This window comes from Eulemur rufifrons, chromosome 14 (assembly GCF_041146395.1).
Source record: "Eulemur rufifrons isolate Redbay chromosome 14, OSU_ERuf_1, whole genome shotgun sequence".
Taxonomy (NCBI): Eukaryota; Metazoa; Chordata; class Mammalia; order Primates; family Lemuridae; genus Eulemur; species Eulemur rufifrons.
The window spans coordinates 8,299,125-8,370,264 of record NC_090996.1 but is presented as its reverse complement, the minus strand read 5'-3'; the positions used below and the strand labels follow the sequence as shown (position 1 = coordinate 8,370,264).

General features: G+C 45.9%; 3 protein-coding genes across 5 annotated transcripts in view; 2 read left to right on the top strand and 1 right to left on the bottom strand.

Annotated features, from left to right (window-relative positions):
• Nucleotides 1-6,578, bottom strand: part of RHBDD2 (rhomboid domain containing 2) — a 10,992-nt gene extending 4,414 nt beyond the window's left edge. For 2 of the 3 annotated variants that reach the window (XM_069485836.1, XM_069485837.1), the window contains exon 1: nucleotides 6,337-6,578. In XM_069485836.1, the coding sequence (XP_069341937.1) occupies nucleotides 6,337-6,523 (187 nt within the window). In that variant the 5' untranslated portion in view covers nucleotides 6,524-6,578. Of the gene's footprint in view, nucleotides 1-3,754; nucleotides 4,163-6,336 lie in introns of all 3 variants that reach the window. The other variant, XM_069485835.1, reaches the window with a different exon arrangement.
• Nucleotides 6,579-48,912: 42,334 nt separating this feature from the next.
• CCL24 (C-C motif chemokine ligand 24) lies at nucleotides 48,913-50,820 on the top strand. The gene is made up of 3 exons (XM_069486738.1): nucleotides 48,913-48,985; nucleotides 49,181-49,298; nucleotides 50,551-50,820. Exons 1-3 carry the CDS (start codon nucleotides 48,913-48,915, stop codon nucleotides 50,717-50,719), a joined length of 360 nt encoding a protein of 119 aa, XP_069342839.1. The 3' UTR covers nucleotides 50,720-50,820.
• A 14,238-nt stretch (nucleotides 50,821-65,058) lies between these two features.
• Nucleotides 65,059-68,669, top strand: CCL26 (C-C motif chemokine ligand 26). The gene is made up of 3 exons (XM_069486688.1): nucleotides 65,059-65,128; nucleotides 65,218-65,332; nucleotides 68,576-68,669. The coding sequence occupies exons 1-3, from the start codon at nucleotides 65,059-65,061 to the stop codon at nucleotides 68,667-68,669; spliced, it is 279 nt and encodes a 92-aa protein (XP_069342789.1).
• The last annotated feature ends 2,471 nt before the right edge of the window (nucleotides 68,670-71,140 follow it).

Here is a 71,140-nt window from a genome sequence, read left to right as displayed (position 1 = left end):
GGAGTTCGAGACCACCCTGAGCAAGACAGAGACCCCAGGTCTACTAAAAATAGAAAGAAATTATATGGACAGCTAAAAATAAATACAGAAAAATTAGCCGGGCATGGTGGCACATGCCTGTAGTCCCAGCTATTCGGGAAGCCGAGGCAGGAGGATCACTTGAGCCCAGGAGTTTGAGGTTGCTGGGAGCTAGGCTGACACCATGACACTCTAGCCTGGGCAAGAGAGTGAGACTCTGTCTCAAAAAATAAATAAATAAATACATAAATATTTAAAAATATAAGTATTTAAAGAAAAACATAAACATAATAAAAGAATCTGTATAGAAGTGAAAACTATAAAAAAGAACCAAATGGAAACTATTGAGCTGAAATACAAACATGTGAAATGTAAACACACAACATGTGAAATGACGTTTAACAGCAGATCAGATACTCAGAAGAAAAGATCATTGAACTTGAAGGGCAATGGAAACTGTTTGGACTGAAGCATAGAGGGGGGAAAAAAGGCTGGGAAAAAAGAAATGAACAGAACCTCAGTTACCCAGTGAACAATATCAAGTAGTCTAAACAAGTGTAACTGGAGTCCCAGAAAAAGAAAACAGGATAGAAAAAAATATTAAGAAATAATGATCATAAGTTTTCTCAGATTTGATGAAAATTCTACTCACATATCCAAGATCAATGAACTCCAAGCAGAATAAACACAAAGAAAGCCACCTCAAGGTGTATAACAATTAAAAAGCTGAAAACCAATGATAAAGAAAAAGCCATGAAAGAAGCCAGAAAAAATCAACACGTTACATAAACAGGAACAATAAAAATGATTACTAACTTCTCATCAGAGACAATATAAGCCAGATGATAATGCAATGACATCTTTAAAAGGGGAGTCCAGGGAAATCAGAGAAGGCTAGAATTCTATATTTAGTGAAATAAAAGCATTTTCTGACAATTGAAAGCCAAGAGAATTTGTCACCAGTAGACTTGCTACACAAGAAATGTTAAAGGATGTTCTTCAGGCTAAAGGAAAATGATACCACATGGAAACTTGGATCTACATAAATGTGAACTAGAAATCTGCACAAACTGTCCATGGTAGATATGTGGGTAAATGTCTGCTTGTATTTTAATTTTAAAAAATATAATTGTTTAAAACAAAAGTAATAGCAATGTATCGTGAAGTTTTATAACATAGGTTGAAGCAAAACATGACAAGAATGCAAAAGATGAAAAGAAGGAAAATAAAAATACAATGCTGTAATATTCTTACATTATATATAAAGTGGCATATTATTTGAAAGTAGTTTGTGATAAACTAAAAATGCATAAATGTAAGCTCTAAAGCAACCACTAAAAAAATATAACAATGGGTTATAGCTAGTAAGCAACTGAAGAAGATTAAATACTAAAAAAATATGCAACTGAAGGCAGGAAAAGAGGGGGAAAAAAAGAACAAACAACACTTGGAACAAATAGTAAGCTAGCAGACTTAAACCCAACCACATCAATAATTACACCAAATGTAAATGGGCTCAGCATACCATTTAAAAGGCAGAGATTCTCAGATTGGAGGACCAGCTATATGCTATCCACAAGAAACATGTTTTAAATATGATAACACAAATATGTTAAAAATACAGGGATGGGCTGGGCGCGGTGGCTCACGCCTGTAATCCTAGCACTCTGGGAGGCCGAGGCGGGTAGATTGTTTGAGCTCAGGAGTTCGAGACCAGCCTGATCAAGAGTGAGACCCCGTCTCTACTAAAAATAGAAAGAAATCATCTGGCCAACTAAAAAATATATATAGAAAAAATTAGCCAGGCATGGTGGTGCATGCCTGTAGTCCTAGCTACTCGGGAGGCTGAGGCAGTAGGATCGTTTAAGCCCAGGAGTTTGAGGTTGCTGTGAGCTAGGCTGATGCCACGGCACTCACTCTAGCCCGGGCAACAAAGCGAGACTCTGTCTCAAAAAAAAAAAAAAAAATACAGGGATGAAAAAATATAGACCATGTAAACCCTAATTTTAAAAAAGCTGGAATAATTATATTAATTTCAAGCAATACAGACTTTAGGGTAAAGAATATTATCAGAGATTAAAGGGATCAATTTCATGATGATAAGGGGTCAATTAAGACAACATATAATCCTAATTGTGTATATATCCAATAACAGAGCTTCAAACTACATGAAGCAGAAACTAACAGAAATGAAAGGCAAAAATAGACAAATCCACAACTGTATTTGGAAATTTTGACAGCTCTCTCCCAATAAGTGATAGAACAAGGGTAAGGATATAGAAGACTTAAACATCAATCAACACCTTGACCTGAGATATACAAAACACTGTACTCACCAATTGTGGAATGCACTTTCTTTTCAAGCACACATAGAAAGAGCATTCACCAAGATATAGCACATGCTATGCCAGAAGCTATTTAAAAGAACGGCAATTGCACAAAGAATGTTCTCCTACCACATGAAATTAAAGTAGAAATCAATAGCAAAAAGAAATCTAGGCCGGGCACGGTGGCTCACACCTGTAATCCTAGCACTCTGGGAGGCCGAGGCGGGTGGATCGCTCGAGGTCAGGAGTTCGAGACCAGCCTGAGCAAGAGCAAGACCCTGTCTCTACTAAAAATAGAAAGAAATTATCTGGCCAACTAAAATATATATAAAGAAAAAATTAGCTGGGCATGGTGGCTCATGCCTGTAGTCCCAGCTACTTGGGAGGCTGAGGCAGTAGGATCGCTTAAGCCCAGGAGTTTGAGGTTGCTGTGAGCTAGGCTGATGCCACAGCACTCACTCTAGCCCGGGCAACACAGTGAGACTCTGCCTCAAAAAAAAAAAAATAAATAAATAAATAAAAAATAAAAAAAATAAAAGGAATCTAGACAATCTCTAAATATTTAGAAATTAAGCATCTCACTTATAAATAATCCTTGGATCAAAGAAGAAATCCCAAGAAAAATTAGGAAATATTTTTATCTGAGTGATAATGAAAACACAACATATCAAACATTGTAGGATACAGATAAAGTATTTGCAGGGGAGTTTATACTTTTAAATTTTTATATTAGAAGATAAAGGTTTAAAATCAACAAAGTTAAATTAAAATTTAAAAATAAGAGCTATGTTATCAATCACCTGTATTTATGACTACCTATTCTAATAGCTTATAGAATCTTAAATTGGAAGAGATTTCAGGAGTGTACCTTGTCTAACCCTCAACACTATCAATTTTGGTGTTGAAAAAAATAACCCTACCTTACATTTAAATTTTTCTTTTCTAATTACCAGAATATTTATACAAAGGCTATAAGGCTTAAGTTTTTAACCACCCATATGGTAAAAGCCCATCTTTCTTTCATTTTTCTTTTCTGAGAAAAACCAAACAAATCTGTTTCCCATTCCTTTCGTGGAACATCTCCAACTTCTGGGTACCTCAGATTAGTCCAATGAAAACTCTTAGCATGATTAGTAAAATGTAGGTTTACACCTCAGTTTATAAAAACAAAAATCCAATCAATATATCCCATTAACTGGCAGTACTGTCCTGGTATTTTCCAGACGAGAAAATTCTGGTCCAGAGAGGGAGGTGAACTGCCCAAGGCTACACGGTTTTCACAGCTGAAGCTGGACCCTGGGTTGCCTATAGCTGAACCCAAGCCTCCCTCTACCTGACACCCCAGACCCTCCAACCCAGTTCATCCTTTGGCATGGCATGATTCTACAATTCTCTTTCAGAAAGGATACATGCTAGCCCAATCGAAAGTCCACAGACGTTACTGAGGAAAGAGGTCTGGGGAATGAGCCAAGAGGCGCCCAGCAGGAGCCATGGCACCAGGACTGAGGGCACAACCACACCAAACACCAGGGCCCGCCTCATCCGGGAGCGGACAGTCGTGACTCCCAGCATGGCAAAAGCCACCGGGGTGAAACCTCTGGCATCCTCCACCTCTCCCAGCTTTGACAGTGATGACACAGCCTCAAACGACAGGAAGATGATAGCAGAGCAGACGGCGAAGATCAAGGTGAAGAAGCAGTGGCGGACGGTGCCCACAGTTCTCTCAAAATTACCAGCGAAGCGCCAGATGATGATGGCACCGCAGAGCAGGGAGATCGGATTCTCATAGACAAAGATGTAGGTCACCAGCCTGTAAACTGAAGAGGGAGCTTGGTTAGAGGCCTGATCCTGGGTTGCTCCAAGGAGGGAAAGCCAGGTTATAAGCCACCTAGGAAAGGGAGAGCAGCCCCCATGTTAGAGAACCGAGAGCCAGTGAAAATCAACAGAAGCCAATATAAGCAGTGGGGGCCAACAACAAAGGACCCAAAGAGTCAAAGTAGAGGCATGAATGTCTAATCCCTGCTCTTTCCCAGACCTGGAGCAAGTCTCGTAAGTATCTGACTTCCATGTGGGAAAAATATAATACTTTTTGGCATGGGGTGGTCTCTGAATTTGTAAAGTGCTTTATAATCCTTTTTAGGTTTTAATACTGACCTACCTCACTGGGCAGTCTGAGTGTTAATTAATTGTAACAGCTTCAGGGTGGATTGAGTGGGTGTCACTTAACACTCTGTGTGCCAGTCTCCTCAGCTGTAATCCTGACCCCTCCTTCCATAGTGGCTGTTCAGAGGAAGAAAAAAGGGACCATGAATTATTTTGCAGCTATAAGGATTATAAAACTATCATTAATAATATAGTTATAGCAAGCAGAAGTCTTCCTTAAAAGGACTTATCCAATCTTACAGTTAGAGTGATGCTTTATATGCGATAAGACAGGAAAGAATCCTACTTTTATTTTCCCAAAAGCAGTTGGTTATCTTTAATGTAAGTCTATGTCCCTGCAGGCCAAAACACTAAACTGAAGGAGGCAGACCAGTGAATTGACAGTAAGAGTAATATTGGACCTGGGAGTCTAAGACTTGGAGTGGAACCTTGGCTCTACCTCGTAAAGGCTGGTTGAGCTTAGTCAAGTCACAGGCCCACTCTGTTTTAGTTTTCTTCATTATAAGGTAACAGGGTGGGGCTTGAGGCCTTCAAAGGTTCCTGATATATCTAATGACCACATGTCCATGAAACCCACACCCAGGGAAGCTGTGAACCAAAGGAAAAAAAGGAGATTCAGGGTAGGCTGGCATTTTGCTTCTGTCTGTGAGGATGTGTATCTAGGGTGGGGAGGAACAATTTTGGATTTGAGCAGGAAAGCAGGCTATGGAACCATATACCTCAGTCAGGCTGTCTCTGGAAGGTTTCATTATCTGAAGAGTACTTCATTATTTGTTGGGTACTTCCGAAACTGAAATTCCAAATATAAATGTGAACATTCCAGAAGCAACTCTATATGATTTGGAGATTATATACTCCAAGGCTCTGATTTCAAAATATCACATAATAAAAAGAAAAATCTGTCTCTGATGGTCAGGAAGAAAAATATAATGAAATAAAAATAAATAAAAGGGGGGTGGGGGAAGAAAAATCTGTTTGAGATAGTTCCTGTCTCAATTGTATGACTTAATAGCTATGTAATTCTCTGCATTAAGCCTCACTCTCACATGGGCACCAATAAAGCCTACATCATGGGATTGTTGTGAGGGTTAAATGAACATTAACGTATGTGTGTGTGCTTCACGAAACAGCAAGAGCTATAATCAATTTCCTATATTCCTCTCCAGAAAATGAGGAAAAAATGGAGACTACGAACGTCTTTTAAGAGTGGATGTTGATACTTAACAGGTCTGCAAAATTTCTCTCCCCCAGAGAAAACAAACACCTCATCAAAGGCAGAAGACGCCCCCCTCCGCCTATGAGCTGGAAATGGGAGTCAGGATTCTGATACAAACGAAGAAGCAGAAAAGATTCCAAATTTCGAGAGGACAGGACGTTTACATGGATTATAGGGAATCATGGATAAAGCTCAATTATTATGATGAAGACGGGAGAAAAATGTTTTCCAGTGGGGCATAGGCCTAAAGCATACGTAGGTGGGTATAAGAAATGGGGGGGGGGGGGGGAAGAAAAATCCTTATCCCTGGAGAGCGAGCCTAGGTTTGCTAGCGAATGGATTTGGGACCTTGACCAGTCTGGTGGCGACAGGGAAGGGAACAAATTCGGGTAGGGAAGAGAATACAGTGATGACGACGATGGGGGGCTCTGCAAAGACAAAGACGCGGGATATTGGGGAGCCATAGACGGTGCTGGAGGCTGGTCCTCCGGGTGGGGCGAATAGTGTTGCCGACGGAGACAGCGGCAGACTGGCGGTGAGGCTGACGCCGAGGCACCCGCGAGGTCCGAGGAAAGAGGCTCGCCCCGCGATCCCGGCCCCGCCCCTGCTCACCTTGCCAGTTGCGCAGGGCCTCCGACTTCAGCGAGAGGCCCGAGGGCGCCAGGGGCGGTTGCAGCAGGAACAGGCGGGGCCCGGACACCAGCAGCGAGAGCAGCGCAGTGAAGAACGTGGCGGATGGCACCTCGGGACACAAGCACCAGCTACGACACCCGGGCCCCGAAGCCTCCAGGACCGCCATCGTTCCCGCGCCCCCGCCTCGGCAACAGTTGCTGGTCCTCAACTCCTTCCGCAGCTCTGCGGCTGTTTCCCCTGGCAACAGCGTAGGAGCCGGCCGGAAGGCCCGCCTCCTTTGGGCCCCGCCCCACGCCGAGCTGCCCAATCAGATCGCGCGGGCCGGCCCTCCCCTGCGCGCGCGGGAAGCCGGGAGGCGTGCTCATCGCCCTGTAGCTGGAGCATTCTTAGCGCCGCCTGAGTGCCACCTGGGTTGCCTCAGCGACTTGGGTATTCCCCGCTCTAGTTAGCTAATGATTATTGTGCCTTAAGGTTCACAGAGCCCTTTCACACCACACCCCCATCTGTGTTCATCCCCTTTGCACCAAGAGGAAACTGAGGGAATAGTCTGATGCGTGTCCTAGATGGTTTCATTGGTCCGTAGGGTTGGAAGATGCCTTCCCTACTACTCAAAGACAAGCCTAAAGTGGTGGGCCCAGGAAAAAGGCCCTTGCAATAATCCAGGCAAAGCTGCTGAGGGCTGGAACTGGAGCAGTGGTAACAGAATAGAGAGGGGTTGGATTAAAAAAAATATTTGGAAAGTAAATTGGTAGGACTTGGTAATTGGACGTATTGCAGAAAGAGAATGAGTCATGAATGATGTCCAGGATTCTGGCGTGGGTGCCTGAGTTGATAAAGGCAGCCTGGTTCTGTATTAACTGTGTCTTTTATTTTCTGTATTCTGACATTTTGACATCTGGGGACTGCTCCTCCCAGGGCTAGTGTTCCTAGGCTTAGCGAACAACTCACCCTTAAACCCACTTTTCAAATGCAAGTCACTGATCCAGAGCCTACACCCCAACCACCTCTTTGGTGGCTCCCCATGTTGGATAATGTCCAGATTCCTTGAATGTCCTATTCCATGATCCGGCCCCTCCCCCATTGCCTTTCTCTCCACTTTGCCCCTTTCCACTCGCTCCTTTCACTTTTCATTCCAGCAACACTAGATGTCGATTCTTGATTGCTTGGTTTTCACTCCTGTTGTCACTTCTGCCTGGAATTCCATCCGCCTCCCCCATGACTGGCTAAGTGAATCATGGTAACAGTGACAGCTAATACTCAACATATACCACACTGTGTACCAGGCACTGTACTGTTGTGTGCTTTTTCCATACAGTTACTCGTTTAATCCTCACAACCCTGTGAAGTTCGTTCTGTTATTATCCCCATTTTACAGATGAAGCAATGGAAACACAGAGAAGTTAAAAAAAATTAGGCAACAACTCTTCCAGGAATCTCTTCTGACTACCTCCCACCCTCAACCTTCCCTGAATTAGGTGCCCTGTCTCTGGGTTCCCTTCATGCTGCCTGTGACAAGCTGTCATAGCACTTCCCACAGTATAGTGTAATTGTTTATTTGTGCCACTGTATTATGAGTTTCTCGAGGGCAGAAGCCATGTCTGACTTGTCCCTGTGTTTATATCCCCAGCCCTAGGACAGGGCCTAGCCCACAGTGGGCCACAGAAAATGGTCTGTGCAAAGTTCTGAACCCTGATGCCTCTGGGATCTGACCTTTTACTTCCCTTCCTTGTCTCTTCTCCCTAAACCTGGGGGGGTCTTGTGTAATCAGGACCCCGGCGGCTGCTGTAACACCAGCCACCATCACAGATCCACTTAACACTGGGTTTCTGCTGAGAATTTTAAGATGCCTCCTGAAGAGGAGACGTGGGGTTGGCCAGTCAAGGTTGGCAAGGCCAGGCAGGCCAGGCCACCTTCTCTACCCGGGAGGTAGTTTCTGCATTTGCTGCAGAGAGGTTTTAGGCTCTTAGGACAGATGCAGAAAACATTAGTGTTCCCTTTGAGATCTTTGGGAAGCAGCCAGTGTGGAGCTGGTGGAGCTCAGGCTGGAAGTCAGAAATCAGAAGGATCTTGTCCTGGATCTGTCACTCACCGGCTGAGTGATCTTGGGTAAGGAAGCCTCAGTTTCCTAATCTGTAAAATGGTTACTAAGACATAACTTGCAGGGTTGTGATGAGGGAAACAGATGAGGAGACTGAGGCTCGGAGGGGCTAAGGGGATGTGAGGAGATCACACTGCAAGTAGTGGAAGAGCCAGGATTTGAACCTGCGTCTCTAGGCCTCTAACATGGTTCCATTTCTGTCACTACACACATCTCCATCACAGCAGGTACAACATGGTATTTAAGTCCCATTTACATATCTGTCTCCCTTCCCACACTGTGATCTTTGTGAGGGTCAGGGTCATGTAGGATCCTGCACATAGTAGGCCCTCAGGAAATGTCTGGAATGGATCAAGGAATGAGCATTCTTTGAATCCTTTGGCTTCAGGTAGAAATTCTTAATCTTTGTGATCATGTCTAGTGAAACCTAGGGACCCTGCTTGAGAACAATGCTTTTTAAATGTATAAAATAAAATACCTTGAATTACCAAGGGAGCCTATAGTCTTCAAAATATTAATAAAAACCAAGTTGTGATGTAGTACCATATGTGCTTCTTGATCGATGCGTTGATTAGCAAGATCTAACAGCAGTTCTGGTGGCCACCATAATTTTGAAGTGGGGATGTGCAAAAATGATGTTTTGAGTTTTCTGCAGCTGGAATGCAATATGAACGTTCTGTGATGTCTACTGGGGACAAAATTACCGATTATGCTAATAGGGCTGTGTTGGTTACCTATATCCATAACAGATGGGAATGCTAAAGTTCAGTTACTGGTTACATTAATGCTGCCGATGACACAGCAGTGAGTATGAAAAACAAGTAAGGTTTTACTCAACAGGAAGCAAAATAGGGATCAGGACTATGGTGGAGCAGCTGGAGAAAGCAAATGGGAACTTGAGCTGCTCTCACCAAAACCTGGGGCTTGGAAAGACGAAAGAGGTGGCGGTTCCATCTTCTCTGTGCCAGCCAGGCCAGGCTACCTCAGGAGTTCTGGGTCTATTTCTAGACACATACTCTAAAAAAGGAGGTAGGCAAACCGGGAGCTTGTACAGCAAAAAGTGACCGGGACTGGGGACCTTCAAATGATGTCAGATGAGGAACAGTTGCAGAGACCAGGGAGGCTTCACTGGAGAAGCTTCAGGGGTCCTGGCTGCAACTTTAGGGCTGTGCAGGAGGGGAGTGCATTGACTCTGTGCTACTCCAGAAGGGAGAACTGAAGCAGAAAGGTAGCAACGACAGGGAGACACGCTTGACTTTTTTTTTTTTTTTTTGAGACAGAGTCTCACTTTGTTGCCCAGGCTAGAGTGAGTGCCGTGGCGTCAGCCTAGCTCACAGCAACCTCAAACTCCTGGGCTCAAGCGATCCTCCTGCCTCAGCCTCCCGAGTAGCTGGGACTACAGGCATGCGCCACTATGCCCGGCTAATTTTTTCTATATATATATTTTTAGTTGTCCATATAATTTCTTTCTATTTTTAGTAGAGACGGGGGTCTCACTCTTGCTCAGGCTGGTCTCGAACTCCTGACCTTGAGCGATCCACCCGCCTCGGCCTCCCAGAGTGCTAGGATTACAGGCGTGAGCCACCGCGCCCGGCCACGCTTGACTTAAGAAAGAACTTTCTGACCATTTGGGTTGCCCACCCATGGAGTGAGCTGCCTGTTATTAAAGGTGTGCAAGCAGAGGCTGTCTGGGGGCTCAATGAGAAGGCTGAAGAGATGTCCAAGCATCAGGTTGGAGGCTGAACTAGATACCTTTTTAAATCTTTTTGGATTCTCCTTTCTAAGACTCCAAAAACAAACACAAATGCATAAGAAGGACTGATACATTTACCACTCACCAGGGCTTTGGGGATCATTGCATTTGGTTTCTTGGCCGAATGAGAGTTGGGGCGACGGTGCCTATCCTACAGCCAAGGGCTGTGCATTCTAATGGAGGAGCACCTTGCAAGAGCTGGGAGCTATCGATTCATTCATTTGATAAATGTTTCCGTAGTGCCTCCTGTGTGCCAGGCATTGTACTGAGTGCTTTGGGTTTATAAAAGGAAGACCAGGCCTAGCCTTGTAGAGCCTTGTCTAGTTTACAAAGCACTTTCACAAAGCACCACTTATCACATTTAATTCTTACAACAAATCTGGAAACTTCACATCATCAGCTCCATTTTTAAGAGAAACTCAAGAGAGGTAAAGTGACCTGGCAAGGTCACACAGGTCACACCGCCATAGAGCAGGAAACCAGAACCCACACTAGCTCACCTGACAGTGGGTTCATGGTTCTTCCCGCTGCACCAGGGACTTGTAAACACTGGCTGTGGATCCACAGGGCCCCACGACCCACCTACACTATGTGGTTCCACTTCCCAACTTGGGGAGGGAGAGGGGGAACATGGCATTTCCAACTGAGTCATTGTATAAAGGAAAAAAGGGGGGTGGGAGGGTGAGGTTATGACACATCTGCTTGAGTAATCGGAGAATGGACAATTTATATATGAATTGTGACATGTTTTCAACTTCCTGTCCTGGAAAGTTATAGACCAAAACCTCTTTTTTTTTTTTTTTTTTTTTTTTTGAGACAGAGTCTCACTCTGTTGCCCAGGCTAGAGTGAGTGCCGTGGCGTCAGTCTAGCTCACAGCAACCTCAAACTCCTAAGCTCAAGGGATCCTCCTGTCTCAGCCTCCCGAGTAGCTGGGACTACAGGCATGCACCACCATGCCCGGCTAATTTTTTCTATATATATTTTTAGCTGTCCATATAATTTCTTTCTATTTTTAGTAGAGATGGGGTCTCGCTCTTGCTCAGGCTGGTCTTGAACTCCTGAGCTCAAACGATCCGCCCACCTCGGCCTCCCAGAGTGCTAGGATTACAGGCGTGAGCCACCGCGCCCGGCCCCAAAACCTCTTTTGAAGCAAATAGGCCTACACTCTGTAGAGTGGGTCAAGCAACTGACCACAAACCGAACCAATCATGATGGAGCTAAATGGATGGCAGTTTCTGGTATGAACACACGGGCAGCGTAATTGAAGAGCAGAACCCAGGCAGCGAAGGCACCGGTTCCGTGTTTGTGAGCATGTGCATTAGAACTCTCGCCAGGTAGACGGCTCTCTTTGAAAGTATTCCCAGTGCTAGAAATGTGCTGCTTTCAATTTATGAGTCTAAACCTGTACAACCCTTTATAATCCAGAAGGTTCTAAATAGGCAATCCTGGCTAGGCACAGTGGTTCATGCCTGTAATCCCGGCACTTTGGGAGGCCAAGGTGGAAAAATCACTTGAGGACAGGAGGTGGAAACTCCTGGCAACATGGCAAGACCCCATCTCTACAAAAAACAGAAAAATTAGCTGGGCGTGGTGGCATGTGCCTGTAGTCCCAGCTACTCAGGAGGCTGAGGCAGGAGAATCACTTGAGCCCAGGAGGTCAAGGTTGCAGTGAGCTCTGGTGACACCACCGTACTCTAGCCCAGGCAACAGAGTGAGACCCTTCTCAAAAATAAATAAATAGATAGATAGATAACCCTTATAAAAACAAAAGTACTTGTATATGGAATTGGTAGTAATTCATCCATAAAGACTGAAGTTCTCTGTCTTCCAAGGAAGGAGGCAACCGCTGGAAGCCAGAAAAGGAAGGAAACGGATTCTTTCCTAGAGCCTCCGGAAGGAATGCAGCTCTGTGGACACCTCTGCAATTTTAGCCCGGTGAGACTTTGGACCTCCAGAACTGTAAGATAATAAATTTACGTTGTTTCAAGCCACTGGGTTCGTGGTAATTTGTTCCAGCAGCAACAGCAAACTAACACACTTCCTCACTACACTGGTCCCCAAGGTCCCCCAGCTCAGGTGCTGCCTCCTCGGGAGGAACTTCCCAGGTCACCCTCCCAGAGACTCCTTATCCCCACACTCTCCTGGTTCCTTCTTCTTTCGAGGCTCTTACCCCTGGTTTTGAATCATCTCGCCTATTCGTGTCTTTCCTTGTCTGATTTTCTGTCACTCCTACTAGACTATAAACGCCCGGAGGGCAGAGACCTGCTATGTCCCCCAGCACCTAGAATAGAGCCTGGCGCATAGTAGGTGTTTAGGCATATGTTAGTCGCTCCTCTTCAGAGCTGCTGTTTCTGGTGTGGGGGAAAAGGCAGTGGTGCCTCGGAGGGTGCGGTGTATGGACAAGCAGCAGGTGTCTCACCCTGCACAGCTGAGACAGCTCTGGGACCCGTGCCAGCCACCCCACTCGGCCAGGCCGGGAGTGCTTGCTGGGATGATCCCCCACCCTCGCTGGAGTCGTCTGCAGACCCTGGGGAAGGCACTGAACGGCCTGCAGGGCTTGGAAGGTTGGGGGTAGGGTGGGACCTGGACCTCGCCCACCCCCATGGGCGTCCCAGGGGCACAGGACATCAGGTCCAGGTGATCCCAGCCCTCAGGCCTGATCCCCACGGAGCAGCGCGGCTCCTTATCGGGCTGCTGAAGACTAATTTCTTAGAACACTGGTGGTCCCCAGCCCATAGAGGACAGCTCGGTTTGGCTCCCTCTGCTCTGATGGGGACATGGCCCCTTCCCCAAGCAGAACACTGCCCCCTGCTGGCTGGCCCGTGACGCGGCTCACCTCTAGGCTGATGGCTTTTTAAATTGGGACCCCTCCCGGAACACCCTCTTCCCGCGGGTCCAGCATCCTGGATGGCAACCCCTCGAAGTCGTGAGGCTGCAGCCTTCCGTGGCTTGCTCTCTCTTCCCACACTCCAGATCAGTTAGCCCAGTGCACACGTCCCCCGGGGGAAGAAAGGCCAGCTCCACTCACCCCTTCTGGCCGGCTTCCTGGTTTCTGTAATGGTCCTCCGGGGTGTCCCCACCATTCGGCTTCCGTGGAGCATGAGAGGTGAGGCAGGCAGGAGCGAAATAGTGCAGGAGAGTCCTTGCAGGCCATGGCAAGCAGTGTGGATGTTATTTCAAGAACAGTGGGAAGCTGAGAGAGGTTAACTTGGGAGGAGAGTCATGACCCAGTTACGTTTGATAAGGTGTGAGAAACAAGAGCTCTCCAACATTGCTGATGGGATTAAAAAGAGGTACAATTTCTATAGAGGGAAATTGGGCAATATCTATCAAAATGACAAATGCAGTTGTCTTTGATCCAGTAATTCCACTTCTAGGTTTCTAACTTACAGATAACCTTGCTTGAGTGCAAAGTGTTCTGTGTAACGTCATTCATTGCAGCACTGATTGCCATAATAAATGATGGGGCAATGTGGGAATGATTAATAAATTATAGTTACTCCCTTTGAAAGAATCCTCTGCAGTCATAAAAACAAAACGAAACAAACCCAAACTAAGGAAGCTATGTATTCATATGGAATAATACCTAAACTATTTTGCTAAGTGAGAGAAGAGAGTTTCCTAACAGTGGGTATAGTAATGCTACACAAATAATAAAAATATTTTAAAAGTCAGAGAGATAAAACTGCCTTACTGTGCATAGAATAATTCTAAATTTTCCAGAGGACCAATCCTGAGAGAGTATACCCTTTTGTAAATTCTCTTGTACATTTTGAATTTTGAAACTTGTGAAAATAAATACTACTCAAAAAAGTAAACACATACTGCTTCTCTGAGATATTAAAGATAAAAAAAGTAAACACGGGCCGGCATGGTGGCTCACGCCTGTAATCCTAACACTCTGGGAGGTCGAGGTGGGAGGATGGCTCGAGGTCAGGAGTTCGAGACCAGCCTCAGCAAGAGCGAGACTCCGTCTCTACTAAAAATAGAAAGAAATGATCTGGCCAACTAAAATATATATAGAAAAAATTAGCCGGGCATGGTGGCGCATGCCTGTAGTCCCAGCTACTTGGGAGGCTGAGGGAGTAGGCTCGCTTAAGCCCAGGAGTTTGAGGTTGCTGTGAGCTAGGCTGATGCCAGGGCACTCACTCTAGCCAGGGCAACAAAGCAACACTCTGTCTCTCTCACACACACACACAAAAGTAAACACAATTAATAAAATGTTTTTACTCTATATTTTATGCAGACATACCAGACTTAGAGTAAAGTGCATTAACCTTAAGTACAATTGAAAAGTAGACACATAGACCACTAGAACAGACTACGGAACCCAGAAATAAAGCCGAATACCTACAATCAACTGATCTTCCACAAAACAAACAAAAAGCATACACTGGGGAAATGACACCCTATTCAATAAATGGTGCTGGGAAAATTGTGTCATCTACAATTTCTTGCATCTCTGTGTTGTAGCTCTCCTTGTAGAGGTCTTTCACCTCCTTGATTAAGTATATTCTCAGATATTTTTCTGTAAATGGCATTGAGCTCTTGATTTGATTCTTAGCTTGGCTGTTATTAGTGTATAGAAATGCTACTGCTTTGTGTATGTTGATTTTGTAACCTGAGACTTTACTGATTTCGTTTATCAATTCTAGAAGTCTTTTGGAGGAGTCTTTAGGATTTTCTAGGTACAAAATCATATAGTTGGCAAAAAGGGATAGTTTGACTTCCTCTTTTCCAATTTGGATGCCCTTTATTTCTTGCTGTTGCCTGATTGCTCTGACTAGGACTTCAACTACTATGTTGAATACAAGTGGAGAAAGTGGGCATCCTTATCTTGTTCCAGTTCTTAGGGGGAATGCTTTCAACTTTACTCCATTCAGTATGATGTTGGCTGTGGGTTTGTCATATATAGATTTTATTATTTTGAGGGATGTTCCTTCTGTGCCTAGTTTGTTAAGACTTTTTAACAGGAAAGGGTGCTGGATTTTATTGAATGCTTTTTCTGTATTAAGATGATCATACGGTTTCTGTTTTTCATTCTGTTTATGTGGTGAATCACATTTATTGATTTGCATATGTTGAACCATCCTTGCAACCCTGGGATGAAACCCACTTGATCATGGTGAATTATTTTTTTGATGTGCTGTTGGATTCTGTTTGCTAGTATTTTGTTGAGGATGTTTCCTTTTTTGTTGTGTCCTTTCCTGGCTTTGATATCCAGGTGATAATGGCTTTGTAGAATGAATTAGGGAGGATTCTCTCCTTCTTAATGTTGTGAAACAGTTTCAGCAAGCATAGGGACCAGTTCTTTGTAGGTCTGGTAGAATTTGGCTGTGAATCCATCTGGTCCTGGGCTTTTTTGTTGTTGTTTTGGGGAGATTTTTTTTTTTTTTAATTACTGATTCAATCTCATACACAAACTAGAAAATCTAGAAGAAATGGACACATTTTTGGAAATATACCACCTCCCAAGCCTGAATCAGGAAGAAGTAGAAACAGATCAATAATGAATAGCAAAATTGATGGTAATACAAAAATTTGCTGAGACTTGTTTTGTGTCCTAACATATGGTCTATCTTGGAAAATATTCCATGTGCTGATGAGACAAATGTATATTCTGCACTTTTTGGATAGAATGTTCTATAAATGTTTGATAGGACCATTTGTTCTAGCGTCTTGCTTAAGTCTGGTATTTCTTTGTTGATTTTCTGCCTCAATGATCTGTCTTGTTCTGTCAGTGAAGTGTTGAAGTCTCCCACTATTATGTTGCTGTTTATTTAATTTCTTAGGTCTAATAGTACTTGTTTATGAATCTAGGAGTTCCAGTGTTAGGTGAATCTACATATTTAGGATTGCTATATCTTCTTGTTGAATCGATCCCTTTATCATTATGTAATGACCATCTTTGTCTTTTTTTTTACTGTTGTTGATTTAAAGCCTGTTTTATCTGATATGAAAATAGCTACTCCTGCTTGCCTTTGGTTTCCATTTGCATAGAATATTTTTTCTACCCCTTTATTTTGAGTCTATGTGACTCTATATGAGTTAAATGAATTTCTTGGAGATGGCAGATATTTGGGTTGTGTTTTTTAAAAATCCATTCTGTCAATCTATATCTTTTAATTTGGGCTTTTAGACCATTTACATTCAATGTTAATTTTGATAAGTGAGATATTGTTTCAGTCATCATGTTGAATGTTACCTAGTTGCTTTGTATTCTCCCTGTGTTTTTGTTTTATTAGCAGTGTGAATTTTTACTTTTGAGTGTTTTTACACTGGTGAGTATTAGCCGTTCTTTTTGGTGCTTAGAGCACTATTGAATTTTTTTTTTTAGCTATTATAAAACTTCTGTGAACATTCTCATACATCGTGTGTGTGTGTGTGTGTGTGTGTGTGTGTACTGGTTTTTCTTAGGCATACACCTAGGAGTTAAGGATAGGTGTATGTGGTGGGTACCGTGATGTACTGTTTAGAAATAAAGGACTTATTTTCCCAGGTGCTGAGCATGCTACCAGCAGAAAGTCCTCACCTATCAGCACTCTATGGAGATAGCCTCAGCTAAAGAGAGCTGCCTTCCCTCAGGTGACAGCCCCTTCCTGGGTGACCCACATTCAATGACTGATATACTTGACCGTAGCCGAAAGGATGGGAAGTGATTCAGTGACTGATAAACCTGGGGGCATAAAGGCCCATTCCTCACCTCAACTTGTGACAACTCTGAAGAGTCATTGAGGATTCAAACTCCCTGGGGCTGGCTGAGCCTCCAGTTTCTCTCTTGAATCCTGCCTCCTTCCCTTCCTTCCTTTCTCCCCTAGTTTTAGTAGAAGCTGCTGAACAGTTTTCCATAGTGTTGTACTATTTTATACTCACACCAGCAATAAATAGAGTTTCAGTTGCTCTACATCTTTGTCAATATGGGTGTGTAGTGGTAGATTTGTTTTGGTTTTAATTTTCATTTCCATGATGTCCAAAGATGGTGAGCACATTTACATGTACTTATTGGCTATTTTGCAAAATGCTTGGCTACAAATAAAATATTAAAAAAAGGAAACAAAAAAGATCACTCTGGCTGCTGTGAGGAGGGAGGCAGGAGTGAAACCAGGTAGTCTCATAAGTAGGTGCTACAGGACTCACAAAGAGAGATGAAGATGGCTGGATGAGGGCCATGGACATGGAGAGAAGTAGGTGGGTTTGGAATATAGTGTGGAGGTGGAGCCCATGAATGGCTGATGGAGTGAACATGAGGGTAAGAGAAAGAGAGAAATCAAGGGGAACTCCTACATGAATGATGGTGCCCTTGTGTCTGGGGAAAACTAGGAGAGGGAAAAAGATTGGGGTAAGGGTAGAAATCAGATGATCATGAGGAAGAAGTACAATTCATTGGAAGGAGAGGAAGAATTCAGAGGGCCTGGAATGACAGAGAAGGCATGGGGGCAGGGGAACAAGATAATAAAAAATAAGTCTGTTCAAAGGGATGGTAATGAAAACATTGCGGAACTGCTATAAGGACAGAAATGTGAACCAATGGAATAGAATAGAGAGCCCAGAAATAAATTCTCACATATATTGTGAATTGACTTTTGATGAGGGTGCCAGACCATTCAATGGGGAAGGGACAATCTTTCCAACTAGTAGTGTTAGAAAAACTGAATACCCACATGCAAAAAAATTAAATTTGACTGTTACCTTACACCATATACAGAAATTAATTCAAAATGGATCAAAGATCTAAATATAAGAGGTAAAATTTATAAGACTCTTAGAAGAAAACACACCGGATTTGGCAATGTTTTCTTGAGTGTGACACCAAAAGCACAGGCAACAAAACAAAAAAACAGATAAATTGAACTTTATCAAAATTTAAAACTTTAGTGCATCAAAAGACACTATCAAGAGAGTGAAAACAACTCACAGAATGGGAGAAAATATTTGCAAATCATATATCTGATAAGGGATTAATATCCAGAGTATATAAAGAACTCCTACAACTCAACAACAAAACCCCACCAAACAACCCAATTTAAAAATGGAAAAAGAACTTTAATGGACATTTCTCCAAAGAAAATAGACAAGTGGCAATAAGCACATGAAAAGATGCTCAACATCACTAGTCATAGGGAAATAAAAATCAAAACCATGAGATACCACTTCACACCTATAAGGATGGCTACAATTAATATTTAAAAAATAAAAATAAAACAGAATATAACAAGTGTTGGCAAGGATGTAGAAAAATTGGAACCCATATGACCCAGAAATTCCACTCCTATATATATTTCCACTTTTAATAATGGATAGAACAACTAGAGAGAAGATCAGTGAGGAAATGGGAGACTTGAACAACACTATTAACCAACTAAACCTGATAGACATGTATAGAACACTCAACCCAACAAGAGCAGAAAACACATTCGTCTCAAGTGTACGTGGAACATTCTTTAGGATAAATAGGACACATGTTAGGCCATAAAACAAATCTTGGTAAATGTAAAAAGATTGAAATGATACAAAATCATTTCACAGTGAAATGAAACTAGAATTCAATAACAGAAGAAAATACGAGAAATTCAAAAATATGTGGAAATGAAACAACATTACTTCTCAATATCCAATGGGTCAAAGAAGAAATCACAAGGGAAATTAGAAAATAATTCCAGGTGCTTGAAAATAAAAACATTACATAACAAAACTGATGAAATGCATTAAAGGCAGTGCTCAGAGGAAAATGTGTATTTGTTAAGTCCTATGTTAAAAAAAAGATACTTAGATCAATAATCTAAACTTCCACCTTAAGAAACTAGAGCAAACTGAACCCAAAGCAAGTATAAGGAAAAACATTATAAACATTAGAGAGCAAATAAATGAAACAGAGAACAGAAAATCAATAGGCAAGATAAGCAAACCCCAAATTGGTCATATTGGTTTCCTAGGGCTGCGGTAACGAATGATTGCTAACTAGGCAGCTTAAAATAACAGAAATTTATTTTCTCACAGTTCTAGAGACTAGAAGTCTGAAATCAGCCAAGTTGGTTCCTTCTGGAGGTTCTGAAGGAGAATCTGTTCCATGCCTTCTTCTAGCTTCTCGTGGTTGCCAGCAATCCTTGGTGTTCCTTGGCTAGTAGACACATCGCTCCATTCTGTGCTTCCATCTTCCCATAGTACTCTCCACTGTGTGTCTGGATCCAAATTTCTTTATTCTTACGAGGACATCAGTCATTGGATCAGGGCCCACTCCACTCCACTATGACCTCATCTTAACTTGACTTAACTACACACTTGCATAGACCCCTGTTTCCAGATAAAATCACGTTTGCACATTCTGGGGGCTAGAACAACATATTTTTTGGGGAACAACAATTCAACCCATAACATTGGTTCTTTGAAAAGGTAAACATAATTGACAAACCTTTAGACAAAAAAAAAAAAAAAAAAAAAAGAGAGAGAGAGAGAAAAGATTCAAATCACCAAACTTACCCAAATAAAATTTACTGTATGGGGAACCCTATGAACAATTGTATGACAACAAATCATATAACCTAGATGAAACAGACAAATTCCTAAAGAGGTAGAAACTCCCAAAACTGACTCAGAAGGAAATAGAAATTTGAATAGACACACAACAAGCAGAGTTATCAACAAAGAAGTGGCCTAGACCAGATTGACAACAGTGCCAAGATCATTGTATGGTAAAAGAACAGTCTTTTCAACAGATGGTGCTGGGACGCCTGCATATCCACATGTAATGGAATCAAGCTGGACCCTGCCTCATATCAGATGCAAAATTAATTCTAAATGGATGAAAGACCTAAATGTAAGTGGTGAAACAATAAGTTCTTAGAAGAAAATGTAGGTGTAAACCTTTTGGTTTACAGGTGTAGTCCTTTGATTAGGCAGTGGTTTCTTTTTCAACTAAAAAATATAGACAAGTTAGACTTCATGAAAATTTAGGACTTTTGTGTGTCAAAGGACACTAGCAAGAAAATGAAAAGACAACCCACAGATGTGAGGAATGTTTGTAAATCATCTCTCTGATAAGGGTCTAATATCCAGAATACATAAAGAACTCTTACAGCTCAACAATAACAAGACAATCCAATTTAAAACTTAGGCAAAGGATTTGAATGGACATTTCTCCAAATACGATATACAAATGGCCAAAAAGCACATGAAATGGATGTTCAACATTATTTATCACTTGGGAAATGCAAATCATGACCGTCACGAAATACCTCTTCACACTTACTAGGATGGCTATAACCAAAAAATGGAAAACAATAAATGCTATTGAGGCTGTGGAGATTATGGAACCCTCATAAATTGCTGGTGATAATGGTGAAGCCACTATGAAAAACGGTGCTAGTTCTTCAAAAAGGTATACAAAGAATTATCATATACCCAAGAGAACTAAAAAACAGGTGTTGAAGCAAAATCTTGTACAGAAATGTTCATAGCAGCTTTATTCATAATAACCAAAAAGTGCAAACAACTCAAACGTCCATCAACTGATGTCAATAGACAAAATGTGGTATATCTGTACAATGAAATATTATTCCCCATAGAAAGGAATGAAATACTGAAACATGATACAACATAGATGAATCTTGAAAACGTTATGCTAAGTGGAGGAAGCAAGTCAGAAAGGAACACATATTATATGATTCCATTTATATGAAATGTCCAGAGTAGGCAAACCCATAGAGACCAAAAGGAAATTAGTGGTTGCCGAGAGGTGGGGAGAAAGGAGAATGGGGAGTTGATGCTAACAGGTATGGTGTTTCTTTTTGGGGTAATAAAAATGTTCTAGCATTAGTGGTGATGGTTTCATAACTCTTTGAATATACTAAAAACTGCTAAACTATACACTTGACGAAGTGAATTTTATAGTAGGTGAATTATATCTTGGTAAAAAAATGCAAAGAATTACAAATAAGAAAATTTAAAAACTGATAAAATTGTATAAGAAGGAATTTTACTGTATGTAAATTTAAAAATAAATTTTAAATATGAAGATATTTCAAGTTGTTTTAAGGGTAGACTCTAAGTCTGAATCATCTTTGTGCCTCCCAGAGAGCCTAGTACATTGCCTTATGCTTTTAGTAGTTGCTTAATAAAGAACATAGTAAGTAAGTGGAAATTATTCTCATAGCCCAGGGGAATAGGAAGAGGTTTCTATTTCTCAGCAATTTTGACAACTATTTGATTACAGTGAGAACACAGTGACCTATATATATATAGAGAGTCATTTTCTGAAGTGTTGCCAGCTGCCAACCTAGGTCAACGTACCCTGTGTCTTCCAGAGAAACTTCACTCTGACTAGACAATCTTCCACCCACAACTTCATGTGACCCAACTTCCTCTGTCTCTTCCTGGAGCTTCCACGCATGTGCACATATATAAACATACACAGACCTACTGTGGGTTGTGACGTGAGCAAGGAATAATCTTTCGCTGGCTCAAGCCACTGAGATTTGGGGGTTCCTCCTTCTTGTCAAGACCCTAGAGCAAACAAATGATGCGCACCCTCAAAATGGGACCCTTCGGGGGCACTTAATAAAGGGAGTATTTATAAAGATGTGGATGAAGTAGGGGCTGTGCAGGTCCCCAGGGCTGGGAATGGCTGAGAGTCATTACATCTCCCAGGCCTGAAGGAGCGAGGGGAGGACGTGGTTACTGGGACGAGAACAGCCGCATCTGCAGAGGCACAAGCCAGCTGTCTGGGGACTCCCACTGAAACCCGACCTGAAGCCAGAGGACCAGGGGGCCTCGCGACATGGTGTGAAAAGGTCAGCCCACTCCACAGAGAAGGATGGACAGGATGGAGGGTAGAAAGTATTCTGCCTGCCCTGTTATAGTGGCCCTTGCCACTTACCCTAAACTGCCCAGCTAAGGGTCAAACCTCTTTCACAAGGGTTTGTTTAGTCCCTGGAGTTTGTGATGGGGAGTGGGATGCAGGTGCATCAGCGTTTGGATCAGACTAACTGGATTTAAGGGGCTGATAAGATCTACTTTCCAAATCTGAGATGAGGAACAAACAAGTTAATATTTGTACAAGTGTTTTATAAAATGCTATACAAAAATAATTTGTCAAATTCCTCCCCACCCCTGTCAGTGCCTCCCCGGGGTCACCGGCCAACTCAAACTCTACATTTCCAGGACTTACATCTGCCCCACCCAAATTCCCACTGCGACGTCCTCACTTTGGCCTTTGGCATGGTCAGTGGTTTCCCAAGTGACCTCTCCTATCTCTGGTTCCTTCCTGGGAAGTGTCGGGTTTGGCAATCTCATCCTGGGTTCTCAGTTCTTGGTGTGCTCTTGGCCAAAGAATGACCAGACACACCAAAGCAAGGCAAGCACGAGGTGAAATGTATTGCGGGGGAGCAAGATAGGATTATAGAGCAAGAGCAAGATACAGGTTTACAGAGCAAGATGCACGCGCCACAGATGACGACCGGACCCCTTCTAATTCTCAAGAGGTCAATGGTAAAAATGGCAAAGCATTTGTGTGAGAGAAGCGCTTATTCATTCTCAGCCCTATGGTAATGACCAAATCAAGGGTGAAGATGTTGCAGTCTGTTAAACCTCTGAATCCACGAATATGGTTCCAAGTAAATCCTTTCACTTGGTCAAAATGGCTGAGGATAGTGAGACCAAGATAGCAGCTCTCTTAGGAAGACTGGAAATTTCAAGAAACTAGCAATGATGTCTAGAGAGGCATGCCTTAGAAAATGCTAGTAGCACTCAGAGCTGGCCAGACCACATATTTGTGAAGCCAACTAAAGTTTTGAGAAAGTTGTATCTCCACAAAAGCCATTCATCTGAACTGAGAGAAGCGGTGACAGTTTCAATACTTGAAATGACATGACTCTTGGACCTCCCAGCAGTCCACAGGCAGGAAGCAAGATGAGAACACCATTGTCCAGCACTTCCTTCAGATATGGCCACTGAGTTTAATGAGGCTACCAAAGGGTGAACCTGAGAGCCACAGGGAACAGTGGAATGTGGAGCCACTTCCAGGGACAGACCCAAGATCTGGTCAAGGAATTTACCCCAATCCCAGGTAGGGAGCTTTTTTTTTATACCTTTCAGAACCTCTAAAGATCACTTGCTGCTTCCTTCCTTCCATCCTTTCCCTATCTGAGTGGCAGCGTCTACTAGGGCTTACCTTAGCTGTTACACCATTGTCTGTTGGTGAATATTGGGGAGAAGGGCAGATTACTTATGTAAAGTAAAATAAAATCTTGTGGCCGGTTAGCTCAGTTGGTTAGAGCGTGGTGCTAATAAAGTAAAATCTTGAAGGTGGGGGCGGGGGGAGAAGGGAAAAAATAAAAAAATAAAAAAATAAAATAAAATCTTGAGACCCCCCAGCCAACTGAATAGACCCCCTCTTGGCCAAGGGGACCCCAGACATACCCTGTTTGTAGTTTCTGGCCATGAAAAGGGAAGTCAGACATGGCTCAGCATGCCCCCCTCCCTCCTTGGAGCTATCCTTTGTAACTCAGTAATAGGGCTAAGGCTATGCAAGACAAAGCTTGAACCGCACCTTCAGGTCCTCAATTTATTTAACTGATCACTTTAGTCTATGTATGGTGACTTGTCTCAGATTAACAGACGTCCTAATCTTAAAACATTCCAGGACTTTAGACAAAACTCCATTTCTTTAGCCAATTACAAATCAAAGAATCTTTAAACCCACCTATAACCTATAATGCCCTGCTTTGGGATATCCTGCCTTTTCAGGCCAAACCAACGTACACCTTCCATGTATTGATTTATGACTTTATGTGTAATTCCTGAAATGCATAAAACCAAACTGTTAACCCAACCACCGGGAGGCCACTTGCTCAAGGCTTCTTGGGTGTGGCTTTCTGGGCCATGATCACACATATTCGGCTCAGAATAAACCTCTTTAAATTATTTTACAGAGTTTGGGTTCTTGCCTGTTTGGCTCATTGGTCGGTGGTGTAGGGGAGCCTTGGCTGATGTGAAACAGAGACTGTCGCGAGACCCTAGACTTTGATCCTGCTGCAGTGACTGCAGGGGATTCAGGTGTTTTCCTTGTGGAGGGGGGTGACTATTTTAGTGTGAAGGAATGGAAGCAAGAGATTCACCAAGAGGGTGGACTGTGGTCGATTATATTGTTGCTCCTAGTATTTGCTTCCCTTCCCTATGGGAGCTTATCAGCCCCGCCCCTTGCCATATTGTCATGGTGCCCTTTCATGTGGGAAACTCATATGAAGAAATTTTAAGTCCTTTGTAAATAGATCCTAACTCTGAATCATCTTTGTATTTTCCAAAGAGCCTGGGACATTGCCTATGCTTAGTAGTCACTTAATAAAATAAATGATAATCAAATTAAAAATCATCTTCGTTGGACGAACATCAGTAGTTTTAAGGCAAATATTCTTCCATTCCATGGGCCAGTGCTGACAAGAGGTTGCTATTTCTCAGAGACTGATGAGCCTTCAATCACAGTGAACACACACTGACTTGGAGAGTCACAATCTGAGATGTTGCCAACTGCCAACCATGGGCAATATATCTTCTGCTTTACAGAGAAATAAACACTCAGCCTGATCATTCTCCAACCACAACTTCTTCTACACATTTTTATGCAACTTCCTCTGCCTTTTTCCATTTGCAGCTGAATTTCCACACACACACGCGCACACACACACACACACACCCCCCTACCTCAATCCCTTGACAGTTCCCCAGACCAAAAAGTTCCCTTCTTGCTGGCTAAATCTCACCCCTACTGACAACCCAACTTTAGAGTTATCGCTTTCTTGCTGAAGAGTTGAAAATTCCTTTGCACAGATAGAACCTATCTTTATTTCATAAGAAGTCCAAGAGTCAGAGAGTTTGAGTCAAAAGCAGAAGTACTAAGATATGCAAAGGCTGCCCTCCACAAGAAGGGGCTGGAAGAAAACATCCAAGCCCAACACAGTTGGCCAACAGTGGACAAAGTCTGTTCTTTGGAACCATATGAAATCATAGTTGACCCGTGAACAACGTGGGTTTGAACTGCACAGGGCCACCTATACACAGATCTTTTTCAAAAAATATATTGGAAATTTTTTTGGAGATTTGTAACAAATTGAAAAAATTCACAAATGTGCTTCATAGCCTAGAAATATTGAAAAAATTAAGAAAAAGGTATGCCATGAATGCATAAAAAATGTGTAAATACTAGTCTGTGTGCTAATCGACTGTTTACATTAAAGGCTTTGGATCAACAGTAGGCTATCAGCAGTTAAGTTTTGGGGGAGTCAAAAGTTATAGGTGTATTCTCTATTGCATTGGGGGTCAGTTCCCCTAACCTCTGTGTTGTTCAAGGGTCAACTGTAGTCTCTTGTCTTTCATATCTTGGCCATTTAGGTATGCACGATGGCAGTCATGACCTCCTGTCTCCTCTTCTTCAGGTTAAATGTTTTTCATATATCAGAGAGAGAGAAAGAGAGAATGAGAGAGAGAGACAGAGAAAAAGAGAGGTGTTTCATAAAATGTAAAGTGCCATATAAACATAAATTATTACATTGCATGGATTCAAAATCCAATCTTTATCCTGGTCAGTCTTCTCTGAACACAATTCACTTCGTTAATAGCTTTCACAAGAAAATAACCCAAAACAGTAGCAAGGCTTCACATGCAAAATCATTCCTCACAGCATTACTTGTAATGGAAAAAGAATCCACAAATTATCTCTCATGGTAGGAAAATAGTTGTGTGTTTATGGTCCACTATGACATAGCCACACACAGTATTATGTGCCATTAAATTTTTTTTTTTTTTTTTTTTTTTTGAGACAGGGTCTTACTCTCTCGCCTGGGCTAGAGTGCCGTGGCGTCAGCCTAGCTCACAGCAACCTCAAACTCCTGGGCTCAAGTGATCCTCCTGCCTCAGCCTCCCAAGTTGCTGGGACTAGGGGCATGTGCCACCACACACTAATTTTTCTATTTTTTTGTAGAGACAGGGTTTTGCTCTTGCTCAGGCTGGTCTCAAACTCCTGGCCTCAATTGATCCTCCCATCTTGGCCTCCCAAAGTGCTGGGATTACAGGCATGAGCCACCTTGCCAGTCCTCCATTTAAAATTGTATTTGCCAACCCAAGGAAGTGAAAATATACGTCCGCACAAAACTTGTACTGAATGGTCAGAGAGGCATTATTCACAATAGGCAAAAGGTGGAAACAACCCAAGCACCCATCAATAGACAAATGGATACATAAAGGTGTTATTATCCATACAATAGAATATTATTCAGTCATAAAAAGGAATGATGCCCTGATATATGCTACAACATAGATGAACTTTGAAAGCATTGTGTTAAGTGAAAGAAGCCAGTCATTAAAGGCTACATATTGTATGATTCCATTTATAGGCAATGTCCACAATAGGCAAACCCATAGAGACAGAAAGTAAATTACTGATTACCCAGAGCTGGGAGAGGGGGGAGGAGAAATGGGAAATGACTGCTAATGGGTCTGGAGTTTCTCTTTGGGGTGATGAAAATGAGTTCTTGCCCACCAACCACCTCACTTAGCGACTCAGTTTCCATCTTGCATAATTCTGATCTGCTGTTCACAAAAATGGTAAGACTAGACCTTCCCAAATAAAGTCATGGTATTTTCATTAGACTCCTAAAGGGAGATTGACTTAGCGCCCGCCTTGCCACTACTGGGCCCCAACTCCCATCACCTTATCCACCTGTTATTTCATGAGAGGTTCCCCCGAGGGTCTGTTTCTCTAGACTCATGGAGATTTTCTCAATGTCTTCCCCTCCAGCCTTCTGACCACACCTATCTCTTGTGAGCTGACCATGCCCTGGGCACACACCTTTTCTGACAGCAATCTCCACTGCTCCCAACCCTGGAGAGGGCACCAATCTTCTTCCTTTGACACATATACCCCAGAATCCCCCACAGCAGAGCAGAGGTCAGGCCGTAACAGCTGAAAGAGTATAGTGAACATTAAGGAACCATCCAGAGCAGGGTCAGCAACCTTTTCTTTTTTTTTTTTTATAAAGGACTAAATCATAAATATTTTAAGTGCTGTGGTCCATAATATAGTCTCCGTCACATATTCTTATTTGTTTATTTGTCTTAATAACCCCTTAAAGTACAATAGCCAATCTTAACTCTGTGTGCTGTCTACAGTGGGCTACAGGTGGATTTGACTGTGCTGTGGTTGGAATGTTTGCTCCCTCCAAACTCATGTTGAAATTTAATCCCTAGTGTGGTGGTGTTGGGCGGTGGGGCATGGTGGGAGGTGTCTGGGTCGTGGGGGCAGGTCCCTCATGAGTGCCTTGGTACCATCCTTGCAGTAGTGAGTGGGTTCTTGCTCTATTAGTTCCCTCAAGAGCTGGTTGTTAAAAAGAGCCCGGCATACCCTCGCCTTGCTTCCTCTCTCGCCACGTGATCTCTGCACACTGGCTCCCCTTCTCCTTCCGCCATGAGTGGAAGCAGCCTGAAGCCCTCACCAGAAGCAGATGCTGGTGCCATTTATCTTGTTCAGCCTGCAGAACCATGAGGCAAATAAACCTCTCTTATTTATAAATTACCCAGCCTCAGGTGTTCCTGTATAGCAACACAAAATGGACTAAGCTAAGCCCACAGGCTGGAGTTTGCCAACTGTTGATCCAGACGCTCCCAGCTGAGTCTTGGCAGGGGCTGCAGTCAGAGGCCACAGGTGCCAACCCCCCTGCAGGATTCTCCCAATACCACCCACCCCAACTCCCAGCCTCAGTCCTCACAGCAGGTGCCAATTTCTGCAGAGAAGGTGAGATGGGGTGGGGGGAGTTCTTTAATTATTTTATAGAATCAGCTCACATAATTGTGGGGGCTGGCAAATCCAAACTTTGCAGGGCAGGCTGGCAGCCTGGAGAGCCAGGGAAGAGCTGATGGTGCAGTCTTGAGTCTGAATCCCACAGGCTGGCAGGCTGCAAACTCAGGCAGGGTTTCTAGGATGTTGCAGTGTTGAGGCCAAATTCCTCCTTCTCTGGGAAACCTCAGTCTTTGATCTTAAATCCCTCAGCTGATGGGACGAAACCACCCACATCACGGAGTGCCAGCTGCTTTACTCGATGTCTGCCAATTTAAATGTTAATCATGCCTGAGAAATAACTTCACAGGAACACCTAGACTGGTGTTTGATCAAACAGTGGGCACCTTAGCCTAGCCAAGTTGTCACATCAAGTTAGCTACACATAGCTTTTGTGTCTGTGCCTCAAAATCCAGGTTCAGCCATCCTGGGGCCTGGAGAGAGAGAAAGGGCTTTTGCTTTCCTACCTCCCTGCACTTTTTTTGGTCCAAGGACCGACCTCTTTGCAGGATGACTTACAGTGAAACTTCCACTCCTTTTAAGGGAAACACAACTCCCACCCACACTGATAAGAGAGTTTCCTCACTGCCGAGTCAGGAAGATAAGAACTGCAGTCTGGTTTTAGCTCTGCCTTGAACCTGCTGTGGGCCCTGGCTGAGTGTTCAGCAGTGCCAGGCCTCCTGCTGACTGCTGGATCCAAAATGCAGGAGAATCTTACACGATGTGGGTGATCTACAGATCCTTGTTAGGTGACCTTAGTGGAATCCAGCCCGCTCAAGCCCTTCACGTTGGCTCCTGAATCTTTTTGACACAACCTTGGTAGTCTATGATGGCTTTCTTGATTAGCCTGGACATTTCCTACCCCAGAATTAAAATAAGCCATTTTCTCCCAAGTTCCCTGGTTCCTTCAGTAGAAAAGAAATAGTATTTAGGGACCACAATCTGGGCCTTAGGGGTTCTCATTGCTGCCGTATTGGAAACTGTTCCTAGGCCTTGTCAGTGGATAGACCTAAGAAACACACATGTATTTCTTCTTTTTTTTCTATCAGAGAATAAAATATTTACTGGTAGAATATTTTTTTTCCTGTGGTATTCGTTGGGCCTAATACATATTTCAAAAAATATAAACAAACAGCTATGATGATTATTGTTGTTATCAGCTCATAAATGACACCGGTTGCATATTTTTAAAATGTAAATACCCTCTAATTTTTAAACAATAAAGCTGTTAAAAGTCAAAACAAATTTTTAAAATATCACAAAGTATTTTTTCCTATTTTCATTTTGGTGCAAGAGGAGAATAAAGAATCATAAAATCCCATAGTTACGGGTTTGTGAGTCCTCGGAAGGGTCTAGAATGAATAAACACAAACAGCTGCTCCCACCACTCCTTATCCCTGTCATCACTGTGATGTGGGTGCTTGAAAGTATTCATAACAAACTGTTTCTTAAAATCGGTTGGTCCAGAACTCGGACTTTTTGCTAGAATGAACTGACCTTCCCACTAGTTATTGTAGGGTATAAAGCCTGAGTGTAACTCGGGGTTAAGGCCTCTGCTGTGCTCGTACCCATCCTTGTCAGTTGCACTGACAAATACTGTGATCTCACTCACATGTGGAATCCGACACAGCTGAACCCATCGATGTAGAGAGTAGACTGGTGATTACCAGTGGCCGGGGGTGGGGGAGGGGAAAAGGGGAGCTGTTGGCCAAAGGGTACAAAATTTCAGTTAAACAGGAAGAATAAGTTTTAGTGCTCTATTGGCCAGCATAATGGCTGTAGTTAATAATAATGTACTGTATATTTCCAAATTGCTAAAAGAGTAGATTTTAAATGTTTCCAGCATAAAAAAATTATAAGTAGGTAAGGCGATGGATATGTTAATTGGCTTGATTTAATCATTCCATAATGTATACACATAGCAAAATGTCACATCGTACTCCATAAATATATACAACTATTATTTGTCAATTAAATAAAATAATAATAAAAACGATAAGTATGCGAGGTAAATATGTCAAGGTAATCATCTTGATTTTGCCATTCCACACTGTGTGCCTATTTCAAAATATCGTGTTGTGTACCGTAAATATATACAATTTTTATTTGTCAATTTAAAAAATTTTTAAAAATTGAATACAACCACAAAAAATATCCCGTGAAGATGTGTTCTCCATTTATTCTACCCAGTTTTTTGACATGAATAAAAATGCCATGTTTATTATCAAAGAAAGGAAAAATTGATGGAAAAGTACAGTTTCAACAAACCTCCTCTTCTCTGACCATACACACTCAGTTTCCCAATTATTTTTTTATTTTTTTTTTTTTTGAGACAGAGTCTCACTCTGTTGCCCGGGCTACAGTGAGTGCCGTGGCATCAGCCTAGCTCACAGCAACCTCAAACTCCTGAGCTCGAGCGATCCTCCTGTCTCAGCCTCCCGAGTAGCTGGGACTACAGGCATGCACCACCATGCCCGGCTAATTTTTTCTATATATATTTTTAGCTGTCCATATAATTTCTTTCTATTTTTAGTAGAGATGGGGTCTCGCTCTTGCTCAGGCTGGTCTCGAACTCCTGAGCTCAAACGATCCGCCCACCTTGGCCTCCCAGAGTGCTAGGATTACAGGCGTGAGCCACCGCGCCCGGCCAGTTTCCCAATTATTTATGTCTTGAAATAGTGTGGTACATTTGTTACAATTGATAAGCCAATATTGATACATTATTATTAGCTGAAGTTAATAGTTTCTATTAGGTTTAACTCTATTGTGTTGTACATTCTATGGGTTTTGACAAATGTATAACAAATCACGTGTCCACCATTACTGTACTACACTGCACAGCAGAGTTGCTGTTTTTTATTTGCTTGTTGTTTGTTTTTGAGACAAGGTCTTGCTCGGTTGCCTGGGCTAGAGTGCAATGGTGTCATCACAGCTCACTGCAACCTCAACCTCAAACTCCAACTCCTGGGCTCAAGCAATCCTCCTGCCTCAGCCTCCTGAATAGCTGGGACTACAGGTGTGCACCACAAAGCCCAGCTAATTTTTTCTATTTTTAGTAGAGACAGGTTCTCATTCTTGCTCAGGCTGGTCTCAGACTTCTGAGCTCAGGCGATCCTCCTGGCTCAGCTTCCCAGAATGCTAGGATTACAGGAGCCAGCCACTATGCCCCGCCCAAGTTGCTGTTTTTTTTTTTTTTTTTTTAATAAACCTTTTATTTTGGAATAATTTTAAGTTCACAGAAAAGTTACAAAGAGTTTCTATAAACCTCTCACTCAGTTTCACCCATTTTTTTTTTTACCAGAACATCACATAAATTTATTTCAGATGTAACAGCAATGTTAAAATTGACAAGTTTAATTCTTAACTGCACCAAGTAAACTCAGCCATTTAAGTATTTTTAAAGTTATGCCCTCCAAAAAACTGAGGGAGCTTTTCTTTTTCACCACCACTCACCATGGTTTCCCAACAGTTCTCTTTATGGAGGACTTTCAATTGCTGAATAAACTGCTTTGGAGATACTGCAGAACTTCATTCCCCAAATGAAAACTAATCTGGACAAACTATACATTGCATAGATTTCTCTACAGATTCTTTTCTTTAGAACCGAAATGCAATTACCATACAGTATAATTTTAACCTATTTGCCCCACAATAAAACTATTTTTACTGAAAAATATGATGGATATATCCTGTGATCTTCCAGTTAATGGAATTGTTTTACCTCAAAGATACTTTTATCAGAATAACCAACTACACATGGGACATTACTTCAGTCTTTACCGACTCACAGGCATAGGAACTAGTGCTCAGCTTCTACCTCTTCCAAATCTTCCTCCTCTGTAAGTGGATGGAATTATTTAATACAAGTTTGGTGTAGGACAATTAACCCTTTACAAACATTTACAATTTAACTCATTGACTAGTGTGGAAAACAAAACTCTATAATCATATAGGGAGCCTACACACTCAATTCAAAATTTTATTTTACTTTATTTTATTTTTTTGAGACAGAGTCTCGCTCTGTTGCCCAGGCTAGAGGGCCATGACGTCAGCCTAGCTCACAGCAACCTCAAACTCCTGGGCTCAAGTAACCCTACTGTGTCAGCCTCCCAAGTAGCTGGGACTACAGGCATGCGCCACCATGCCTGGCTCATTTTTTATATACATATATTTTTAGTTGTCCAGCTAATTTCTTTCTATTCTTTTAGTAGAGACAGGTCTCACTCTTGCTCAGGCTGGTCTCAAACTCCTGAGCTCAAATGATCCACCCGCCTCAGCCTCCCAGAGAGCTAGGATTACAGGCATGAGCCACCATGCCCAGCATCAAAATTTCATATTTTTTTCCTCCTTAAATAACATGTATTTAAATTGTCACAAGGCAGCTATTCGGTTTTCAATAACCACATTTAGGGATACATTCCTAGGACTGATTAGATAGTCCAGGTGAAATGGTTATAGAAATTGAGGCAGTGCCATCTCAGAAAACTCATTTATATATCAAAATCTATTTTGATATCTTGAAAGTTTACAAAAAGGCTGAATTCTTCAAACTAACCACGCCTTCTGTAACTCAAGTGCTATTCTCTTGGCAAGAGCAAGCTGAAGCTTATCTATGAAGGTAAAGGTGCTCAACACTAAACTTTTCTTCTAAGCTTAGATTTGGACTGTTTAAGAAACTGATACTCAAAAAACCAGCATGGTCTGTCTACATTTTTACCATCTTAAGATCAGAACCCTGTATCAACTATCTTCTTCTTCTGTGTTATTCTTGGCACTCAAGACTGCTGAAGTCTATGTACTTTCACATTCTCAAATAAAAACTTAAGGTTATAAAGTGTGCATAAACATTTTATAAAATCATTCTGTCATTTAACATATTTGGAGATGAGACTTTTACACCAAAATTTTACATAAGAGGATAAATATTATGAATCAAACTTTCTTTTAAAATCTAATGACAGAAGTTACCTGGTAGTTTGTGTCCTTCTGGGAATTTGTCTAGACTTAGTTCATCTAAGTTACCTATTTTATTGGCACATAATTATTCATAGTGTCCCCTTAAGATCCTTTTTAGTTCTATAAGTTCAGTAGTAATATACCCTATTTCTTTCCCACGGTTACGGATCCATTTTTCTTGGTCAGTCTAACTAAAAGTTTGTTAATCTTTTGAAAGAACCAATTTTTGGTTTCAGTGATTTTCTCTATTGTCTTTCTAGTCTCTTTTCATTAACTTCTGCTTTAATAATTATTATTTCCTTTCTTCTACTCACTTTGGGTTTAATTTGCTCTTATTTTTTCTTGTTCCTTAAGGTTGAAGTTTAGGTTATTGATTTGAGATCAATCTTTTTTGATGCAGACATGTATAGATATCAATTTCCCTATAAGCATTGCTTTAGCTGCATCTCATAAGTTTTTGTACAGTGTGTATTTATATTCATTCATCTCAGAATATTTTTTAATTTCCATTATGATTTCTTCTTCAACCCCTTGGTTATTTTCCTTATCTTCTTAATGTCTCTATAATCTGTAGTGAGAACCCTTCTTTTTTTCTTTATCCATCAGGCTAGGATTTTTATCAATTTTATTAATCTTTCAAACAACCAATTTTTTTCTGTGGTAATTTGTTCTGTTTATTTTCTATTTTATTGATTTTGCTCTTATCTTCATTATTTCCTTCTTTTTCCTTATGTTGGGTTGACCTTGTTCTTTTTCTAGATTCAAAAGATGGAAATTTAAGTCGTTGGTTTTAGACTTTTCATTTTTTTTCTCTCTCTCCCCTAATATAAACATTAAAAGCTATAAGTTTTTCCCTCCAAGCATTGTGTTAGCTGAACTCCACAATTTTTTTATTGTGGTAAAAAAAACCACATAACACCACAACTTTTGATTTGTTGAATTTTTATTATCATTCAACTCAAAATCTCTTGTAATTTTTCTTATAATTCCTTCTTTGATCCACGGATTATTTAGAAATGTGTTGTTTAGGTTCTCAATATTTTTTCCTAGATACATTATTGTTACCAATTTTAATTCCATTGCGGTTGGAGGACTTATTCCTTAAGATTTTAATTTTTAGGCCGGGCGCAGTGGCTCACGCCTGTAATTCTAGCACTCTGGGAGGCCGAGGCGGGTGGATTGCTCGAGGTCAGGAGTTCGAGACCAGCCTGAGCAAGAGTGAGACCCCGTCTCTACTAAAAATAGAAAGAAATTATATGGACAACTAAAATATATATATACAAAAAATTAGCCGGGCATGGTGGCGCATGCCTGTAGTCCCAGCTACTCAGGAGGCTGAGGCAGTAGGATCGCTTAAGCCCAGGAGTTTGAGGTTGCTGTGAGCTAGACTGACGCCACGGCACTCACTCTAGCCCGGGCAACAGAGTGAGACTCTGTCTCAAAAAAAAAAAAAAAAAAAAGATTTTAATTTTTAAAAAATATATGGAGTCATTGGTCAAGTATATGCTGTATCCCAGTGGCCACACTATGTGTATTTGGGAAGAAAATGTATATTCTGCATTTGTTAGATGTTATATTCTACAGGTGTTAATTAGGTCAAGATGATTCAGATATTTTATGACCTTATTGATTTTCATCTATGAGTTCTATCAATTACTGAGGGAACTGTGTTAAAATTTCCATCTGTGATTATGGATTTGTTTATTTCTCCCTTTAATTCTGGCAATGTTTGCTTCATGTATCTTTAAGCTCTATTAATAGGTATATGCATATTTATAATTGTTATGTCTTCCTGATGAATTATTATGAGAGTTCCCTTCTTATATTTGTATAATACATCTTTTCCTATACATTTATTTTCAGCCTGTGTCTTTATATTTAAAATGCATCTTTTGTAGACAGCATATGGTAGGGTCTTTCTCTTTTATCCAGCTGACAGTCTGTGCTTTTTAATTGAACTGTTTAGTCCTATGCGGAAAAGAGTTATCGTAAGATCTACCCTTAGGTAAGCCCTACCTACAAGGTTGGCCTTTGGCTGGCATCTAGGACTTGGATCTCACAGTGTTCCCAGCTAACAGTTAACCGATAAGGGTGGTTCACTGTGCCTAGAGCATTTGTACAAACAATATGGTTTGTGCCAAACACCTGCCTTCCTTCTGGGAGTCTGAAGTTCTGGGATGTGCTAGGTAGAGTGTGTCTACCCGGCCAGCCCCAAATAAAAAACTTGGACATTGAGTCTCTAATGGGCTTCCCTGGGCAGGATCACACACATGTTGCTGCATTTTCGTGGTTGGAAGAAGAGCCTGTTCTGTGAGATCCTTTATGGGCGGGAGAGAACATAAGGAAGTCTGCACATGGATTTCTCCAGATTCCACCTGTGACTTTATCCCTTGTGATCCAACCATGCATCCTTAATACATCAATGTAATAAATGTCAGCCATGAATACAGTGCTGAGTCCCTTGGGTCTGTCTAGTGAGTCTCTGAACATAGAGGTAGTCTTGGGGGCCCTGACACAAGTCCATTTACATTTGACGTAACTATTGACATGATTGGGTTTAGATCTACCAAGTCATTTATCTTCTGTTTGTCCCATCTTTTTGTTTTGTTTGTTTGTTTTGGTTTTTATTCCCCTGTTCCTTCTTTCCTGTCTTCTTTTGGGTTAAGTGCACATTTATTTTAGAGTTTCATTTAATTTATCTACTGGTTCTTTTGCTATATCTCTTTACATTACCTTTTTAGTGGTTACTCTAGGGAATACAATATACATCATTAACTTTGCACAGTACGCTTAGAGATAATATTGTACCATTTGACATAAAATCCAAGCTGCAGCTGTATAGATCCATTTCCTTTCATCCTTCATGCTATAGTTGTATGTATTACATCATCATATATAATAAGCCCCTCAATACTATGCTTTCATTTTTGCTTTAAGTTGTCATATATATTTTAAACAAATTAAGAGAAAAAAGATTGCCTTTCCTATTTACTCACATATTTACAATTTGTCACGTCCTTCATTCCTTCCTCTGAAGGACTCTGTCTCATTTGAGCCTCCCAGTAGTTCAACAAGGCAGGGCAAGCAAGTGCCCTTAGTGCCACTGCAGGAGGAGGAAACTGCAGTCCAAATTCTTGGCCTCATAAGGGGTAGAGTCAGGGTGCTGGCTCTAGCTTCTCCACAGCCCAGGGCTTCCTCGCCACACACTGTTTCTTGGGACTCTGGAAGCACAAGCTTCTTAGCTATTCCAACAGACTCTGTGAGTTTTGGGATCAAGCAATGGGGCAGAGTGTGTCTGTCTCCAGAGCCAGACCCTCGCTGTCCCAGGGCAGTCCAGTGATGGGGGATGGTCTCTGCAAACCTGTCTCCAGCCTCGGGTTTCTCTGTCTCCAGGAAGAAATCCAGCTGTGTGGGTCCCTCAGGAAGAATGTCCTTTCACTTCTCCTTTTAGTCAGCTCATTGGCCATCGGATTTTGTGGATCAGCAGAATCTGGTCTTTTCGTGTCCTCCAAGCAGGAGCTATTATGTCTCTGTAAGGAGAAGGATGAGCTCTAGACTTGGGGCATGACAAGAAAACCGGGTGTTTGGGCTTCTTGTCCCCTTCTGTCCTGGAACTCCTTGCCTTCCTAGGGCTGGGCCTCCCCAGCTGCAGGCCACCAAGAAGACCCTGTGCATGTGCTCATGGGCCTTCCCTTCTCCCGCACCCAGCTGCTTTGACTGGGAGCATCTCTTCCCAACTCCACTTTCAGGGATATCAGGTTGGTAGTTTGAAATCAGCCATGGTGGGAATATTTACACCATGGAAACCAGCAAACACTACCAATCAGAGCTCTCCCCACAGAGCCGATCGTTAAATATTTACCAACACATTGCTGGCCCCACCTTACCTTGGTCAACCAAGACCTGCCAAGAGGTTTGCTAATAATCACTGGTGTTGGCATCAGTCTCCTCTGGGATGGAGTTCCTGTGTCCCCCTCCCTAGCAGGTCAGCTTGGCTCTGGGGGACAGAGCCAGCCAGGAGGTGGCAATTGGAGGTCAGGCCCGCATGCCCTGAATTGGGAAGGACAAGAGGGTATGTGCAGAGAATGGGTAGTTTCTGCAACAGATGTCATATATATATATGCATGTATGCATGCATGCATGCGCACGCACACACACACACACACACACACACACACCTGGTTTCCTAATACTTGTAGGTTTATTTCAATGGATATTGTGACAAATGCAGCTAGTACACTAAATCTATACTTTAGTATGGATTTTGTGGATATCGTTGGATGAAGCCAATTTTTACAAAACCGTTAACTATACGGTAGGTTGGGTGGTGGGAAGAAATGGTAAAACTTATGACGATTGTGAGAGAATGGATGAAGTTTAGCTGTTGGTGATGGGACACTAGTGGCCAATTTTAGGCAGGGGAGTGAGCAGGGCTGGTTTACATTTTGGGAGGAGCTTTCCTGCTGCTGTGTGCAGAACAGATTGGAGGGAGACTCAGCCACATACTGCTATTGAGCTGGCCTCCCCTGCCCAGTTCGGTCCTTGGGCTAGAATGCCCTAGCCCTGGGGACTCCTGCCTGTCCTGTTCTGAAACTTCCTTGGTCCCCCATGCAGAGCCCTTTGGACCTGGTAGAGACCTGGCAATAGCGATAATGACCCCTTTTTAACAGTCACGGCAGGCCAGGAGCCGTGCCAGGAACAAGACATGCAGCGGCTCACTCGCTCCTCCTGATTCCCCGAGGAGAGGAAGGGTTTTATCTCCACTTTCTGATGACAAAGCCAATGCTGGTATAGCCAGGATCTGAACCCAGGCCTAATCACCTCCAAAGCCCATGCTCTCGATGTCTCTGCTGCCCAGACCTTATCATGCGATATTGTCATTATTTGTTTATGAGCTTGTTTTTCCAGCGGACTCTGAGCTCTGGAGTCTGGCAAGGAGTCTGAAATGGGTCTGTCCCTGGATCCCAGGATGCTAGGGTTGGATGGGGCTTCCTCATCTGAGGCTGGAATTTCCTACGTGGAGGTCTGCCAAGAGGCGCGTGTGTCCCTCCCTAGGCGGGGCTCTCACCACCATCGCTGGTGGTCAGATCTGTCTCTGGATGGCTTCACCTCTTGACCCCTGTTTCCCTTGGGCCTTCAACATTTAGGAGGTGGCAGTGACACTGAGACATACAAAAGGATCCCCTGAGCCCCTGTGGTCTGCTGCCATCCCAGTTCACCACCCAGGCTGGGCTAGTGGGTTAGCAGTGCCCTTGGGTTCAGCCACTATCTGTGCCTCCTGTTCCTCTCCCTGTTGAGTTCTTAAAAGCCAGAGACCAAAGGGCAAGGCACTCCACAGCTGCCACCTGTGCCTTTCCCCCCACCCCCAACGCCACCTGGGCCACACCCCTTCCAGGACTGGGTTTGGGGTATGTGGGCAGAGTTTCATCTGACAATGGGCTCATTGTGCTCTCCCTACGACCTGGACGCCACCCACCCTGGTATCTGGCCCTGTGGACATCTGCCTGCTGCTGTGGAGCCAACTTCTCAGAAGTCCACCTGGGACTTCTGAATTTCCAAGCCAGCAAGGGGCTGCCTTCCCTCCCCGGAGGCCCCTCCTCTCCTCCCACTCTTCCTGCCACCCCAGATCTTCTAAGTCAGGGGAAACCATTTCTGCACTTGGTGCTCAGGCTGTCACTCTGTCACGTCCAGGTAAGTGGCTCCCAGGACTCTGGGACTGTGCCCAGGACCCTGCAACTGTGTGTGTGAGTTTGGCAGTGAAGAGGGAGGGGACCCCAGGTAGCAGTGACACCTCCAGTCTGCACTCCTGACTCCTGCCCCCTGAATTCCCCAGCCCAGTGCCATTGTCCTCCTGGCACCCTCCTGCCATCTCCTGCTGCTTCAAACCACAGACATCTGCCCACCTTTAGTTAGGAGACAGGAGCAGGAATGCAGGGGGGAGCTGATGAGGCCTGAGCGAAGCTGGTGGCTGTGAGGGTCGAGAGGAAGGGATGGATATGAGAGCAGGTGGCATCGGCACCACCCAACAAAGTGCTCCCACCTGGCGCCATGGCAAGGGCACAGGTTCTTTCCCAGGGCGATGGAGGACCAGCCTGGCTCCATCACAGCTTCAGGGTCTTGGGCAAGTCATCTGACTCTCTGAACCTCAGTTTTCTCACCGGTGAAATGGATCAGAGGATCAGACGAGTTCAGAGGAGCCAAGTGGGGCTTTAGGGAAATAGCTGGGGGGTGCTGGCCTGGTGGCATTTCATGGGGTCCGTCACTGAGGCTTGAGCACCCCCCTCCCACTGCCATCCTGGGAATTGGGCTGTCACACCCCCTTCTTTCAGTAGGTGGGCCGAGCTTCAGAGAGACTAAATACCTTGGCTGGAGCCACCAAGAGAGCAAAGAGCAGGGGCAGGACTTGAACACAGGCCAGTCTGTCTCTAGGGTCGCGCCCTTCCCATGGCGCTACATTCGAAAGCTCCAATCTGACCAAGTCACCCCTCTGCCTTGACTTCGTACCTATGGCCTCCAGGGCCTGGAACACCCTTCTCTGCCAAGTCTCCTCTCCAAGCCCCCAAATCCCACTCCCCTTGGTCAGCCTAACTCAGCACAAGGGCCACCTCCTCCGGGAAGTTTTCTCTGAGCGTGTCTGCTCGCTAGCGTGGCCCAGGTGTCCCTCCTCTACCTGGGCACCCACCACCTGTGTCACAATTGTCTCTGTCTCTCAGGGCTTAGTGTGACAATGTCCTGAGGGCAACACCTGTGTGTTGTTCCCCTTGGTGTGCCTGGGATGAGCAGAGCACCTGGCGTATAGTGGTGTTCAGCGAGGGATGGAGGGATGGATGGATGAATAACTAACTAGTTTGATTAAGTTTTATTAGTGAGTTTGTGGGAAGGGTTTGTTATCTCTACCAAGAAACCCATTTGCATTTTAACAAAGCGGGGATTATTTAAGAGGTGATTATTACAGACTAGTAGGGTAAGGAGGGAGAAATTTTTTCAACCCCTCCAAACACACTCACTTTACCTACCCTGAGAAGGATCTTGAAACAGCTGCCTGTCACCCAGCCCCAGGCACCAAGAAAAGGACAACCCTGATATTGTTGGTTCTGTCTTCCAAGTCGGAAGGACCTTTCCTTCTCCTTAAGGTCCATTCAAGGGCCAGTAGGGCCAGACTGACTTGAAGTCCAATTTTAGGGGCCCAGAAAGGCCCTACTGGCCTCAACTATTTGCACCTCTGCTGTCTAAAACCTGAAAAGCCCCCACTGGGGCTTAATTCCTCTAGCTTAAGGCTCTGGTTTCTGCCAGATGGTGAAGACTTAAACATGTGCCGTGGTTTGAAGTTTCCTGAAAGCTCTCGCATCCATAATTGCTTTGGATTCTCACAACATGAGACCACATGCCATAGGTAGCACCATCCTGTCGCCACCCCCATTTCATAAATGAGGAAATCAAAGCTTAGGAAAAGTGAACAATTTACCCAAGTTCATACAGACAGTTTTCAGCAGGTCTGAAACTAGAACATTCCACTGCACCATAACCACCCTTTTATGGGGCTACAGACTGACCTTTAGTTAAGTTTCAGACCTTACTAGGAAGATTCACATGATTCTTATCTTTAATGTGTCCTCTAGCTTTCTTCATTATTGAGTTAATACTTTCCCCTTTGCCATGAACAAGTAATTTGTGGGGAAATATTTTGAGACTCTGTAAACATCCTGTTCCTTGTCACACTTCCACCCACTGGTTTTAGCACATAACTCTGCCACTTCTTCTATGTTTATTAGTTGGCATTCTGCAGAAGGTAATCTTCTAACTCTGCCATTTCTTCTATTTTTATTAGCAAAAGGTAATTTTCTAACTCTGCCACTTCTTCTGTGCTTATTAGTTGGCATTCTACAGAAGGCAGAGCTTTCCCTTCTTCCCTTGCATTCATTTGCTAGTGCTCCATAACTAAGTACCACAGGCTGGGGGGCTTAAACAACAGAAATTTGCTATGTCACGGTTCTGAGGCTGGAAGTCCAAGATAAAGGTGTCAGCGAGGTTGGTTCCTTCAGGGGCTGTGAGGGAAGGATCTGTTCCAGAATTTGCCCCTTGGTTTGTAGATGGCTATTTTCTCCCTATGCGTTCACATCACCTTCCATCTGTCCATGTTTGTCTCTGTTTCCCTGTCTATTAGGACACCAGTCACATTAGATTAAGTCCCCCCTGCTAATGACCTCATTTTAACCTGATTATCATTGCAAAGACCCTATCTCCAAATTCTGAAGTACTGTGTGTTAGGAGATTCCAACATACCTTTTTCTTGGGGGGGACACAGTTCAACTCATAACACATTTTTTCATTTATTTATGGACTTAATACAGATTTTTATTTTATTCAATCCATCACTATCATTGTTAGTCACTGTTGGTCCCAAATCTGGCCAGCGTGAGCTCCTGCGAGCTGTCTCCTGTGTCCTGTTTCACACACCCCTGTGATTCTGGTAGAACATTCTTACTTTCTGGCACAAAAAGATATTCCGGCCTCTACTTTTCCTGCCCTGGGACTGGAATCAGCCATTTCTTCAAGGAGAACTGTTTTACTAGTTGTGCTCATTGTTTCCGGCTGCCCTTGGCAGACAGAGCTGGGGGCGCATCACAAAGACAGCTGTGATGGACATACGGAGACCTCTGTTTCCAATCCAGCGTCCCTGGGTTTATTCTCTCCTTCCCCCTTCCAAATTTTCAACTCCCTTCTCCAACAGTGAGGACAAAGCTCCTGTTGTCCTCATTTGGAAAGGTCTCAAATTCAAGAAGCCTCTTACTTGGAGCTATTAGTCACTTATGTGAAGAGCGAATACCTTTTATCGCCTTTCTATAGAGTAGGTTTTGATGAAGAAGGGACAGAGAGGAGACGATGGCCCTGGGGCCTGAGGAAGATCACCAGGAACTCAAAAGACAAGGAGCTTCAGCTCTCTAAGGACTCCCCAGAGGAGGAAGTTCCTTTCCTGCCTGGAGGAGCGCGCATGCCAAGGGGAGGGCTGGGGAAAACCCCACTGCTCCCCACCTGCCAAGTTCCAATCTGATAAGTCAGACCGTTGGATAAAAGTCGGTCACCTGAGGGAGGCAGGTGAGGTCTTAGAGACCGGATGCGGCTTGAATAAAGCCATTAAGGCCCCGCCTCCTTTTGAACAAACATTTTGAAAGCCCCTCAGCTGTTTCCCTCCTTTTCTGTTTCTTTGTCTATTGAGATAAAACCTACATAACACAAAACTCACCATTTTATGCCCTTTAAAACACACAGTTGAGTGGTGTACTCACAACTTGTGAATATTTCATCTCCTTGATCTAATCCCAGAATATTTCCAGCACCCCCAAAACAAACCCCGTACGTCCCCAAAGCCTCCCTTCCCCCAGGCTCTGGCAACCACAAATCTACTTTAGGTCCTTATGGATTTGCCTATTCTGAACATTTCTTATAAATGGAGTCATATACTATGCGGCCCTTTGTGTCTGACTTCTGTCACTTAATGTAATATTTTTAAGGTCCACCCATGTTGAAGCATATACTTGATTCCCTTTTATGGCTGAATTCCATTGTGTAGGTAGATATAGCACCATTGGTTTATCCATTCATCAGTTGATGGATACTCAAGTTGTTCCCACTTCTTGGCTATTATGAATAATGCTGGTATGAATATTTGCGTGCAAGTTTTTGTGTGAACATAGATTTTCAATTTGCTTGGATATATAACCAGTAGTTTTATATATCTCTCCATATAACTACTGGTATTTGTCCATTTTATGCTGTTAAAACAGAATGGCTGTGGCCGGGCGCGGTGGCTCACCCCTGTAATCCTAGCACTCTGGGAGGCCGAGGTGGGCGGATCGTTTGAGCTCAGGAGTTCGAGACCAGCCTGAGCAAGAGCGAGACCCCATCTCTACTAAAAATAGAAAGAATTTATATGGACCTCTAAAAATATATAGAAAAATTAGCCGGGCATGGTGGCACATGCCTGTAGTCCCAGCTACTCGGGAGGCTGAGACAGGAGGATTGCTTGAGCCCAGGAGTTTGAGGTTGCTGTGAGCTAGGCTGACGCCACGGCACTCACTCTAGCCTGGGCAACAGAGCGAGACTCTGTCTCAAAAAAAAAAAAAAAAAAAAAAACAGAATGGCTGAGACAGGGTAACTTATAAAGAACAGAGATTTATTTCTTACAGTTCTGGAGGTAGGAAGTACAAGATCAAGGGACCCACATGGGGTGAGGGCTTTCTTACTACATCATCCCATGGTGGAAGGTGGAAGGGCAAGAGAACTCATGCGTGGAGTGGGGAGAGGAGAGAGGGACAGAGGGAGAGAAGGGGAGGGAGGGGGCTAAGCTCATCCTTATATCAGGAACCCAGCCCCGCAATAACCACCCCACTCCTGCACTAGTAGTGTTAATCCATTCATGGATTAATCCGCCCCCATAACTTAATCATCTCTTAAGGATCCCACCTCTCAACACGGTTGCACTGGGGGTTAAGTTTCCAACATATGAACTTTGAGGGACACATTCAAACCATAGCACTGGGTTACATCATAACTCTACGTTTAAGCTTTTGATGAAGTGCCAAACTTTTCACAGTGGCTGCACTGTTGTACATTTCCACCAGCAGTGTACGAGGGCCCTTATGTCCTTGCCAACACTTGTTATTTTCCGTTTTTTAAATTGTAGTTTAAAAAAACCCTACATAATATAAAAATTTCCCTCAACCATCTGAAGTGTACCGTTCAATAGTATTAACTATATTCTCATTGTTGTTGTGTAAGAGATCTCTAGAACTTTTCTGTTTTGCAAAGCTGAAACTCTATACCCGTCAAACAACTCCCCGCTTTTCCCTCCCCTCAGCCCTGGCAACACCATTCTACTTTCTTGTTTCTGTAAGTCTGACCATTGTCGATGCCTTATAGAAGTGAAATCACACAGTATTTGCATTTTTATGATAGGCTTATTTCACTCAGCATAATGTCCTGAAGGTTCATCCATGTTGTACCATGTGACAGGATTTCCTGCCTTTTAAAGGCTGAGTCATGTTCTATATGGTATATACAACGTATTCTTTATCCATTCATCTATTGATGAACATTTGAGCTGATTCCACCTCATGGCTATTGTGAGTAATTCTGCCATGAGCATGGGTGTGCAAATATCTCTCTTTGAGAACCTCCTTTCATTTTGATATATACCATTTTTTATATGTATTTATATGTATAGTCATTTTGATATATACCCAGAAATGGAATTGTTGGATCATATGGTAATTATATTTTGAGTTTTTTGAGGAATGTCTGTAGTAGTTGCACCATTTTATATTCCCGCCTGCAGTGCGCAAGGGTTCCAATTTCTCCACATCCTCCGAGCATCTTCTCATGTGTTTGTTGGCCATTTGTGTAACTTCTTTGGAGAAATGTCTACCCAAAGTCTTTGCCTATTTTTATGTTGGGTATTTATTTTTTAAGTTTTTATTTGTAAGAGTTCTTTATATATCCTGGATGCTAGACTCTAATCAGGTATATAATTTCCCCAAATTTGCTCCCATTCCGTGGGTTTTCCTTTCATTTTCTTGATCGTGTCCTTTAATTTACAAAAATTTTTAACTTTGATGAGGCCCAACTTATTTATTTTCTCTTTGGTTGCATGTGCTTTTGGTGTCACAAATAAGAAACCATTGCCTAATTCAAGGTGACAGAGATTTACACCTGTGTTTCCTTCTAAGAGTTTTATAGGTTTAGTGCTTACATTTAGGTCTTTTATCCATGTTGAGTTAACTTTGTATATGGTATGAGGTAGGGGTCCAAGTTCATTCTATTGCAGTGGATATCCCATTGTTACAGTGCTATTTGTTGAAAAGACTATTCTTTCTCCATTGAGTGGTCTTGGCACCCTTGTGGAAAGTCAATTGATCATATGTGTGCAGCTTTGTCTCTGAATTCTCAATTCTATTCCCTTGATCTATATGTCATCCTATGTCAGAACAAAACTGTTTTGATGCTGTAGATTTGTAGTAAGTTTTGAAACCAGAAAGTATAAATCCTTCAACTTTGTGCTTCTTTTTCAATTTTTTTTTTTTTGCTATGAAGGGTTCCTTGCATTTCTGTATAAATTTTAGAATGAGCTTGTCCATTTTCCTCTCTTTCTTAGCCTTCCTCTTTCTCACCACCCACCTATTACTCCCATATTTCTAGCACCCTGTACAGTGGTTCAGGTTTGGGCTTCAAACTGGAGGAGTCAGGAACTGTGTGTTTTTGAACATGTTACTTCACCTCTCTCTACAATAATAATATCTACACTAAGGGTCATTTTTGTAAAGATTAGATTAAATGCAATAATATATTAAAGGTGATGGAAGAGCCTGTCTGTGGATTGTTGGTTTAGTCAACTCATTAGCTTGTAAACAGTTGTCACAACAATAGCAAGAATGACCACTGCCTTTTGGGGCCACTTGACCTCTGCCAGTCAGATTGCCAAGCCCTTGACGTGAATAAACTGATTCAGTCCTCACAATAATCTATAAGGTAGAGATTGTCGTTGTTTCTCATTTTACAAATGAAGACACTGAGGAACAGAGGAGTTAATAACCTTGGCCACATGGCTACCTAAGTGTTCAGCCGAGATTTCAGCCCTGGCAGGTGACTGTCGTGTCCAGAGGTTGGTCCCATAGAGCCACAGCCAGGCTTCTTAGGGTCTGGGGAGGGGTGTAAACAGGTGGGTTCTGGGATGACTTCCAAGAAGTGGGTGTGAGGACTCCTGCAAGTGTTTGCCCCACAACCAGGGACGCAGGCTGGGGTGGAGACTGGCATCTCGGGAGGGGACACCTCCATCTCCCTCTGTCATAGGCTCTTCAGGTAGATCTGGCGTGGGGACCTCTTCCCTGCCCCTGCCCCAGTCCAGACCCTCACCGTCCCCCCCCTGGGTGTCCGCAGTGACCTCCCAGCCAGTTTCCTTGCCCCAGTCTCTTCCCACCACACCTGCCAAGGGATCCCGTCATGTCACTAGACCACAGGTCTGATCTCATTAACGCTGCGCCTGTGAACCCTGGGTGTTCCCACTGCCGGCAAGATCAAGGCTGTGCTCCCCTAATGGAGGCACCACCGAATTCAGATAGAACTCATTCAAATGCCAGCTCCACCCTTCCCGCCGCCACGCTAAGCCTCAGTTTCCTTGCGTACAGAACAGGGATCGTATGGAACCGGGATCGTTAGCGGCGATGAAGTGCCCAAGAACTCAGCGATTTCTGGGGCAGCCAGGGCTCAGCTCCGTCTGCTGCCCCTTGCCCCATCCTCCCTGCCCTGAGATCGCAAGCCTCCATCTATGGTCTCCTTTCACCCTAATTAGGGCCGTGGCGTCCAACGCCCCCTTCCTGGGACACATCCTCAGTGTTTGAAGTCATTTCCTGTCCAAGATCACAGCCCCTTCTCCCAGTCATTTCTCATCAGGACGTGTCTTTGAGGCCCCTCACCACCTTGGCAGCTGTCTGCTGCCCAGCTTCACGCAGCTGTCCGGTTCCACCCTACATCATCATCATCATCATCATCATCATCATCATCGCTCACCCCAGAGAGGGCGACCGAGGCAGCCGCCCCTGCCCTGCTCCCTGCTCAGCCAGGCTCCGCTCTGCCTCCAGCTTCAGCCCTTTCCCCGATGCTCCCTCTGCCCCAGCCCTGTCCCCCTCTCCCCGTGGTGTGGGGAACACAGGAGAAAGGCCCTCAGAGGGCACCTTGGCCAGGATCCCCGGACTTCAGATATTCTTGGGCAATTGTCACAATTTCTGTCACAGCTGCACACATCTGTTCTGTGATTCACTTTATTTCTTTATTTTTTTGTCAACACATATTTTTTGTCTTAAGGAAACCTTGTATCATTACCATAAACACAAAACCCCTTATTAGAGAGGGTGGCCATAACAAAACATATTTAGATTAAAAATGTCCCTTCTTATGTCACTTGGGGAGACGCAGATCTGGCCAACACCCCACTTCTCAGATAGGGAAACTTAGGCCGAGAGAGGGGCAGGGGCTGCTCTGGAGCCGGGGGCTCTGGGAGCCTCCCACCCACCCACATTTCTTTCCCAATTATGCTCCTTCCGCCCCCACGGGTTTCCCCTTCTCCTCCTCCTCCTCCTATCTTCCTCTTCTTTTTCTTCTTCTTTTTCTAAAGAGACGGGGTCTCCCTGTGTTGCCCAGGCTGGACTTGAACTCCTGGACTCAAGCGATCCTCCTGCCTCAGCCTCTGCTCCCGGCTTTCTCTCTCTCTCTCTTCCCGTCTGTCCCCTCCTTTCACTCTGCCTTCCTAGACCCTCCTCCTCCCACTCTTACTTTACCTCTCCCTCTGGCTGTCGGATTCCGCCCCTTCCAGCAGGAAGGGTGCGGGTTCCCATTCAGGGGGCGAGGGCACCACCTGCAGTGGTGTCTGGTCACTCACCCTTGGCAAGATTTGTTTTCCCCTTGTAAATGGGCTGGGTAATCCCTGCCCTGGCTATTCCCTGGATAGAGCACACAGACTGGGCGGAAAAGCCCCTGCAGGGTGTTATTAATCTGGGATGAATCACCCCACCTCTTCTCCTCCCACCAGTGACCTTCTGCCCTTCTACTCGGGTTGCAACATGCGGGGAGCCAGCGCCCCTGCCCTGCTCATGCCTCTGCCCACCCGGGCTTTCTTCCCCACTTCCTCCTCCCCCCGCGCCACGCTCCCAGCACCCACTGAGTCAGAGCACCCAGCCGGCATCCCCTGGGAATCAACAAGGAGCACAGGTCATAACAATATCACACACATAATGATGACAAAAGGCTTCCCCCTGACTTTTCCCTTTTAACCCTCCCCATGACTCTGCCGGGTGAGGACTGCTACTGCTGGCTGACAAGGACACGGAGGCAGAGAGGGAAGGTGTCAAGGCAGCAGAGCGCTGAGTCGGGCTCTCGGGATTGCTCACTCTGCAAACAGGGGCGATGAGGCCAGGCACTGCTGGTATCACCAACTGCAATGCAGTCTCGTCCCCATCAGGGGACCTGCCTGCTGCCCCCAGCCTCTGCACCGTGTGCACGCTAAACCAGAGGAGTCTCTGGTCCAAAGGAAGTTGTCTTAGAGTTGATCCATCATATATTCACTCTGCAAACACTGGCCGTGAGACAGGTGGTCTGCTTGGGACAGGGTGGGTACAGAAAGAGACATAGATCTCAAGGCATTCAGGCCACGTAGGAGATGCAGACATCTAGCTGGCCGTCAGGCAGGTGGTGTGTGCCACTGTGGTGCCACACTGGTGTATTCCTGGTGCCCTGGAAGCCCAGAGCGGGGAGACTGGGGAGGTGGGATGTAGGGAAGGGTGAGCATGGCAGTGCCAGGGAGGGGGTCTCTGAGCACAGGGCCCCAGTCTGGGATCCTGGAATCAGGGGTGGAGTGAGGAGGGGGCCATGTCTGTCTGACAAAGTCACCTCAGTCCCTTACAACTGAACTGAGCCCTAGCAACCGCAAAGCTCTAGCACAGTGACCATTGTCTTCCAGCCTCCACACCTCAGTGCAGCCGTCGCGCTGACTCTACCTACCTGCAGCTGCAGAAACGGAGGCTCAGAGGGTGAGTGACTTTTCCAGGATCCCACAGGGAGTAGCAGCTCCACCAGGATCCCAGGGGCCTTCTGACTGTGCATCCAAAGCCTTGCACTTGGCCTAGGCTGGGCGATGGCCCCCACCCCAGCTCTTCTGCACAGGCCCCAAATAGCCCTGACTCAGCTGGGCAACAACCGGGCAAAAACTTCCCCTTTCCAGACCACAGAGGCCTCAGGATTTTCGAGGAAGCCTGGAGGGGGTGGGGGGGCATGTTTCCTCCTAGCTGCCCCTATAAAGGGCAGAGAAAAGGCATTTGGGGTGCTCTGCAAGGAACCGGGTCCCTTGTCCCCAGGTCCTCTCCTCCTGTACCCAGGACATGGCAGGCCCCGTGAGCATCGCAGCTGGACTCCTGCTCCTGGTCCTGTGTGCCCACCACCTCGCCCCCACAGGTAAGACTCGGGCAGGATGCTGTTCCCAAGGCACGGCTGACCAGCTGGCCATGGTGACACAGTGGAGGGTGGAGGACAGGAGGGGAGTGTGAGGAAAGGGCTGCCCCGCGAGTGCACTGGGCGTGTGGGGCTCCGAGGCCCAGAGCGGGGGGCAGTCTCGGAAGGGACATGGCTCTTCTCTCCTTCCTCTTGTAGGCTCCGTGACCATCCCCATTTCCTGCTGCATGACCTTTGTTTCCAAGAAAATTCCGGAGAGCCGAGTGGCCGGCTACCGGCTGTCGAACGGGAGCGTCTGCCCCAAGGCAGGAGTGATGTGAGTACTGCTCCCGACACCGACAGGACAGGAGCGGGCGGGGGAAGGTGCGCTCCGGGGGCCCTGAGCAGGACCCAGCTCTGTGTGTCTCTGGGGAAGTCACTTCCCCTCTCTGGGCCTCAGCTGGGCCTCCTTACCCATGAAACCAGGAGGAAATTTAGATTCAACAATCATTTTTTGAGCACCAAATATATAGTAGGCACTATTGGGGTCATACACATTATCGTAACTAACTCTCTCAACAGTTCTATGGTCACCATTTTACAGAGGGCAACTGAGGCTCAGAAAGGTGACTTGCTCAAGGTGACATGGGTGGACAGGTGCCCAACAGCTTCACAGCTGCCTCTCACACCAGGTGGCAAATGTGAACTCACTTTGCAAACAGTGGCATGTAGTAGAAATGTGATGTTGGCCTTATTACTAATTTCCCCACTGGCCCGAGGCTTAGTGCCATAGCCTGGTGCCCCCCAGCTCAGACCTGGCTTGGAAAAGGCCACCCCAGTCTCCCCGCCCAGTGCCACCATCATCAGCCATGCTTTCGTGCATGGTATGTGAATGAACCAGAGACATCTGCTGTCTTTTCGGGGGGGTTTCGTTGTGATTTATCCTCCTGTCCCCTTTCTGTGGTTAGAGATTATGTCTCTCCCTTTGGATCCAGCATATGTGCGCCAGGCGCAGTGGCTCACGCCTGTAATCCTAGCACTCTGGGAGGCCGAGGTGGGAGGATCATTGGAGCTCAGGCGTTTGAAACCAGCCTGAGCAAGAGCAAGACTCCATCTCTATTAAAAACAGACAAATTTTCCAGGCATGGTGGTGTGGCGTCTGTAGTCCCAGCTACTCGGGAGGCTGAGGCAGGAGGATCACTTGAGCCCAGGAGTTTGAGGTTGCTGTGAGCTATCATGATGCCACTGCACTCTATCTACCCAAGGTAACAGAGTGAGACTCTGTCTAAACAAAACAAACAAAAGAAAAAAACCCAAGGAAACGGATCCAGCATATCTAAAAGTAGGGCTGGGCCTCCCCCGTCTGACAGGGAGGTCACCGAATGAGCCCTGCACCCCCCACCCCATTCTTCCTCCGAATCCTAAAACAAAGGGACATGGACACAAAGATAGAAGACATCGGGTCAGCACTGGCAGGGAGGCCTGGGCAAGCAACTTCCTGGCCTTGCACACCTACCTCCCCATGAAGTGGAGTGGCCTGAGGTCCCTGCCTGGCCCCAGGTGAGCCCCTGTCATTTCCCCCCCCACAGCTTCACCACCAAGAAGGGCCTGAAGTTCTGTGGAGACCCCAAGCAGCAGTGGGTCCAGAAGTACATGAAGAACTTGGATGCCAAGCAGAAGCAAGCTTCCATGCGGGCCAGGGCCGTGGGCGTCAAGGTCCCTGCCCAGAAACGCCCTGGCAACAGCACCACCACCTAATCGCCGCCCAGCCTCCAGCCCTGGGCTTGGGGCTGGGCTCCTTGCCAGGCTGCCTGGGGCCTGGGGCTTGGGGCAGCTGGCAGTGATGGGGGGAGAGCTGATTTTCCTGTTTCTGGCAACACTCTCCAGGGTTCTGTCTATTCTGTGAAAAACCCAAGGGAGCAGCAAGTCAGGGCCCTGAGGGCTGAGCGATGGCCCCAAGCATGCAGAGCCCCTCGCCTTTCCTGAGCTGGGGGAGAAGGTCCCTGGATGAGAAGGAGGGTGGCGGCGGCCCTTTGCCCCTCTCCTCCCGACCTGGACCTGGCTCTTCTCTGACTTCCAGGCCCTCAGAGCCCAGGCACACGAGACCCAAGCGCCCACGGGCACACGCACACATTGCTCACACCACCGCCTGCAGCTGGCTTCCAAGGGCCCTCTGGGCTTGTGGCCTAAGGGCCATCTGACTGTCTCTGTTTGGGGGTGGGGGACCTGCCAACAGCTGCAGCTCTCCAGCATGTCAGGGATGCTCCAGGCTGGTCCCACTTCCTGCACCAAAGAGTGAATAAAAACCCAACAGAAGCAGAGGGGCCCCTTTGCTGCATCACTGCTGGGTCCCGGCCCTCCTTGCTCACTGCTCATGGGTTGTCATTAATCAAGCTTGCAGGAACTCATTGGTTTTTGCAAAGAAATGAACATGGAGGATCAGGGTGAAACCACGCAGCCTGGTAGTTTCATCTTTGTCAAGACATGACTTTGAGGAGACGTTCTGCTTTGTGACACAGCTTGCTCCTGCTGCTTTGGGGACAAAGACCTGCTCTGCCTTTGAAGCTGGGCTTTCCCCACATTTTGGTGAGGGGAACATGGGGTGGGGACTAAGGGGGGAGACAGACCTCAGCTTTTTTTTTTCTATGCATGAGATACTGGGTGATTTGTTTGTCAAGAGTGTAGACACAAACACTGTTTTCAAATAACAGTCCAAAGTAAACTGAGATTTTTCCTTTGGAGGTGGTTGTGTCTTGACTGTTCTTGTTTCTCTCGTGGGGCAGGGTCGGGCTGAGAGCAATAGCGTGTGTGCCCCGGAGGGCATCCTGGTTGCCCATCCAAAGCTGGGAGGGGTGAAGACTGCCTGAGTCTGGGGCCTGTGGGGTTGGTCTTGGCCTGCTCTTGGGAGTCCTGTTATTAACTTCGAAAACCGCACATGCACAGTTGGGTTCAATTAAATTTTTAAAATACTTCAACAAAGCATATTTTTGCACAAGGAGCTATAATAGGCATTAGGAGGCTATAAAATTATAAATAATGGTGTCTGGCTTCAAAGAATTAGACAGAACATAACACACGCTCACAAATTAAGAGCACTATGGGGTTCAATACCAATCCTGCTTTATAAGCTGCATGACCTTGTAAAAGAAAAACTCTTTTTCTACACTCACAAAACTTCTGATACCAAATGTGTGGGTTTTCCACACCCTACAATGTTCTGTGGACACTAACTGGGTACCCCACAATTTAACTCAATTCAGACAGTAACTACCTGAAGTTGGCCCAGACTTCACAGGTTAAGGGTTCAGTTCCCAAGGCTGCTCCCACTTCCGACACCAGTTGCAAGTATTGGGTGCCCAGGATACCCACACTTTTGTCCAACTTGGCTACAGATCTAGGATTCCTACGACCCCTCTGCAGGTTTGATAATTTGTTATAATGGCTCACAAGACTCAGTGAAACACTTATTTATATTTACTAGTTTATTGTAAAGGATACAAGTGAGTAGCCAGAAAAAAAGGTCTGGAAGGGCTCCGAGCGCAGGAGCTTCTGTCCTGGTGGGGGGGGGGGGGCGGAGGGGGAACCATCCCCCCGGCACATGGGTGTATTTACCAATCTGGAAGCTCTCTGAACCCCACAGTTTAGAGATCTTTATGGAGATTTTCCCACAAGGGCATGATGGATTAAGTCAGTCTCTAGCCCCTCTCTCCTCCCTGGAGGATGGGGGGTGAGGCTGAAAGTTCCCAGCTTCCAACATGGCTTGATCTTTCTGGTGACCAGTCTCCATCCTAAAGCTCTCCAGAAGCTCACCAAGAGTTGCCTCTTTAGAATAAAGACTCAGGAAGTTCCAAGGAATCTAGGAGGTCTATGTAAGACACTCCTATCATCCTCATTGCTCAGGAAATTATAAGAGTTTTAGGAGCTCTGTGTCAAAAACTGGGGCCCGAATATATATTTCTTATTATGTCACACCTTGAAATACATCACTTAACCTCTCTAAACCTCAGTTTTCCTCATCTGTAAAATGGGAATAATAAGATCTTTTAACTTTGTTTGGGTTTTCGACAGAAGCAGAGCCTGAAACAAAGACTTGAAAGCAAACACCGTAAGTGGGAGGCAGAGGGAGTAACACCAGGAGGATGGGTGGGTAACACAGGGAGGGAGGGCAGGCGACGAGACTGTATCGTCCAGCAGAGGGGAATCAGGGCTCAGTCTGCTGGCATGACACCACCGCCTCGGAATTACACACCTGCTCCATCGGTCTTTGCCAGCTGCGTGGGAGGGGCGGCCTTTCAGCAAGTGGGGACAAAAGGCCCTAAGGCCCAGAGAGGCACATGCTGGCAACTGGGGGTGTGCAGAGCACTCGGGGCCTGGCAGCAGACACGCACTGTGCAGCAGCGATTAAAGGTGCTGTAGGTCCAATGCACAGGAGAATAAGGAGTGAGGCAAAGCAATACCAAGGAGGGGACATTCTGATGGGGAGGGAGACTGCAGAACCCTCATCCCAGAGCTGGCATCCAAATAGAGATTGGGGTTTCACTCTGCAAAGAAAGCACATTCCCGAGGAGGGAGGACAGCCGGGGCATCCAGAGATGGGGCTGAAATACAAAGGAACAGCGGCCAGACTGCATGTGACAACAGGACTCTGACCCACCGCCTCTGCAGCATTCAGTCCTTGGCCAGTGGTGACCAGCTTCCTTATTCTCCCTCCTTTGTCAACTCGGAACCACCTAAAACAGCCAAATATACAGTCACGAGTTTTCACGGTGGGGCCGCATTCTCAGAAATGCATCGTTAGGCAATTTCGTCGTTGTGTGAACATCGTAGAGTGTAGTTGCACAGACCGCGATGGTATAGCCTCCTACACGCCTCGGCTCCACGGTGCAGGCTACTGCGGCTAGGCTACAAATCCGTGCAGCGTGTTACTCTACTGAATTCTGTAGGCAACTGTAACACAGTGGTAAGTATTTGTGCATCTAAACACATCTACACCAGGAAATGGTCCAGTAAAAATACAGTATTATAATCTTATGGGGCCATCATCAGCCAAAATGTCATTGTGCAGCACATGACTGTGGTCCCAAACCAAGTGCATAAAATGTTTGCTTCTAGTTAACCTTCCAGCTTCCCTGCCAACCACCTCCAATCAAAGCCCCCCTGAGCCTTCCCTCTTTCCCACACTAAAGACTTCTCTTCCCTCACCTGCCGGCCATGCTCTGAGTCTCTGCAAGTGACAGTGGCTGCCCCCTTGCTCTAGCAAGCTCTGAATGAACGTGTTCGTTTTCACTTGGATGGTCTTCATTTGCTTCCCCTGGGCAGTTGTATAGTCTGATGTGGCTGCAGCCAGGGGCCGCGAGAGGATCGAAGCCAGCGCTGCAGAAGAGGGTGGCAATGGCTGAGCGTGTGGAGAAGCCAGCACTCCACTGCACTACTGGCGGGAGCGGCTACTAGGCCAACTTCTTTGGAGGACGATCTGGCAGCATCTGTTAAAACGCTAAACACACACCCCCGTCGACCCAGCAATTCCACTTGGAGCGCACCCTACACGGACGCAGAGACACGCACATGCAAGGACGTTCACAGCAGCACAGTCTGTAGTTGGAGAAATGGGCAGCAACCTAATGTGTCCATTCATGGTGGACTTGGTCAAGACCTATTTTTAAGTGAGAAAAAGCAAGGAGCACAAACCGTAGGATACTATTCATGCCAAAACAAAAAAGATACATGTATGATCAACTTGCTGCACACACAAACTATCAAGAACGGTTGCCTGTGGCCAGCAGGACTGGGAGGCTGGGGTAGAGGAGATCTATTAGCACTATGATGTGGTGGTTGATATCTTCACTACATGCATGTATCACTTTTATGATAAAAACTCGCGTACGGAAGCTGGCAATGTGCTACCCACATACCACTTTGCCCTGGGCTGTGCCCGTTAGGGTGCTCCTGGGTGATTTATACCAAAAACTACTCTGCCGTGTGAGGCCAGAAGTGCCAGGGAATGGACACTGCCAGGCAGCCCCTAAACGCAGCTGATGGGAGGGTGTGTACAAGCACCTCGCCCCTCGGTTGGGGTAACTCTGGGGCGTGTGTTTCACACCGCCCGCCTGCCATACTTTCTGTGTTTCCTCATCAGTAACTGGTGGATGTCACATTCCTATTGGTTGCCTTCCCTCCCTGCTGGTGTCTCTGTACCTCCTAAATTAACTCCACACTCCTGAACCATCGTCTCAGGGTCTGCTTCTGGGAGAAGCCAAACCAAGTTACCTGGTGTAAATGACCAAAAATAATTAAGGAGAGAGAACTTTGGCCTGGGAATCAGACAGACCTGGACTTGATCCTATCTCTGTCGGTCTCTGGCTGTATGATGCTGGAGGAAGCTCTTTGGCCAATCGGGCCTCAGTTTCCACATCTGCAAATGGGCTTAATGGAACCATCTACTTCATAGGTAAGCCGTGAGGACTGAATCCCGCAAACAATGCATGAGAAGCACATGGCCCAATGCCTGGCACATGGCATGGTACATATAGCTCCATAAATGTTAGCTGGGGGCCTGCCCAAGTTCACCTGGGAGGCAGAGAAGCTGAAGTTGGTTCTGCTGTGGCCAGGACACCTGGCTGACACTCCTGTGGCCATTTCAGCAGGCTCTGTGCACCCTGATTCCTCCTGTGTCATTTCTCTGGCAGCCGTAAGTGCCTATGGACCAAGAAGGCACTGGTTGGACTGACAGCCGCTGGGGCAGCTGAACTGCCCACCAGCTGACCTGGCCCGGCCTGCCCTTGCTGGCCTCACTCCGGAGCATGAGCCCGGAACGCAGACAGCCAGTCTATGTGTGGGCAGGTGATACACTGACCACCCTGCTGTCTGTCCGGGCAGGCCAGCAGCATGACAGCACGTGCACTGGGTCACCCACTGGTGGGGCATCAAGGGTTGGCCATAGTCAAAGAGGGACTGGCTCATCTGTGGCCAAGTGAGGCCAAAATTGGCCTGTGTTTGGGAGAGTCCCCTTCGCCCCCAGCAAAACTGGTCACATGCTGTGAAAACAAAGTTAAATGCTCTGCAATGAGCACATGGCTGGTGAATCAAGGGTACTTTCCCTGCCCGAGGGTGGGAGGCCGAGAGAAGGAATGAGGGAGACCCACAAAACAGCAGTTCCCAATGCTGCCCGGGCTTCAGAATCAACTGCGAAGCTTTCAAAATGCAGATCACCAGGCCTCACCCCAAACCTGATGGCTCAGACTGTCCCAGGATGGAGCCTAGAAATCTGCAATTAAAAAAAAAAGTTGCCGGGTGGTTGTGATGCCCAGGCAGAGTTGACAGACTTTATCTTTTATGCCCAGAGCCAAGACACTGTGGACCAGCGAGGGGCCTCCCCCTGTCGGGTACGGGGACCAGATGTCAGGTGTCTGTGTTTCCTGGTTCTTGGTTCCTGGCACTGAAGAATGGTCGCAAGCAAAGTGCTGAAGTCTAACAAAGTGCAGGACATTCCGCAGAAGGAATGGGTCAACCCTGAGAGCGGAGAAGACCCTGAGTTTAACAAGCTTTTTCCTTTTGTGCTGATTCCCTAATTTTACGTTAAGTGTGTGGGGGGTAGTTTTTCTTGGAAAGGAGTGGAGAATTCCCAGAACTAGGAACCCCCCACCCCCATTTTTAACCTTGTAAGGCAATTTCTGGGGGTTGCCATGGTATTTGTAAACTGTCATGGCGACAGTGGGTGTGATTTTTACTATGCTAATGAGGTTAGGTCACTTGAGGATGTCGTCACCTTACTTGTGCGCATGCTCCAGAGACCCTCATTTGTGGCCTTGATCATATCTCTACTTTGTGGCCTTTCTACTTCTTTCTGGTTGGTCAGCCTTTGGAGACCCCCTACTGAAAACCAAACTTCTGTTCAGTCCTTGGAAGCCCCCCTGACAGGTCATCTGTTCCTTCTTAGAAGCCCCCCTTCTGGTCGATGTGTTCCCTCTGTCGTAGACATAGTATCTCCTAGTGCCATCTAGTTCTCAATGGAAACCCCCTAGACAAAGCACCTGTTCCCCTTCTTCTTTGTCCCAACCTAACAGTCCCCCCCCCAGGGGCCCAGCGGGGAGTGCCAAGCCAGGTTGGGTGTCTGACTCCAGAGCCCTTGCCCGGGGGGCTGTGGCAGCTGGCGGGCAGAGTTCTGGTCTCAGCCACCTCTTCTTCCAGGTGGCAGCTGGGGCTGCAGGATAAAGCGAGGTCATCATAAAGTCTCACACTTGGTCAAAGCCTTTGAACTTGCCAGAGCTTTTATATCCTCCCTTTCCTGCCTCCTCTCTGCTCTCCTCCTCCCAGGATTTTCCTCTGCTCCCCACCAGCCAGCCTTCCAGCTGGGGACACCAAGGCTCCAGCCATCTCTTGAAAGGACGGTGCTTCTAGACAGCCACGTGGCCAGGGGAGTCCCTGCCCAGTGTCCCCCAGCTCATCCATTCTTTCCAGAAGGCAGGCTCACCTTCTTCCCCATTTCCTCCTGGAAAACAGATGCTGCCGGGAGCGGTCACCGGGATTAGCCTTGCTTGACTGAGAAAGAAGCTTTGCTGTCAGAACTGCTGAAATTCTACCTATCCGGGCTCTAGGTCCCAACCCTTGCAAAGCTGTTGATGCCAAAGAATTCTGTGGCCTTGTTTCTCTAGGTAGAACTTCTTTATTAAAAGGGTAGTTATCCAGCTTCCCAAAATGACAGGCCTATCGGTCTCCAGAACACATGGAAGTTTCTCCCCCAGAAAGCGCTACACCTGGGTCTTCCAGCCCCTCCTTCCTCCTGAGACACGGGCAAGCTTGAGGGGAAATTACTGTTGCTGGCCACATCTGGGTAGGATAGACTAACACTTCCCAAATGCTCTGTCCCGAGCAGGACGGCGAGAGGACCCCAGGCCCCCTCTTGCCACGGCCGCTACTCAAACCCATCCCCATCTTGCTACTGCTTCTTGCCGAGGGTTTGCAGACAGGCTTTCTGGCCTCTACAAGTTCTGACTTTTGTCCTGCATGCGGCATCCCCTGGAAATCGTTCCCTTCTTCCCTGGCTTTCTAACTTCTGGATAATTCCAAGCCCCACGGAACACGTACGTCTCGCCAGATGGCTGCGGATATTGCCCGGTCACAATGTCGCCGGGAGAGACGTTTCTCGAGACTCAGAACGGGGAGGGCTGTACTTGCCCCAGGCAGTCGGCAGTCTGTTTCTACGTCTGGATGTTGTGAATTGTGGGGCTGATGGCATGTCCCTTTTGGCACTGGCCAGCTGAAGGTTCGGAAGGGAGTTTGCGGCCTCTCGGGTGCCTCGCCTTACCTAGCCCTCCCCTCTCTGTCCTTTGCTGCGATGTCCTTTCACAACTGCAGGGCCGTTTCAGCTTCGGGACAGAGCCTGGGGAAGCCAAGCTTGAGGCAGGGGGGTGGCACTCTGAGACCCTCAGGGGCAGGACAAGGTGCAGGCATGAGACAGACCTGGCCTGGAACCTTGGCTCTGCCACCTACGAGCTGTGTGACCTGGAACAAACCACTGCCCTCTCTGAAGCACAGCTACTTTGGCTGTGAAAGGGGGATAATAAAACCTCTGTGAGGGTAAACAGAGTCACTGGTAACAAACAAACAAGAAAAGTATGTCTTTTTTTTTTTCTGGAGACAAAGTCTCCCTCTGTCCGCCAGGCTGGAGTGCACTGGCGTCATCATAGCTCACTGCAGCCTCAAACTCTGGGACTCAAGCTGTTACAGCGCAGAGTGCGAGAAATGACCACCTAGAGACCGAATTGAGTCCTTATTATGACCAAATTATGAGTCCTTATTAGCTGGCCAGCAACCACCCCCTGCCCCGTTAGGGTACAGGTACAGAGAATGGTGCTCGGCCGAAAAAGCAGGGAGGTTTTATACTACCTTAAATTAGGGCTACGTGACTTTAGGCACGGTGGTAGAAACAACATTATATCATCTTCTCCGCAGCTGTGAGGTCTGGGACCAGCCTCGGACCCCCGTTTCGGTTATAATCTTTAAGCGAGCAGGTTTACAGAGCAGATAGCACCAATTAAGGAGCATTGTTTCAGGCGTTAAGCAAGCACAATAAATTTTATGACAGGCAGCTGGAAAGTTTAAACAATCAGTTATAAGCTAATTGCTTTGATTTATCTCTGCAGGGTACTTTTTCCCAATTACAGACATAGGTCAAGCGAACATAGGTCACCTAGCCAGTGGGCCTTTACAAAGCCATCCTCCTTCCTCAGCCTCCCAAGGAGCTGGGACTACAGGTGTGCACCATTTTTAGTAGGGACAGGGTCTCACTCTTGCTCAGGCTGGTCTTGAATTCCTGAGCTCAAGCAATCCACCTGCCTCGGCCTCCCAGAGTGCTAGGATTACAGGTGTGAGCCACCGCACCTGGCCCAAAAGTTTGACTTTTTCCAACTCCAACAGACATGTTTTTCTCTTCTTCATTCCACCCTGTTTCTCTCGGACCCAAATCAGGACACCGCCTCCGCCTGGGGGAGCTTCCCAGGGCTGGGGAACCCCTCCTAACACACCACACCTCCTTCTGGCACCCCTCCCAACCCCCCAGGCTTAAGACTTACTGGGACAGAAGATGAGGGAGTTCTTTTACATCTGCCCACCTTCCTTACGGGCCAGGACTGTGTCCTGTCCGCCATGGTGTCTCCAGAGCCTCGGACAGAGCCTGGGGCCCCAAAAAGAACTCAGCAAACAGTTGTCAACTGAATGAATGCCAGAGCCTGTGCTGAGGGGCTACGGAGACGAACAAGGAGCCTTGTGCTGGTCCCCAAATCCCTCGCTGGTGTTTTCTTTTTACAACAGCAGCGTATCTTTATAAATAAATGAGTCACCTAATTTTGTCACTCCCCTACTTAAAACTCCTTTAACGTCTCCCCATTGCATTTAGGATAAAGCAGAAAATGCTGGGCACCAGCTCCCCACGGGAGGGGGCGGGAAAGCAGAGCCTGAGGTGGACCCACCCGAAGCTCACGAAGCTCCCGCCTGAGGCTCCCTCACCGGCACGCCCCGCTCAGAGCTCTGCAAATGGAGACTCACCAGCACGTTGTCCTGCAAGGCTAAGCTCAAAGTCACTTTCTTTCAAAGATGACTTTCCTGAGCCCCTAGCCTAGTTCAGAGTCACCAAATTACACACGACACCGTCTCTGCTCCATCAAAGTACACGCCCCAGGTAGAATTAATAATGCCTCGGGCAATTGTTTTCTGCTTCCTCTGCTAGAATGCACACTCCCAGACAGCAGGGACCGCATCCGTCCCATCTGCCTGTGGGTCTCAGCGTCTAGACAGTGCAGGGGACACCAGAGTACTTGTTGAATGAAGAAGTCGGCGAGAGAATGAACGGAAAGGACTCACCCTCCAGGAAGGCAGGCAGGTAAACCGTTGTGACGGAGAAGGGTTGATGCAGAACCGTGTCCACTGGGAGCCAGAGAAGTTCCACTGTCCCAGCTCAGAAGGGGGACGGAGGAAAGCTTGCCAGAGCAGGTGACAAGAGCTGAGTTCCAGGAGGCCAGAGTGAAGACAGCAGCGTTTGTATCACAGGCCCAAGGGTGGAGTCTTTGCAGACACAGAATGGGAGGATATTCTGTCGCAATCCACGAGGCCAGGGTCGCACATACTGGAGGTGTCCAGTTCACATGCTCTGGGTCCCCATCTTTCCTTCTCACTGGGCCTACCGTTCCCTGTCCGCACGCTCCTGAAGTCCTCCCACCTGAGGGCACTTTCTCAGCCAGGCCCAAGCGCCCTCAGCGGGAGCACGGCGGATGAAGGACAATGCCCAGGTCCCCTGCCCTCAGCTGCAGTAACTCTGTGGTCCATGCCCCAAGTCTCCAGTGAGCTTGAGTCCCAGTTGCTCACAGTGGCCGACTGCTAGGTAAGCCGGGTTCTTTCTCGGTGGCCTTCCCTCCCTGTCAAACGCCCCCTCCCCTGCTGGTGTGTCCTGTGGTCTCCTCCCAGACACACTCCGCACTCAAATCCTCGCCTCAGTGTTGGCTTCTGGAGGAACCTGGGTTCCTAGACACGAGGCGGGAGGAGAGAGCCCACTCACAGTCACTAATAACAGTTTGCTAGGGCTGCCGTGACAAGAGACCACAGACTGGGTGGCTTAAACGACAGAAATGCACTTTCTCACCGTCTGGAGGCTGGGAATCCAAGATGGAGGTGTTGGCGGGACAGGTTCTTCTGCAGCCTCTCTCCTCGGCTAGCGGACAGCCACCTTCTCGACATGTCTTCACGTGACCTTTTCTCTGTGCATGCACTTCCCTGAGGTCTCTTTTCATGTAAGGACATCAGTCATATTGGATCAGGGTCCCGCCCACCCTCATGGCCTCATTTAACCTTACTTGCCCTTTTTAAGGCCACCTCACCAAATACAGTCAGAGTTTGGGTTAGCGCTTCGATAGATGAATTTTGGGGAGTGGGGACACAATTTGGTCTGTGACAGAAGTGTAAGGCTGGTGGCAGGCACCCCTCCCTTCCCTAATGAAAAGAAGCCCCTCCTATCTCTGAACACCCGCCCTAAAGCTGAAACAAAGAAATTCCTCACTCCTCGCACCGCACCGACATCTCCTGGCCAAAGAAGCTCCCATCCCCCAGCCCTAAAAACGTATATACACCCACTCAGACTTCTGAGCGGGGCGGCTTCTCTAGTTCCACTCGTGGGTCCCGTGAGGCTCGCCTGGGTCCCTCTCTTGGGACTCGTTACCCCCACCCGGGAGCGCCCCAATAAAGCCTCTACTTATCCCTTTCAACTCTGCTCGTCTTTCTTTCTCTGGCGCCGGCTACTTCAAAGAAACCTTACATTTGGTGCTGAAACCCGGGAGGGTGCTTTAACTTTCAGCTGTGCTGCCTGTCCCCTGGACTCCGGTCTTAAAACCTTACAAGAAGGAACTGGGCAAAAGCCACTCTTCTAAGGAAGGTGGCTTGCCTGGAGAGGCAAGCCAGCCTGTCCTGGTCCGGCGCCCATGGCAACAGAAGAATGGTCGGCCCAATTCTAGAAGAGTGTCCGTGGCAGCGGGAAGTCCAGATGGCAGTCCAGACCTCGGGAACCATACCGGATGGGGGGTTCTGGAAGATCCACACAGAGACGGTGGGAGCCCAGCCAGCAGCCTGGAAGATATGGGGCAGGGGCTTCAGCCATAGGGACGGGGCTGGAGGGAACAGAGCAGGATCCAGGGCCACCAGCCACGGGCTGACATTAAGGACACGCTCAAGGCCATGGCCTGGGGGCCTGGTGCACGAGCACCTAGGAAGAGGAGTTTCAGCAGAAGCCCATTTACTGATAAACATGCCCCTTGGGTGAAGGGACCCAAATGTTTCATAAACAGGTTACAATAATCACTAACCATAAAAGGGGGAAGTTGATAAATGGGACTATATTAAAATGCGGAACTTTTATTCATTAGCAGATACCCACTAGAGAGTGGAAAGGCAATCTGCAGGGTGGAAGAAGATTTCACAGAACATCTGTACTGGGTTCACTATTATCCCACCAGAGTTCATCGTCCACCCAGAACCTCAGAATGTGACCTTATCTGGAAGCAGAATCTTTGCAGATGTAATTATTTAAGCAAAGAGGAAGCCTTGCCTTGGGCTCCCAGGGGTTCCCCAGGTCGCAGGGACCGTAGCAGCAAAGGCCAACTCTGGAGAGCAAGCCGGGAGTGTGCAGGTGGAGACAGGGCCAAGGACCCGTGGCCAAGGTCAGGGCCTGTTTGTCAGGACTTGCCAGACTGGGGAGCCACAGGGTTTGGAAGGACTTGCTTGGTGGCAGGGGCCCATAGGAGTGGCTCTCGCTGCAGGAGACAGTTTTCAGAGGATAGACGCCATCGCCAGGCACAGGGAAGGGCAGAATCAAACGGGGGCTGAAATCTGACAGCCCAGCCAGCACTTTTCCCTGAGATGAGAAACATTCTGAATACTCAGGTGGAAGGAAGGGAAAATGGGAGGCCATGGCTTCAATAAAATGATTCCTTACTGCAGTTATTTATTCCATTTTATTCACTGTATCATTTCCTTCCTCTTCACTAATTAATTGAAATATAATATACGTATAGAAAAGTATGCCATAGCCTAAGAGTACAGCTGAATGAATTTTCAAGATGGTAAAAGGATGAACGAGCACCCAGATCAGGGAACAGAGCATACCAGCCCGCAGAACGCCCCCTTGGGTGCCTTTTCAAGTCATTTGCCCCAAAGGGTAAGCACTATTCCATCATTATGATTAGTTTTGCTTGTTTGTGCTTTACATACATGAAACCCTGCAATATTACACCTTCGTATCTGGGTTCTTTTCTTCAGCATTAGGTTCTGAGATCTATCCATATGGTTGTGTGTAATTGTAGTTCATTTTCATTTCTGTATGGTGTTGTACCATGTTAATAAATGACATTTATTTTCCATTCTACTATTGATAGACGTATGGGTAGTTTCCAGTTTGGGGCTATTGCAAATAATGCTGCTATAAATGTTCTAGTACATTTCTTTGGTGGCTATATGGACACATTTCTGATGGGTATGTATCTAGGCGTGGAATTGGTGGATTATAGAGTAAGCATCTGTTCAGCTTAAGTAAATACTGCTGATAGATTTCCACTCCCACAGGTAGTTTATGAGTTCCCCGTGCATCACATCCGCGCTAACGTGTGGTATTTTCCATAGTTTCATCTCAGCCATCCTGGTGGGTGTATGAATGGCAGCACTTGGTGGTGCACTGGCAGCTCTCTGGTCACTAACAAAACCCAGCCCCTTTTTATACCCATGTGGGTTTTCTCTCTTGTAAAGTGTTTAAGTCTCAGCCATTCTTCTATTGCGTTGTCTGTCTTTTTCATGTTGATTTATGTTGCTCTTTATATATTTGGGAATTCTACTCCTTTTACAGGATTAGAATTTGTTTACGTAACAAATGACCACAAACCAGATGGCTTAAAACAAAAGTGTGTTCTCTGATGGCTCTCAAGGCCAAAGTCCAAAATTAAGGTGCTGTCTCCTTCTGCAGCCTCTCGGGAAGGATACTTCCTCGCCTCTTAGCTTCTGGGGGCTCCTGATACTGCTTGGCGTTGCTTGGCTTGTAGATGGTTCACTCCAGCCTCTGCCTTCCCCTCTCTGTCTCTGTCTTTTCACGTAGCCTCTCCTAAGGACACCAGTCATGGCATGAGGGCCCACTCCAATCCAGTGTGACCTCCTCTTAAGTAATTACATCCAAATTAGGTCACATTCTGAGGTTCTGGGTGGACATGAATTTGGGGAGATATTATTAACATTCAACCCAGTGCAGATGGAATGGACAAATTTTCTTCTACCCTGCAGACTGCCTTTCACTCTCGTAGTGTATCTTCTAATGAATATTAATAAAAGTTCAAAATTTTAATATAGTTCCATTGATGGGCTTTCCCCCTGTAGAGTTAGTGTTTGTTGTGTCCCGTGTATGAAATCTTTGAGTCCCCGGTATACTGTAGCTGTTGTCTAAAGTAGTTGGAGGTGCATCAGAGGTGGCTCGTAAGATGACATGGGGCCACTTGAAGGTACGGGGGACTTTAGCCTAAAGAAGGGGCCATCTGGGTCCAGGATAACGGTCGCAGCAGATGCTGCTGGGCTCCGCCATACCCTCTCAGCATTCACTTTTGTAAGCCAAAGGTTGTTTACTGAAGACACCCGCGTCCCTTCCCGAGGGCTTCTTTCTGATCACAGAGCTCTATTGAGACCTCACCGAGAGTCGCGCAATGGTTAGAAAGCAAACTAAACTTCGCCCAAGAGCCAGGAACCTACTGAAACCATCAATTGCATTATACAGCAACTTTAGTCAGTTCGCTGGAATATTACTTCATTTCCCCTGCTTTGGTTTTTCCCATAAGAAAGTTTTGACTCAGCTAAGAGCACTGGGCCACAGGCTCCTGGGGATGCTTGCTCGGGCCCCTCCCTCCTTCTTGCTAATCTTCCCACGGGTGTCGGGTTGTTCTTCCGCTGTGGGGTCAAAACAGCACCTCTTGTTCTCAACCATAAAAATCTCAGGAATTATCTTTAGGGATTTCTAAGCCTCATAAAGGGGGCCAGGCCAACGGCATTTGGGAGAAATCCGTGAAGGGGCCGACTGCTGCACCATGAACTTGTCCGGGGCCCCTCCTGTTCTCCTGGCCTTCATCCTGAGCGCCCACCTGGGAGCTGCCACACGTACGGAGCCACCCCCTTCCCTGCCCTGGGCTGCCTGGGAGGGGATGGAAAGGGGCCACTCCAATGTCCTGCCGCTCCCTGTTTTTCAGGTGACAGCGACATAGCCAAATCCTGCTGCTTCAATTATGGCCAAAAGATGCTTCCCTGGACCTGGGTACAAAACAAGGCGTACACCAGTGACAACTGCCCCAAGCACGCTGTGATGTGAGTATTTCTCGAATGTGCTTTCGGGGTCTCTACCAGCCACGGAATGGGATGGGTGCTGGGCAGACCCCCACAGTGGCAGGGTCAGCCTCGGGATGGGAACCCGGGAACCAGGCTTACACCCCTGCCTCTGCTTATACACTAGCAAGTGTGACTCTGCGCTTCAGCTAGAACCAGACTCTCATACCATGTGCTGGGCACTGAGCTAGGAGCAGGTATAAAGGAAAGACTAGACAACCCACGTAGACATTGCGGTCTAGCGTAAGGAAAGGGACATTAAAAGACATTTGTACAACATAGTTTATCACAATTGAGTTGAGTGCTTGAAGGAGATGACAGGAGAGAGAAAGAGCAGGAAGAAGCTTGTTATGGTCGCAGGAGGACCTAACTTAGCATCCAGCAGGTCTCACTGAGGAAGTGACATTTAGACTGAGACCTCCCCAAGGGTGAGTGGGAGTGGCCCAGGTGAATGGGGCAGGGAGGAGGGAGGAGCATGGATGCTCCAGGTAGAGAGAGCAATAGGTGGGTGGGATGAACCAGAGGTGGGAAAAGAACAAACTTGTCCCTGACAAGGGAGAGAAGTAGACAGGGGTCAAGTTGTGTAGGGTTCATTGGTAACAGGAGAGAGATGACACACAGCTGTCCTGGCAGGATGAAATGAGATCATATATGCAAATCACTTAGCGCTGTGCCCGCACACAGTACACATTCAAAAAATGGAAGCTACCTTTGAGTGCAAATGCATAGGAGGACTTGTGCTCACAAGAGCATGGAGCCACAGGACATCAGAGAATGACGCAGAAGAGGAGCAAAGAGACAAACCTGGTTGTCATCTTTTGAGACAGTTAAGGAGAAGAGGGCACTGAAGCACCTAGATGCAGAGAGGGAAGCTCCCGGGCTCAGACTGCCCTGGCTCTACTCTTTTGGGTCTTCTGTTTTTATTTTATTTTTTTTTTTATTTTCACAAGTCTTTTTATTCAATCTAGTATCCTCAGTTACTTAAAAAGTTTATTTTTCAATTTTATGGAATCATTGCTATATTACTAGCAAGGTGTGCTATAATCATGCAATTGTTACAAAAGCTATAATTAAGTCTTTTTTAAAGAACAACAACAAAAAAATAACTCCCAAGAAACTGTGAAAATCAACATATTGTATTTAGAAAAGACAGTTTAGTAAATTCTAAAGAAAATTTCTGATATTCTGAAATATCCATTTGGGGCGGGGCACGGTGGCTCAAGCCTGTAATTCTGGTACTTTGGGAGGCCGAGGTAGGAGGATTGCTTAAGGCCAGGAGTTTGAGACCAGCCTGAGCAAGAGCGGAGACCCCATCTCTACAAACAATAGAAAAATTAGCCGGGCGTCATGACACATGCCTGTATTCCTAGCTACTCAGGAGGCTAAGGCAGGAGAATGGCTTGAGCCCAGGAGTTTGAGGTTTTGGTGAGCTATGATGATGCTATTGCACTCTAGCCTGGGCAACAGAGCAAGATTCTGTCTCAAAAAAAAAAAAAAAAAAAGAAAAGAAAAGGAAAGAAAAAGGAAAAGAAAAAAAAGAAAAGAAAAGAAAAGAAAAATATCCAGTTACACAAAGAAAAAGATAGGAAAGCTTGGTGCCATGAATATCTTAACGCATCTGATATATATTCTTCTGACCATTACTATTGGGCAGAGACCACCTATGGGTCTTAAGTGGCTTTCTAGAGCTTTAAAGACATCAACATTTAACCAACAAAGAGCCCTGAGCTGGAATCAAAGCAGTGGCTCTGTGACTTACAAGCTGCATAACCTTGGGCAAGCCAAGTTTCTTCATTTGTAAAAGGCAGGTGAGAGGCCCACGTCAAGTATCTATAGCTGCATAACAAACCACCCCCAAATATAGTGGCCTGATACAATGACAATCATTTTCTTATCTCTCATGATTTCTGTGAGTCAGGAATTCCAGAAGGCTTGGCTGGAAGGTTCTGGCTTGGTGTCTCTTATGTGGTTGAAGTCAGATGGTGCTAGATCTGGCATGGCCGGGGGCTGGTAGACGTCTCTATCTCTGCAAGGCCTCCTCCTCGCTTGGTCTCTCTGATGTGCTGGTTGAGTTTCCTCATGACATGGGCCCCTGGGATTGGTAGGACTTCTTACAAGGAGGTTCAAGGTTTCAACATAAGTGCTTTACTGTCTTCTATGACTTAGCCTTGGAAGTCACATAGCTTCACTTCCACCAATTCTATTAGCAGACCAGTCTCTAAGGCTGGACTAAATTCAAGGAGAGGGGACACAGATCCCCACCTGTCAATGGAAGCGATGTCAAAGGAGTTTGCAGCCATGGTTTCCAACTGCCACAAAGCCCTTCCTCTCCTTTATTTTCCCATTCTTTTGGCTCCTCTCTGTTCCACGTGCCAGGGCACGTCTGAGAGCCCTGTAGACACTACTGGGCTTGCAAGGGTGCTTCAGGCTACAGCACCCTTGACCAAGGTTCTCATCACTTCTGAGTGCTTTAATAAGCTCACAGCATGGTAAGAAATGCAGGACTCGATAAGCAGCAATGGCGAGCAACCCAGGACAAGATAGTTAAGAATTAAGGGACATAATGAGCATGGGGTTCCTTTCTGGGGTGATAAAAATGTTCTAAAATTGATCATGGTGATGGATGCATAACCTATATGGATGAATATACTAAAAACCACTGAATTATAATTCTACACTTTAAACGGGTGGGTGAATTACAGTCATCCCCCGGTACCCATGGAGGATTGGGTTTAGGACTAACCCCCAGTTAATCCCATAGTTAGCCCTAAGGAACCCTCATACAGGAAAAGTTAGCCCTCTGTGTATGTGGGTTTTGCATCCCCAAATACTGTATTTTCGATCTGCGTTTGGTTGGGAAAAAAAAGCCACATATAAGTGCACCCATGCAGTTCAAACCCATGTTGTTCAAGGGTTCACTGGATATGGCATGTGAATTATACATCAATAAAGCTATTATATTAAAATGAAAGAGTTAAGTGGCATGGTACATGTCACGTGCTTGGGGCTAGAGCCGGTAGAAAATGGTACGTGGAGGGGTGGACTTAGAAACATGGTTTCCAGTGGAAATCAAGGTGGCACGGCAGAGGCAGGGCCCTGGGGAAGTGGGGCAGGGACAGGGGGGTGCAGCAGGGCCAGGAGACGGGTCAGGGAGCTGCCCCTCACCCCCCTTTGCCAGGAGCCAAAGGGTTTCAATGTTCACATACCCACGTCTCCTGTTCACAGATTCACCACCAAAAGAGGCGAGAGAGTCTGTGCCCACCCAGAGGAAAAATGGGTGCAAAGATACATTTCTTTACTGGTGACTCAGAAACAATAGTGACTGTGCTGAATTTTCAGCCCAAGGACACCTGGACCCTGCTCTTAACTCCGCCGTCTTCTGTGGAGCCAGGAGAATCTTCTCAGAAGGCCCCCGGGGTCAGGCGGGGCAGAAGGTATTTTCTACCAGAGTTTCATAAAGGTTTTTCAAGAAGAGTTGACTTGCTCGTAACATTCTTAGTCAATAAAACCTGAGTTTTCTTCAAGGAAAAGAAACTGAGTCGATATGTGTGGCTGCCTGGCTGGGCCCCAACCCTGAGCCGACCCTGGTTTTGAACTCTTCCGTGGTGTTTGTTTGTTTGTTCAAAAAAGAAAGGACAGTGTTAATATCTTTTGGCAGAATGCTAAGTGAATGTTTTAATGTTATTTAGAAACAAGTTTAGGTTATTTGGAAAAGTAAATTCTATGTAACACCTCATAGCCTGTCAGTGCTGGGTAAAGGCAACACCTCCATATTTGGCAGCGTTTTCTTTTAAGAAAACAAGATACTAATTAATAAACATGGATAATATCTACCCATCAATCCTAGGACGCTGGTGTCTATATAGCCTAAATAAGCTGTTTTTAAAAAATAATTATAGATTAGTCACAGTGACTCATGCCTGTAATCCTAGCACTCTGGGAGACCGAGACAGAAGGATCGCTTGAGCTCGGGAGTTTGAGACCAGACTGAGAGAGAGTGTGACCCCGTCTCTACTAAAAATAGAAAAAATTAGCCAGGCATGGTGGCGCATGCTCGTAGTCCCAGCTACTCGGGAGGCTGAGGCAAGAGGAGTGCTTGAGCCCAGGAGTTGGAGGTTGCTGTGAGCCAGGCTGACTCCACGGCACTCCAGCCCAGACAACAAAGTGAGACTCTGTCTGAAAAAAAAAAAAAAAAAAAGAAAGACACAGAACTAATAATACTTTCTGCCACTATATTCCCCAGGATCCAAACCAAGATGAGAGCCATTGGGAGAAAGAAAAGGTAGAGTCAGATATTGTGGTTATTGGCCTATGCATGTCTTGTAGGGCTAGAGTTACACTGCCAGAATTATCAGGAATGTAGACATGACATTCAGTCTCAATAATGGCACAAGTTCCCCCTTGTGCGGCAGCTAACACATCCAATGCCATACAATCCTGTAGAACAGTCTACTGCATGAAGGTCATTTCCAAGTTCATTAAAGAAATACTTTGGAAGCTGTTGGCATAACGTTGAGCCCACTCCAGGAAGAGGTTCATTTCTGCTTTCACCAAGCAGAGCAGCAACAGGAAGAGAAGGCAGCAGGCAGAAAGACAAGTGCTTAGTGGGCACTCAGGGGCAGGGGCAGTTCTTTCCCATCAAGCAAAATGACTGCAGTGGCTTCGTCTCTGTTAGTTGGGACATAGGCAGCCTGGGCATTATGGGCTGGCGGTGCATACTAAACATGTTGCCCAAGGGGTGAAGGTGCCAGTATTACTTGTAAGGTCACAGGCGTGGAAAGGACTGTGTGAAACAGCTGACCAGAGCACACTTTAAAAGGGCCCGTGCCAGCCTGGGCAACATAGTGAGACCCTGTTTCTACAAACAGTTAAAAAAAAAATTAGCCAGGGCATGGTGGCTAATAGGCCACGCCTATAGTCCCAGCTACTCAGGAGGCTAAGGCAGGAGGATGGCTTGAGCTCAGGAGTTGGAGGTTGCAGGGAGCTATGATGACGCCACTGTACTCTAGCCCAGGTGACAGAGCGAGATCCTGTCTCAAAAGAAACAAAAACAGGGGACCATGTTCCAGTGTATTCGAATGTGGAGCATCTTGTCCCAGACTCCAGCAGGATCAATGGAGATCACTTTAGTTGGCTGGGGAATTCCTCGCTCTCTGGCAAGAAAACCCTATCCAATGTGGCGGAAGTTGCCAGTTCACCCCCATTCAAATGTCACTTCCCTGGCTTGAGGTCTTGGGGAGTCCCAAATGACATTTGCCATTGGCCTTGTGTCAGCTCTGGTACTGATGTGTCTGGTTGGACTTTCTTTACAACTATGGTTGATGAACCCTCCTTTTCAGTGGTCCTGAGTAGTTGGTATGTTGTCAACTCAGATTTGTTTCAACCAAATGAAGATTTCTAACGGCTTGAGACAAAACCTTCGTCCACCCATACAAGGCATTGGATTTTAGAGAACCCGCAGTTGTACCTTTAAAATGCCATTTTTCTTTTCAATCAACCCTGCTGCCTGAGGACAATACGATAAATGAAATTTCCAGTCTATATACTTTTCATGTGCCCACGCTTGACATCATGTCCTGCGAAATGCACGCCTCAGGCAGTACCCATGTGCCAAGGTTATCCACACTCAACACCGAGTTGCTCCAAGCCTTGATGGTGGCTGTTCGGTTTGTGCTTTTGCAAGGGAAGGCCTGTACCAATCCCGTAGCGGTATCCACATGTTAGTGCGTACTGTCGTCCCAAGCTTGGGATGCAGCAGGCGTGTAGACGGGAGCAAACTAAGCAGTCTGT

Excerpts from the sequence above, each read along its gene's own strand:
- CCL26 (XM_069486688.1), top strand. The coding sequence starts at position 65,059 with ATGAACTTGTCCGGGGCCCCTCCTGTTCTCCTGGCCTTCATCCTGAGC. Across the intron at positions 65,129-65,217 it reads CCACCTGGGAGCTGCCACAC|GTGACAGCGACATAGCCAAA; the intron begins GTACGGAGCCAC and ends CCTGTTTTTCAG. Across the intron at positions 65,333-68,575 it reads TGCCCCAAGCACGCTGTGAT|ATTCACCACCAAAAGAGGCG; the intron begins GTGAGTATTTCT and ends TCCTGTTCACAG.
- CCL24 (XM_069486738.1), top strand. The coding sequence starts at position 48,913 with ATGGCAGGCCCCGTGAGCATCGCAGCTGGACTCCTGCTCCTGGTCCTG. Across the intron at positions 48,986-49,180 it reads CCACCACCTCGCCCCCACAG|GCTCCGTGACCATCCCCATT; the intron begins GTAAGACTCGGG and ends TTCCTCTTGTAG. Across the intron at positions 49,299-50,550 it reads TGCCCCAAGGCAGGAGTGAT|CTTCACCACCAAGAAGGGCC; the intron begins GTGAGTACTGCT and ends CCCCCCCCACAG.